General features: G+C 45.5%; 1 protein-coding gene across 6 annotated transcripts; it reads right to left on the reverse strand.

Moving 5' to 3' along the window:
- Positions 1 to 16,290: 16,290 nt before the first annotated feature.
- LOC137437866 (uncharacterized) lies at positions 16,291 to 60,010 on the reverse strand. 6 transcript variants are annotated; one of them, XM_078766787.1, is made up of 5 exons: positions 59,854 to 60,009; positions 59,520 to 59,654; positions 54,970 to 55,157; positions 19,855 to 20,060; positions 16,291 to 17,604 (listed from the first exon to the last, which is right to left on the reverse strand). In XM_078766787.1, exons 3-5 carry the CDS (start codon positions 55,005 to 55,007, stop codon positions 17,345 to 17,347), a joined length of 504 nt encoding a protein of 167 aa, XP_078622913.1. In that variant the 5' UTR covers positions 55,008 to 55,157; positions 59,520 to 59,654; positions 59,854 to 60,009; the 3' UTR covers positions 16,291 to 17,344. The 6 variants fall into 6 exon arrangements, 5 of the variants coding, with proteins under 5 accessions (XP_078622913.1, XP_078622914.1, XP_078622911.1 ...); XM_078766788.1 differs by having other exon boundaries at positions 59,520 to 59,677; XM_078766785.1 differs by having other exon boundaries at positions 16,291 to 20,060; positions 59,854 to 60,010.
- Between the last annotated feature and the right edge of the window lie 938 nt (positions 60,011 to 60,948).

Raw genomic sequence — 60,948 nt, forward strand, 5'->3', positions numbered from 1 at the left:
CTGACGTGAGTCCAATCGGAAGGATGGATGGTTATGGTTTCACCCGGTCCGTTTATCTGTCTGTCTGTCTGTCTGTGAATGGAAATTGAACTGGACTTCGACAGAAGGCAGGTGGGTGGTCACCTGCTGTGAATTGTGGTGGAACATTTGTGACGTCCCCTAATACGAGGGGACGAATTGGTTTGTAAATGTGTTGTGCAGGTACTTTCTCTGTAGGTAGCTAAATTCTACCTGGGATAAGTTCAGGTGGAGAGGGGAGTTGTCTCTGATGCCTTGCTCCACGGGGCAGGAATATTGTTGTCAAGTCTCATGTAACCTTGGTTAACGTATATCTACGGACAAGAGCTGCACTTTATTTTAGTAAGTGACTGGGAAAGTTTGTTTTAAAAGGTGCCAGCGGAGTTGTTTAGAGTTATGGAGGTCACAACTCGCTGGAACCTCTTTATTTATGTTTGGCTGACTTACATTGGCTAGTGTATGAGAAAAGGGGGACTGAAAATGCTTTGATTTTTTTTCGTGGATTGCCCATTGGGCATGTTTAGGATTTAATAGAGTGGTGGAGTTCTGTGAAATATAATGACGTTGTCTTATGGACACTTTGTGAGTGACTAGACACGTGCCTGAAAGGGGAAATTGTATTCATAACTCATGTGGGTTGTGTCTGAAGAAAAGGTTTAAAAGGAAGTGAGAAGAAGGTCATGGAAAGTGCAAAGATGATTAAATTGGAAAGTCGAATCAGATGGATTACTTGTCAATGACAGGTGACTGCAGGAATTGATGAGAAAGTGGAGGAAAAGGTTATAAAAGTTGATGGAAAAGACAAGAAATAAAGAAAAGTGGTTAGTTATGGACTGTTGTTTTGTGATAAGAAGGTGATTGGGGGCTGGTGAAGATTGGATCACGGCTCTGCAGACCAGGTGAACAGAACTCCACCAGGTATATGGGAATCACATCAATTAAATTATTGCTCAAAGGGAGGTGATAGAGCAAAATGAAGAAGATTGTCATGTGGACCGCAAGGCTAACCTCCGCTCTTGCAGGGAAATGGCTTTGGGAGGCTAGTTGTTGTTTTTGGTAGACTCTAGGTTCTAAAACCTAAGGCAAAATGCATAGGAGGGTAAAATTGGTGATTGCGAATGGAGATTAGTTAGAGAACTTGGAGACGATTTCGTTATTTTTCAGATAATTTTTCCAGTGGGTTTATACTGGTGTGAAATTCGCGTATCTAGGAAGGAAGGGAGAAAAAATGTCCAGGTATTGATAGGATAACAGTGAAATTTTGAAGTGAAGTGAAGGATAACAGTGAAGTGTTAGTGTGTTCGTTGCGATTTTTGGGAATGGCAGGGTACTGTCGTACATGGATAATTGACTATGCGTTATTAGCAAAACCTCTATATGAGGCGACGAAAAACGACCAGCCACGGATGGTGAACTGGACGGACAATCGAATACGCTGCTACGAAGGACTCAAACGAGCCCTGATAACGGCCCCAACCTTAGGCCTTCCCGATTATAAAAAGGCCTTCACACTTTTCACCCATGCAGTAGGGGGATTCGCACAATCCGTATTAACTCAGACTCATGGAGATAGGGAACGTCCAGTAGCCTATTTCAGCAAAAAGCTTGATGCGGTAGAACAAGGCTTTCCGCTGTGCTTACAAGCCGTGGCGGCTGCCCGATACGCAGTTGAGCGGACGGCCGACATAGTTATGGGACATCCGGTCCTTTTACAGGTACCGCATTGCGTCCATACACTACTACAACAGCGAAACACGCAGCATCTCACAGCCACTCGACTGATGCAAACAGGGCGCTAAAGCGACTGCCCAGACAGACGTTCCGACATCCGCACCTACAGAGTTCGATGTAATACAATTACAAGCCGCGGCCTCAAACGTAGAACATCAAGATTGGATTAAATTGGGAGCTCAGCACCCCGCGGAAGGACAAATGTGGACGATTAATGACAAACCCGTGGCACCGCGAACTTTATTGCCATGGTTGGCACGCATGGCGCATCAAAATGGCCATGTGTGCCATAGGGGGGTGATGAGGCAGGTCACTTCCACCTGGGCAGCACCAGGCCTTTCGACTGTGGTTACCATGGTCTGTCGCTCGTGCGCTATATGTCAACGGTATCGGCGCCAGTGGATATGGCAGCCCTTGAATTACCTATCATGGATGACATGTTTTTAAAGTTTTGCATAGGTCTATCCCATGTGGCACGCAGCATACATGAACGCGTTCGGGAGGCCCTGCCGGAGCCAGCAAGCAAGCCTATCCACACCTTCGAGGCAGGAGATTACGTGCTGGTGAAGCATTTCACCCGTAAGACTGCGCTCGAACCAAGGTGGACGGGGCCATACCAAGTTCTTCTGATCACACCAACAGCGGTGTTTTGTGAGGGCAAGTCGTCCTGGGTACATGCCACACATTGTAAGTTGGCCATACCCACAAACACAGACACCTCAAACGCACCACCACAGATCGAGGATGCTGCACCACCGCCTGTTAGGGGTGGCAATCACACTTAGTTTAATATACTGCTTTGCCAGCACTGGGGACATGAGGGCATGGGCGGACACGGAGACATATGCATATGGCGACCAAACCGTTAAGGTCTACCGGCAGAGAGTTATCTGGGGTCAGAGGATAAATATACCCTGCTGCCATGTAAAGGAAGACGTATGGACACGGATAATGTGGAGGGCGTTGTACACAGACTCACATGGAAGGAAGACAGGTTTTGCTGCCCTCAGTCGTCTGAAGCAAGCGCCACGACAAGGCAGCGCACCAATAGTAAACATGGCCAGGCCAGGTTACAAATGGGGAAAGGACTCGAACAATTTAACCACGCATGTATTACTGAACAGCGGCACTACTCTGATACTACAATGTGAATTCATGACGTCACAGACCCCCTATGACTATAGGCCACCATGCATCTCATACATATTAATTCCGCACCGACGGATCGAAAGCAGGAAAAAGCCAAAGGAAAATACGTATTGGACAGTGACCCGTGCAATGGCGAAGGTACAGAACCGATCACGTTGTTGGATGTGCATGCATTTTCCCCACACCAGTACGACAGGGATAGAAATGGTAGTGCTGCCCCTGTCCCTACGAGATATGTGCTCAGGACCCTTGCGTACCCCATGTCTGACCACAACCTTGGAACTGATAGGCCCAAAATCCCCAGCAGTGTGTTCCCGGGAGTTTCGATATACCCCACCCATTAAGCAGGCTTTGTTAGACAAACCACCTGATCCAGTCTGGGTGACAGAGCAAAAGGAACGGGTGTGTCTGAAGGAAAGGGACACGTTCAGATGGGAACCTCGGAATGTACCCATACCCTGCCATCCGACACCAGAGGGAGAGAAAAGGGAGGCCCCCTTGTAATAACCATAGATGACCAAGCCCAGCATAACGTAACCAAGCTAACCATATCTTGGGGAACACCAAGCGCCACCCGCGTTGAGATCAGTAAATGCATGGCCTCGGCCCTTATCCCACCCCATGGAGTGATGTTTATTTGCGGAAATAAAGCATATCCATACTTACCCGACCAGTGGGGAGGGACTTGTTATCTGGGATCCATTTTTCCCAAGGTAAATTTGGTAAATCATGTATTATTAGATGTAGGGAAGATGATTAAAAGGAAGGTATTTTCGGAAATTGGTGAAAGTAAATATGGCATTTGAATTTCCAGACACGACACAGGAAATGCGGCTATGAATAAGCCAACCATCTGAGAGATAAGGTAACTAAATGCCAATTGGTGGGACGGGGGGCTAGGAATTTGACCATGGTGTGTGTAAGAAAGTATTTTACAGGATGGAAAGTGAAGAAGCCGCCGACAAAGACCATGGTTCTGACCACAAAGGCCGTCGACCTGAATGGGCCCTTCAACAAGGCAGTTGTGACCAGCGCTCCAGAAAATTGTATTGAATTTTGTGATGACTATGATACTTGTGTTGATCCCATGTGGGAACTGGCTGCTGCCTGTATTGATTTTTGTGATGACTGTGATACTTGTGTGGAAAACCCCTTGCGTGTACTGGCTAACGCCTCTTATGTATTATGAATGATTGGCTAATAGATAGTCTCGCATTAGTAATGGAACGAATTGGAAACGAAACCCGAATCGCAGAACTACAATTGGAAAACGAATTAGTGCATATGCGAACGATGGTGATGCAGAATCAAGTGGCTTTGGATATGTTATTGGCAGAAAAGGAAGGAGTATGTGGGGAAAACGATGAACCTATTGATGCTTGGGATTCTGATAATGATGATTTTAGTTGGGATGATTATACCTGTGATTTAGAAAGTGTAGGTTCTTTTAAAGGTTATTGCTATTATGCCAGCAGTAAGGAGCGGATGGCAAACATGTATCCGGAAGAACCACCATCACCACCACTTACACCACCCAGCAATCACATGTACAAGGCTTGATGGCATTGGACGTCGATTGTTTGCCCTAATTCGCGAGGACCACGCCTGCATAAAGAGGGCCCCTAATCTGGCTGGCAACTGGGTCGCACCTACGCCGTGACGAGGGTGGATTCGGAATCTGGCCGGGCGGCAGCAATCTCTTAACCAGGCGCCGTCGTCGCGAATTATGGCTAACAATTCATACGTTGAATGTTAGACGGCCAGTTAGGGCCGATATCTTTCTTGAGCATGCGTGACGCTATGTCGTGCCTGGCATGTGACTAATTGGGATGCTGACCACTGGGGTATACGGTGTCTTTCCAAGGAGTTGTCTTGTAAAGACAAAGGAAGGAACTGTCAGCCATTAGGGTTTAAACCCCATGACTCAATTAAGTATAACATCTGAAATTATATATCGTGCTTCTGAAAAACTGATTTGGACTCAGCTGCAGGCAGAGGCGAGTGGACAAAATGTGGTTTCGAGGCTCGACGTGCAGGGTGGATCCTTAGCCCAGTAAACAAGTCCTTGAATGTATGTGCCAAACAGTAGATAATATGCTCGCGACCCACGTACAGGGAAAACATGTCGCCAAACGCCTTCTTCGCAAAGGGAATAATTAATTATATATCTTTGTAGTTTCTAGTATGTCTCCTAAAAAAGGACGTAACCAACCTCGGGAGAAATATAGACATTACATATCCTTGATTGTTAATGTATTCAGCACGTGTATCCAATCATTCATCTACCATTTAGCCTAGTGTATGAGAATATTTACTTCGGCCTGCGCTCGGGTCTGATATGTTTAGATAAAGAGCCAAAAAAGCTCAGCCCATCCAATGCTTACATCTGTTTGTCTAAGTTTGGCCTTCTGTAGGAAGGGACAATGGGAGGTGTTGTCGTTATGGCCCAGGTTTTGCTATGTCTTTAGCGCAGATTCTTGTCTGATATTTTGCTATAAATGAAATGCCTTTTTGCTCATTTTTCAGCGAGTGCCTTGAGAAATTGCCCGCTGCGTGTTAGGCGGTGCATTCTCGAGCCTTGCTCCACACTGTGTGTTTGTAATCGATCCCATTAAACATTGTTGCTCTGATTCTTCTTCTTCTTCCTTCCCTTGAGGTCTTCGACCGACATATACATACATATATATATATATATATATATATATATATGTATATATATATATATATATATATATATATATATATATATATATATATATATATATATATATATATATGTATATATATATATATATATATATATATGTATATGTGTATATATATATATATATATATATATATATATATATATATATATATATATGTATATATATATATATATATATATATATATGTATATATGTATATATATATATATATATATATATATATATATATATATATATATATATATATATATATGTATATATATATATATATATATATATATATTGTTGCGGGTCGTGGACAAGATGTTATTTTGACCGAGCGGTGGTGTATTACCGCGACCTAACAGTTCCCCCGATTCTTCCCAACTCACCCGATTCACCCCAAACTTTGGCCGTATCGCACCGCAGCTGCCCAATCTGGAAAACTCTAAAACGACCGAATGCAAAGAGAAAAGGAATAAGACGAGAAGACGGACAGAAGAGTAATTGGATTTATTATTTACACATATAAGTAGGAAGCAAGCAGTCACGTTTATTTACAACACATGAGACGCAGGTGACACAGTGCAATCTTTAGCTTATACAGACTTAATTACCTACCCAGGACAGAACAAACGAAGACGACTCACATGGGGAATGATGACAGGAATTGGCTGGAAGGAGAGGAAAGTCCACTGGGTCCGGCAGCACGATCCGCACATTGGGCAGCCGCCGTTCCTTCGCGGCCCTGCTCCGAACTGCCGTCCAGGTCCCTAAGCGGTTGGCGAGCGTTGTTGCTGCTGCTGCTGTAGACGCTGCCGCTCGCGAGCAAGGTGACGAATAGCAGGCTTGGTGCTTCCTTGAATGATCTCTGCTTGTTGGACCTCACAACTCAGCTCTTTCTTGGACCCTCTCTCTTCTCAGCTCATCTGCCTTGGACCTCCTCTCGTCTCAACGGCTTGGACTCCCTCTCGCCTGCCTGTAAAAGCTCAACTGTCTTGGACACGCCCTGCCTGCGGGTTATATAGGCCCCGCCCCTCAACCTTCGCGAACCTCCTCGATCGCTCTTCCTCCGCCCTCTCTAGCCAAACCCCTGGCTCATGGTTGGTCGAGTGGGGCTGGCTCACTCCTCCCCTCTATGACGAGGTGGAGACACGCCTTTCTTCTCCGACCCTGCCTCGTGGTCAATGGCGGTAATTGGAGCAGAGGTAGTTTCTAATCGACGAAAAGGGGGAATGGAGGTTTTGGGAATGGGAATGAAGGGAATCTATCTCTTTCACTGGTGCAATGGAGTATTTCAATTAATGGGAGACACAGCCTTACCCTAAAACACAGAATAAGATATAACTATTGAACAGGGGTATTCTATGATTGGCTGTGGTGTGGATGCTTTATGGACTAATTATGGGATGCCCTTTGACCTTTACACAGCTCCGGAGGCAGGAGGCGCAGAATAAACAATAATAATAATTCACACAATCAAAAAAATATACAGTCCTCATATCCGCAACAATATATATATATATTGTTGCGGATATGAGGACTGTATTTTTTTTGATTGTGTTGTATTGTGGTAAATTGGTGATGAATATTGCTTGAGTCTGCGCCTCCTGCCTCCGGAGCTGTGTAAAGGTCAAAAGGGCGTCCCATAATTAGTCCACAAGCATACACGTCAGCCAATAATAGAATACCCCTGTTCGATAGTTATATCTTATTCTGTGTTTTAGGGTAAGGCTGTGTCTCCCATTAATTGAAATACTCCATTGCACCAGTGAAAGAGATAGATTCCCTTCATTCCCACTCCCAAAACTTCATTCCCACTCCCAAAACTTCCATTCCCATTGCCAATTACCTCCCTTCCAATTGCCAACTGCATTTTGGGCGGTTTTCCCTTCATCCGCCATTGACCACGAGGCAGGGTTGGGGAAGAAAGGCGGGTCCCCACCTCGTCATAGAGGGGAGGAGTGAACCAGCCCTTGCCGACCAACCCAGAACGAGGGGTTGGCTTTAGAGGGCGGAGAGAGAACGTTTGGGGGAGGTTCGCAAAGGTTGAGGGGCGGGGCCTATATAACCCACGGCGGGGCGTTTCCGAAAGGAGATGCGCTTTGAGTAGAGTCGAGGAGGGAGGAGATCAGAAGACAGAAAGGCCTTGAGTTGGACGAAGCAAGAGAGGAAGTTGTTGGCCTGGGTGGGACTAGGAAAGAGAGAGAAAGAGTCCTGAAGCTTGTGAGGGAAGGAGAGAGAACCCGTCACACCAACCCCCCACCAGCCGCGTTGGCTCCACCAAGCATTCACCTCCACCAAGGCTCCACCAAGCGTTCACCTCCACCAAGGCTCCACCAAGCTCCGCATTGGCTCCACCAAGCGTTCACCTCCATCAAGGCTCCACCAAGCTCCGCGTTGGCTCCACCAAGCGTTCACCTCCACCAAAGCTCCACCAAGCTCTGCGTTGGCTCCACCAAGCGTTCACCTCCAGCCATCCACCTCCTGCCATTCCTGTCATTCCCCGCGTGAGTCTGTCTTTTGTTTGTTCTGTCCTGGGTTAATTAAGACTGTAGGTAAGCTAGTATTTTCACTGTGTCACCTGCGTCTTATGTGCTTGTAAATAAACGTGACTGCTTTCTTTTTGCTTATGTGTGTAAATAGTAAATAAATTTAGGAGTATTTCCAAACCTTTCTTTGCCTTCGTCTTCCTCTTTGCATTCGTCGTTTTAGTCTTTTCCCTCATTGAGCAGCCGCGGTGCGATCCGGCCAACGTTTGGGTGGAATCGGGTTCTAATCGGGGAATAACTGTTCGGTCGCGGTAATACACCACCGCTCGGTCAAAATAACATCTTAACCGCGTCCGTAACAATTGGTGTCAGGAGTGGGATTCGAACCTGGGAATAAATTTATTTCGCCCAAATTTTGGACACCAATTGTGTTATTACCGCAACAATTGGTGTCTGGGAGTGAGATACGGACCCGAAGCGCGCTTAACGCGCTCAAAATTACAAGCTGCTGGAAATTTGTGTTGAAAAGCAAAAACCCGAATTTTGAAATCGCGCCATGGCTGGTCAAGGCGATCGAATGCCGGTGGGTGAGCTAGAGGAGGGGTTAGGAGTAACCCAGGACCTCGGGGTAATGTATATGGAGGAGGTGGTTGAGGGGGTATCAGACGCGCAAAATGGCGCTCTCGCGCACGAGGTTACGGGCGCGCAAAATGGCGCCTCGCACATGGCCACGGCGCCCGCGACCGTAGCAGCGCCGCCGTTGGATTTGAACCTTTTGTTGCAACAAATCGTGACAGTACCCTTTGTACTACCAACGGTGGCCCAAATGCAAGCCTTCATGGCCGAAATGAATGCAAAAATGGATAGGATGGGGGCCGATTGGGAGGAAAGGGAGCAGAGGGACAGAGACCGCAGGTTGGGCGAGCAGGTCCCACGGGTGCACGGGGAGGTAAAGCGGGTCGAGAAGCGCTGGTTGAGCGAAGCGGAGGAAAGCACGGGTACAATGACGGGGGTAGAAATCGCGACACGGGGTTTGGAAAAGCCGGCGACCGCTGAGGTAGAGGAGGGTGTTTTATTAAAGCCAGCGGTCGTCGAGGTGAATAAAGAAAAAGCAGTGCTGGGAATTAAAATTGAAGAGATGACGGAGGTAGCCCGGGAATTGCAGGGAGAAATGGAAAATGTACAAAGTCCCTGCTCAAATCATGATGATGTACGCACTAACCAAATAAAGAGTTTGCAGGTTTTGGTGCAGGGAGGAAGAAGAACCCCGAAGGTGAGACGTGCTGTGTATTGTGCGGGGAGATTTTGTAAGAGGATGTTTGGCGACAAAAGAATTTTCACGCGCTTGGGATCGAGGAGGCATCCGGGCGTTGGTGAAGGGTCCCGTGTGAGTGGAAATGGCACGCGTGTGGAAAAAAAGTGTGCGTCAAGGGGTGAGCGTGTTACGAAGCGCGAGTGTGATACCGAGTGCGAGCGAGAATGCACGTCGGGGTGTACGGAGTGTGACACAGGGAGTGAGAGCAATAAAAAGTGTGCGTCAAGGGGTGAGCGTGTTACGGAGCGCGAGTGTGAAACCGAGTGCGAGCGAGAATGCACGTCGGGGTGTACGGAGTGTGACACGGAGAGTAAGGTGGTGGTGGAACGTGTGCGAGGAAGCACACCTGAGTTGGTGGTAGCGCGAGTGTGGGAGAGCCCATGTGAGCGCGTTAGTGGGTGGATGCCAGAGTGCACGCCCATGGTGAGTGTTACGGAGGACGTAACGGAGGAGAGGTGTGGACCGAGGTGTGCGCACGGCGAGTGTGCGCAAGAGTGTGCGCGAGAGGAGTGGTGTGTAACAGGGAGAGCGTTGGTGGAATGTACGGACGGCGTTGGAACGCCGGATTTTGTGAGGGTGAAAGGGGTAGCGTATGCGTGTGAGCATGCCGGTGAAGCATCGACGGTAACCGGGTTAGCGGTTAGGGCGACGGATAGCCGATGCGAGCACTCGGGGCGCGGTGTGCTTTGTTGGGTGCGAGGCCCGGCGCGGATCGATGCTGCGTCGCTTCTCTTCGAAGCGTCGTTGCCGATTCGGGCTTGGCCCCGCCCCGCACGGTCGAGTCCGGGCCTTGTCGGGCCAGGCGACTGGTCCGGTTCAAGGGCGAGTGGGAGGAAGCGGACGGTGCCCCCTCGCGGGGACGGGGTTCCGACCGAGGGAGATTGAGCCATCGGGCCCGGGACCGCAAGGTGCCACGCCGAGATGGTGCGTGGAACCTCGGCCCAACCAAACCACCTCCCTTGAACCGAAAGCCGGACGGATTCAACCTGCAGGCGACCAAACCACCCGAATTCATTGCTCGGCTTTACGAACCGAGTTTAATGATGTCACGACGCACCGAGGCTAGGATATAGCGGACTGTGATGATGGTAGTGATTTGATACGGAATTTATAATAGTGGGTAGAATTGGCAGTAAATGGAAAATTTTTGAATTGGTTGGAATTTGGACGAGCAAAATTGATAGTGGGACCTCCCCGATGTGGTGGGATGGCAACTCTGTCATCCCTCACAACGGGGGGGGGGGGGGGGGGGGCAAAGGAGCACTAGTTTATGGGGTTTATGGCAGTGAAAACTAGCCCGGGTGGGTTAGGATATTGTGTGTAGGGATCGAGCGAAGATGACATTAGGTAACGTTAAGGTTAGTTAGTGACTGATACCTGTAGTGGGGACGCAGGTAGTTTAGTGTGGATGATAATGACGTGGGAGCGCAATAGTTTAAAGGGGTGACTGGGAAGCGCAAGTTTCAGAGGGGAGTAGTTAGATGAGATGATGCCGTGTGTTTGAGGATTGAACAGGTGAGATTGCACAGGTGTGCAACTGGACAGGTGTGTGGAGCAGTGTATGAGTGAGTGAAGGTGATTGTGTGTTGTGTTGACCAAATGGTCCAGGAAGAGGAGGAGGGTGCAGGTGGCACCAGGTGTGAGTGCACAGGTGTGCACCAACAGGTGTGTGGAATACATGGAGTGTGGAATAAATGGAGTATTGGAATGGATGGTCGTGGAGTGAGTATGGTGGAAACGATGGAGTGGAGTGGGTGGTGCGAAGGTGTGAATGGGGGAAGAGTGGACCCCCATCACGGATACCCGGGGCGGGTAGTGTAAGTGTTAGGTAGAGGGTATAGGTAAATTGTGGTTGGATATTGGCATCTGTGGTGCGGGTGAAAGAATGGTCTTTGGATGGGTGCATTAGTGTTGTGGAAATGGCTGGGCGTGTAGCCTGTTAGTGTGTGTAGTTGGTTGGGCGCTCCACCACTGTGAGGATGTCGGCCAGGTGAGGCCGCAGGTGGGCTCTGGGAGCCGGTAGTAGTTGTTGTGGATGGGGCCCGAGGATCCGGAGGACGGACCCGGGTAGCCCAGTGCCAGAGGGCACCGAGTGGGGTGACAGAGCCAGGAGGGGCCTTCCCCAGCTAGATAGGTTAGGGTGAGGAGCTAGGTAAGCTCGGGTGGCAACTGCAGTGGTGGAGGTGTGCAGGTGGGTAGACCTGCTGGGAGAGCTACACGTCGCAGCCCAGAAATTGTGCGAGGGCACCGGGAGATGAATCGGGGGAGTGAGACCCCAAATTGAGAAGCACCACAGTTTGGTCAATGGGAATTGGTTTTTAGAACCCATAGTGTAAGTTGGCCAATGGATTGGCAGGGAAAGACCCCGGGTAGTGTAAAGTGTGTTAAAATCATTTAGAGGATAGTTAGGATGAAGGATCTCCTCGCACCATCTGCATCCACTCACCTGAGGTGACAGGTACTCCACACCATGCCATGTTTTGATTATTTTTTATGATGCAAATGTTTGGATTGTGAGACGCATCATGACGTGGGTGTGACATTGTGCTTGATGTTCCATCTCTTCCTCCTTATGAGGATTGATGATGAATTGGGTGATGGCAAATTTTGGTTAGAGGGATTGTGGTGATGAATTTGGTATAGAGGAAATATGGGGAGACGTGACAGTAGCGACGGATTGGTAATGTGTAGATTTTGTACATATGGGGTAAGGGCAAGGGTAGTGTAGGTGACAGGGGGGTGACGTACGGTAGGGACGAGCTTTCTCACTTCGCTCTCCGTACGCATTTCGCCTTGCATTGCCTTATTGATGTGTACCCTTGTGACCTTACCCCTCGCTCATTTGTCTCTTTTGTCTCCCACATGACCTGTGCGCCATTTGGCGCCGAGGGGAGCGTGCGTGAGTCGGCCATTGTGCGCCCGGCACTCTCAGAACCAGCTGTCTGCATCGATGCACCACATTATGGACCACATGTCTGTGGCCGAGCACCACTTATGGACCCCATGGGTTGGGGCATGGCCCCTCTGCTGGAACCGGCCATGAGGGCCCGAAATCTTGCTGGTGGACCTTGGCCACAGGGCACCGATGCCCCACAGGTGAACCACACGTAGTCGGCCCTGTGGGCCATAAATAAAGAAAATAAAATGGACACGTTGGGCACACTTTATTGCAAATAGGCCGCCAGTAAGAAAATGAGAGAGAATGACAACAACTGGAAGACATAATAATAGCCAGGAGAGGGAGCCGAAGAGCAAGAGATCACCTGCAGGGTTAGGGGTTGTTTGGTTATTTTTTATTGTTGAACATTGATGAACGGTGATGACTGCACCGATTGGTGCTTGGGGGTGTATTGGTGCGTTTTTGGGTGCTTTAATGGTGCATTGATGCAGAGCAGACTGTCTCCCCCCCAGAAAGAACAATTACAGGTCCTGGGTTAGTTTTGTAAATAAAAATAGCGTCATTGTAAATAATGCTCCCCACCGTCAGTGTATAGTTTGAAGACCATTCCGCAATTCGGTTAACTGTGGGCGTAAGTCTGTTAGGCAGGGTGCAATGGAGCAGCGGGACACATTTATTTATGTTTTAAAAACTGTCGCACTCAGGGTCAGGTTAAAAGTAGAGGGAACTACACCTACGTGTCACACTAAATAAAAAGTTGTAGGCCCGGGCCGTGCCTAAGAGGAGGAGGGTGCAGTGTTGCGGATATGAGGACTGTATTTTTTTTGATTGTGTTGTATTGTGGTAAATTGGTGATGAATATTGCTTGAGTCTGCGCCTCCTGCCTCCGGAGCTGTGTAAAGGTCAAAAGGGCGTCCCATAATTAGTCCACAAGCATACACGTCAGCCAATAATAGAATAGCCCTGTTCGATAGTTATATCTTATTCTGTGTTTTAGGGTAAGGCTGTGTCTCCCATTAATTGAAATACTCCATTGCACCAGTGAAAGAGATAGATTCCCTTAATTCCCACTCCCAAAACTTCATTCCCACTCCCAAAACTTCCATTCCCATTGCCAATTACCTCCCTTCCAATTGCCAACTGCATTTTGGGCGGTTTTCCCTTCATCCGCCATTGACCACGAGGCAGGGTTGGGGAAGAAAGGCAGGTCCCCACCTCGTCATAGAGGGGAGGAGTGAACCAGCCCTTGCCGACCAACCCAGAACGAGGGGTTGGCTTTAGAGGGCGGAGAGAGAACGTTTGGGGGAGGTTCGCAAAGGTTGAGGGGCGGGGCCTATATAACCCACGGCGGGGCGTTTCCGAAAGGAGATGCGCTTTGAGTAGAGTCGAGGAGGGAGGAGATCAGAAGACAGAAAGGCCTTGAGTTGGACGAAGCAAGAGAGGAAGTTGTTGGCCTGGGTGGGACTAGGAAAGAGAGAGAAAGAGTCCTGAAGCTTGTGAGGGAAGGAGCGAGAACCCGTCACACCAACCCCCCACCAGCCGCGTTGGCTCCACCAAGCATTCACCTCCACCAAGGCTCCACCAAGCGTTCACCTCCACCAAGGCTCCACCAAGCTCCGCGTTGGCTCCACCAAGCGTTCACCTCCATCAAGGCTCCACCAAGCTCCGCGTTGGCTCCACCAAGCGTTCACCTCCACCAAAGCTCCACCAAGCTCTGCGTTGGCTCCACCAAGCGTTCACCTCCAGCCATCCACCTCCTGCCATTCCTGTCATTCCCCGCGTGAGTCTGTCTTTTGTTTGTTCTGTCCTGGGTTAATTAAGACTGTAGGTAAGCTAGTATTTTCACTGTGTCACCTGCGTCTTATGTGCTTGTAAATAAACGTGACTGCTTTCTTTTTGCTTATGTGTGTAAATAGTAAATAAATTTAGGAGTATTTCCAAACCTTTCTTTGCCTTCGTCTTCCTCTTTGCATTCGTCGTTTTAGTCTTTTCCCTCATTGAGCAGCCGCGGTGCGATCCGGCCAACGTTTGGGTGGAATCGGGTTCTAATCGGGGAATAACTGTTCGGTCGCGGTAATACACCACCGCTCGGTCAAAATAACATCTTAACCGCGTCCGTAACAATATATATATATATATATATATATATATATATATATATATATATATATATATATATATATATATATATACAGACTTGGCATTTAATATGGAATTTTTTTTTTTTCTTGACTTGGGTTTAATTTCTTAACTCAGTATATCAATCTGGTGAGTTTCTTTTACACTTTGGTGATTTATTTGTTAAAAGAACCATGTCACTGATTGTCTGTCGCAGCAAGAAGTCAACAACAGGATTATATCACAGGTGGCGTGGTAAAATGTACGGACAGGTGCATTTGATGATTGGCTTCACAATCGGGTATACAAGGGTTGTTGCGTTCTGTATTAGTGGAAAACAACTACTGCACATCTCCAAAAGTTATTGCAGCTTCCTCTGGAGATGGTCCGTCAACTCGACAATGCTGTTTGTCATGGAGTGGTGGCTTTACGAAATTACGGCATGAAACAGCGTGCTATTGCTCGGCAGTATGGCATCACTCAAGGTCAGGTGTCAAAGATCCTGAAACGAAATGCTCAGAGGGGTGTCCCTACTCCAATACCGAGGCCAGGACGTCCCCGCAGAACCACAAGGGGGGATGATCACCAGCTGCACCGGTTAGTCCGCAATGGCCGTACCATGTCAGCTAATCGGCTTAGGGGTGAGTGGCAGCAACTGACAAATGTGCCTGTATCCAGAAGGCTAGTCAACCAACGACTGGTTCAAGCAGGCTATCGTGCCAGGCGTCCCCTGAGAAAGCCACGCCTGACCAGACAACACTGCCAGCGCCGATTGCAGTGGGCCAGAGAGCACCGTCAATGGCAGCCAGGACACTGGAATCACGTGATCTTCAGTGACGAGTCTAGATTTCTGGTCTATCGTCAAGATGGCCGCGTCCGAGAGCGCAGACAAGTGCATGAAGCCTACAACAAAGATTGTATAGTGCCAAGAGTCCAAGCTGGAGGTGGTGAGGTGACCGTTTGGGCTGATTTTCATGCAGGGGGCAAAACTGACCTGGTTGTTCTGAATGGAAACCTGAACCAGTTCAAGTACAGGGCCATTCTGGAAGAAACATTGCTTCCATTTGCTCGTGCAGCCTTTCGAGGAAACTTTGTCTTCTAAGATGACAATGCACGGCCTCATCGTGCTCGCATGATCCAACACTTTCTTGCTGACCGTGGTGTAGAGCATATGGAGTGGCCTGCCATGTCCCCGGATATGAATCCGAAAGAGAACTTGTGGGCAGAATTAACGCGTCAAATCGACCACTTGGACCAGCAGCTGACCTCTGTGCGTGAATTGCAGCAGGCTATTGTCACTGCATGGCAAGCGATTCCTGTCCAAACCTTGGCAAATCTCGTGAACAGCATGCCTCAACGTGTACGTGCTCTCCTGAATGCTCGTGGGGGTTACACGAAGTATTGAACTGTAATTTTACTGTCCGTAATCCCAGTCGTAATTTAACTTTTGTTTAAAATTTTTTTGGCTAATGTGCAAAATAAAGAGATACTTCTGGAAAACGTACAGAAGTTTAACACAGTACTGTCCATGAATTGAGTTCGATATCAGTTTACATCACTTTCAAGGATCAATTTATTTGTTTCGAAATGTCAAATGTGGTTTTTGTTTCTTTTAAAGGTCACATTAACAAAATCTAGAATAATTTCAACATAATTCCAATGAACTTTTGGTTCTAAGTCATCTTGAAAAGTAAGTTCACCCCCACAAAAAAAATATTCCATATTAAATGCCAAGTCTGTATGTATATATATATATATATATATATATATATATATATATATATATATATATATATATATATATATATATATATATATAAATAAATAAATATATATATATATATATATGTCGGATCGTTGACTTGGGACTCGAGACTGAGAGAAGGAACAACTGATATATTTATTGGATTTGTCAATACACAGGCTGTGGAGAGCAAAACGTCGAACAGAAGCTCACAAATGACCAACTTCTCAACAGATGCTCTAAAAAGGTTCGATCAGGGCTTCTTTATATATATGAAATATAGAGGTGTGGTTTAACATCAGGATAGTAGACGAGGGGTGAACTCATATGGCCCCCACAATAGTCCTTTCCTGTTATTCAGTTAGTTAAGGAAGTTCGAGGCCAGGCAAGGGTTATGCCCTATGGCCAGTAGTATGAGGTAAACATGTTGACAACATAATCATTGAGGCTTGAAGGGAAAGTACAAGGAGATAAGGAGTGGACAGCCATAAAGGTGTCAACAAGGAGAATATTGAGAACTTGGAGGAGTATAGCAGCTTGCAGCTGAGACCACAGTATGGGAACACAAGCTGGATTTCGACAGTAAAAGAGAACATGCCATCACAAGGCATAAAGTCACACAAAGTATATAATCCTTAAAAGGCATAACAGACAAAGTAATGCAACATAAGTCCTTTAAAGGATATAACAGGTTTTCAAAGGATATAAAGGATATAGCAATTAAGCAAAACAAACATATAATTGGTTATACTTGTTAATTGGTCAAACATCAAACAGAAGAAAAGGGGGAGGGGGATCTGAAGTCCCCACATTACCACCCTTTTGGATCTAAGATACAACGTTTTCTTCAAGCCAATCAAAGGCCTTTATTCAATCAAGGTAGAAAGACAATAAATGAAAAGACACCGCGCGAATGTTGCCCAAGTGGCATGCCCCGTACCCAAAGCACCCCGCATCGCACCCAGAAGGATGATTCGCATGTGTATGTGAGTATGTAATGTGAGTTGGCCGTAGAGACATGAAGATCCAATAGCGTGTTGAATCCACAACGAAGACGTCTGGTTCGGCCGGGGTCCACACCCGAGAGGATCTCCCGACCCACCCTCGACACAGCAGAGGTGCGGCCGGGACTCCCCCCTAGCAAGGGCTCGCCCAAGCATACCCAGTGGCAATCCTTGCAGATCTTCGACGCTAATCGATGTCCATGTCCATAAGGCCTCGTACATGCTGGTGTTCTGGGGAATACACAACAACATCAGCATCTGATGGCATAGGTTTCTTGCCATAAAACAGAGCATTACGGTCCAAAGGAGGGAGAGAAACTTCCTTTGAGTTAAAGTCGAAGTTGTCCGAGTCGACGTCGTCATCCATGGACGAGTCTTCAGAGTCGGAACCCAGAGTATCTTCAATGTCAGGTTCCTTGACACCCAGACCCTGTGTCGCAGTTGGGTCTGGAGTTGGGTCGAAATCCAGAGTTGGGTCAGTCACGATTGAACCACTGTGAGCTCGTGAGACATAAGGAGACAAAGCCCTCATTGAGACATAAGCATCACTAGGTGACTTTCGCGAGTGATCCACAATATCATCAGAATCATCGTCAGTAATATCATTCTCATAGTCAAAGTTATCAAAGTCAATATCAGATGGACAATCTTCGGAAGCGGAGATCACATCATCACCGCCCACGGACTCGTTCAGATCATAGTTCCAGGATCCGCAATCCGCAGTTATGTTGACAGCCAGAGGTTCATTTGGATCCACGGTTAGATTGACTTTCAACACCATGGCTTTCTCTGGTGTCTCCTTCGTTGTCCATCCTGAAAACCACTTTCTCACATACACAAGGACTAGAGCTTTGATTAGTACTCCACAAATCACAATTCCAAGGACTATTGCCAAGGCGGTCAATATCCACTTTACTATCGTGCCTGTCCATCCCTTAAACCAGTCAGTAAGCCACTGGTGGGAGGCTTCTCGATCCATTCGATCCTCTGTCAATCTATGTGCACTTTCTCTTAACCTTATAATAGCAGCACTGACCCCCTTCGATGGGTCAGGAATGTACGTACAACATTTACCTTTAATTATTCCACATACCCCTCCTCGTTCTGCCAGTAACATATCTAAAGCAACCCGGTTTTGCATAACCATTGTACGCATGTGGACAACTGTGTCCAGCATTTTGTCATGTGCTGTGGCGGTGCCGTTGGCCACCCTTTCGAAGATTAGCGCAATTTTGTCAATGCGGTAACTGTTCATGAGCGTTCCTGCCCATGGGAAGAAGAAGCTAACGCCTTTCTCCCAATCGGCGCCGTGTAAGGTGGTGGTGTCATCATCATTCCAATAGGTACTCCTCCGTGTTCTTATGGGTGTCGTGATACCATGCAAATGTTGTCGCAATTCCATTTCTGGAAAGACTGATCCTAGGTAGCATGTCCCTCCCCAGTTATCAGGTAAATACGGGTAAGCTTTATTTCCGCACACAAACATGGTCCCGTGTGGTGCCACTAAATGGGTGGACATACAAGTGAGAAGGCCTGGGATGGTGTTTGTCCCATTTTCCCCTCTCCATGCCAACTGGAGATGTGTGAGGTTATGTAATGGCGAGCTTGTAATATTCACTAGCAGCCTGTGTTTCCCTTCCCCAGGGTCCGCAGGGAGGGTAATCTTACACACGGACCTGCCCATCAGTACTTGGCCCTTTCCCTCTAAGCAGAGGGCCCCCTGTGCCGGTCTAACCCAGACCGGCGCAGGACGTTCCTCAAAGTGCCGGGACTGGATGGGGGGTAGTACTGAAAGACTCGTTTGCACGCGGTCCCGTCAGAGCCTTGGCTTGTCAGGGTTGTACTGATGCATTTGGTGTCTAATGGCTGCGAGCACAAATCATTGAGTGACAAAGGTAAAACTACCATTGGTATTCCGGTAGTGCTGGTGTGGGGAAAATGCATACACATCCAACATTGTGTCCTATTTTGTGCTATGGCCATGTGTCGTGCTACCTTCCAGTACGTGTTTTCCTCTGGCTCCTTCCTTACTTCCTGGGCAGGAGGGGGTTTAATGACGTATACGGCGCAACTAGGCCGGAATTGGTGTTTGGTTTGTTTTAGTTGTTTGTTCTTTTTGTTCAGCGTACGGGGGGGCCATATTCCACATTCCAGTATTATTGTTGTGTCTGGGCCAACGAGGGCATGCGTCAGTAGGAGGGTAGTATTGTCGATGCCCGTGCCCCATTGATATCCTGCGGCGGCGTGACTATTCACGACCCCAGTAAATGTTCCGTTTTCCACCTTTCTAATTTTAGTTAGGACTATGCGTGGTGTTGTCATGCGTGCCTGTGGTGTCCTATTGTGTACCACCATGGCTTCCATCCATCTTACAGATAACCACTTAAAGTTCATCTCCAATTTACAGCAATTTACCGCTATCCCCTGTCCCCGGGGAGCCGTTATGTATTTGACGGGGTAAAGTTTAAATAATGAGAAGTTGTCGGGTCCTGGGTAATTGGAGAGGTCCTCTCTCAGTGGTTTAAAGTTCAAAAGCCTATCTTTGGCAGGGTTTTTCAGGCAGCTACCCAGGATTCCCGTCACCATGACCATCGTTGCCGCCCTAGGGAGACTGTAGTGCCATAAAAGGTGCATTGTCTTAGGCAGTGTGGGGTGTGCTGTCTGGTGTGGCCTGTGGTACGGGAATGGACAACTTACAATGGGTGGCGTGAATCCACGAAGGATTACCCTCGCAGAAGACCGCCGTTGGTGTGGTCAGTAGTACCTGGAACGGTCCCTTCCACCTTGGCTCCAAAGCGGCCTTGCGGGTGAAGTGCTTGACGAGCACCCAGTCGCCAGCGTAGAAGTCGTGGATGGCGTGGCCTATTGGTTCAGGCAGCGCCTCTCGTACTCGAGCGTGGATGCTGCGCGCCACGTTGGACAATCGTATGCAAAATCTTAAAAGCATGTCATCCATCACAGGCAAATCAAGGGTAGACATGTCCGTCGGAGCTGAGATGGGCAAACTCATAGGTCGTCCCATCAATATCTCGTGGGGGGAAAGACCCGTGGTGCGACCAGGGGTGGAACGGATGCTCATCAATGCGAGCGGGAGAGCTTCCGGCCACTTCAAAACTGTGTCTGCGCAGAGTTTTGCTAATTTGTGTTTTAGGGTCTGATTCGTTCGTTCCACAAGTCCCGACGACTGTGGGTGATAAACGCAATGGAAGGATTGTTTCACGCCCAACGCCTTTAGGATGCCCGTGATCACCTTCCCCGTGAAGTGGCCCCCTTGGTCTGAGGAAATTATCTGGGGAATGCCAAATCTGCACATGAAATCCCGCACGAGGCGCTTCGCTACTGTCGGGGCGTCGGACTTGACACATGGGTAGGCCTCAGCCCATTTGGTGAAAGTATCCACGAAGACCAAAACATAGCGGAATGACATGCTCGGTTCCATTTCTATAAAATCGAACTCGATATTTGCGAACGGCCCGATCGGCGGGGGACGGCCCCGTTGTGTGCATGTCTTGGCGGTGCCCCTCTATTGTATTGCTGGCAGACCACACACGATCGGCACACTTCGGATGCAATCCGTGACAGTCCCGGTGCCGCCCAAGTATATTGTATCTGTCCCATCACCCCCCTCTGGCACACATGACCATTTTGATGTGCCATGCGTGCCAGCCACGGCAGCAAGTCCTTGGGTGCTATAGGTTTGCCATCAAGGGTCCACATCTCACCTGGCCTGGGGCGTATCGACCCTCATTTTATCCAGTCCTCATGTTCAGCCGTTGTTGCGGCATTTTGCAAATTAATGATGTCGTCTTCAGTTGGTGTGGCAGTCGGCCCTAAAGTTGGTATATCGACAATCTGTGCAGGTGCCCCCTTCGCTCGTGTTACCATCGGCATGTTGCATCCTATCTGTTGATTGGCGGCCTTTCCTGCTGCCTCGTCCGCCCTTGCATTGCCCCGAGCAACGTCAGTGTCCGCCCTTTGATGGCCGCGACATTTAATCACCGCGATAGCGTGGGGAAGCAAAATACTTTGGAGGAGTCCTTCCACCAATGCGCCATTTTTTATCACCGAACCTGCAGATGTGAGGAAACCTCGCATCTTCCAAATTGCTCCTTTGTCGTGGACTACCCCGTGTGTGTAGGCCGAATCCGTGTAAATGTTGACGGCAAGGCCTTCCGCCAAGCTGCATGCTCTGGTTAAGGCGCACAGCTCCGCCTGCTGTGCGGAAAATGTAGGTGGAAGACGCCCGCTTTCTACCGTCTCGTTATCTGTGCACACCGCGTACCCGGATAACAGAAAACCATCCCATGCACGTCTAGCCGATCCATCAACATAATATATACGATCGGGGTTGTCCAGGGGAACATCTTTCAAATCCGACTGCACCGTGGAGATTAACTGCACTACATCGGCGCACACATGGGGTTCGCCCTCCCCTGGAGTGGGCATCAGTGAGGCTGGATTAAGAGTAGTGCATTGTTCAATCGTGACGTTGGCAGCGGTGATGAGTGCGGATTCGTACTGCATTAGTCTGGTGTTAGACAAGTGTTGTGTGTTTCGCTGTACCAACAGTGAAGTGATGCAATGCGGCACCCGTAACGTTACCGCGTGACCCATTACAATGTCCGCTGTTCTTTCTACTGCATACCTGGCCGCTGCCACGGCTTGCAGGCACACCGGAAACCCTTGTTCAACCGGGTCTAACTTTTTACTGAAGTAGGCCACCGGTCGCTCCTTTTCCCCATGAGTCTGTGTCAATACGGACTGGGCAAAACCCCCCACTGTGTGAGTGTAAAGGGTGAATGGTTTCGCGTAATCTGGGTATCCCAATGACGGTGCCGTGACTAATGCCTTTTTTAGACCCTCGAAACAATGCATCAAATCGTCCGTCCATTCCAATTGTTGCAGGGCGCTTGATTTAGTAGCCTCGTACAATGGTTTAGCCAGCAGCGCGAAATCGATTATCCAAGTGCGGCAGTAACCCGTCATACCCAGGAAGCGCAGCATTTGCTGTTGCGTGCACGGGCGCGGTATCTCCATGATAGCGGTCACTCGTCCGGCATCCAATTCCCGTTTCGCATGCGAAATGGCGTGACCCAAGTAAGTTACAACCTTCCGCACGAATTGGAGCTTAGGCCTTCCTACTTTGTGACCCTTGGCTGCCAAGGCCTTTAATAGGGCCATAGAGTCCTCTTCGCAGGCTTCCTTAGAAGGGGAGCAAATCAACAAATCGTCAATATATTGCAACAACACTGACCCTCCCTTCAGTTCCACATCCGCTAGGTCGCGGTGCAACGCCGGGGAGAACAGGGTGGGGCTGTCTGAAAACCCTTGGGGTAACACTGTCCAAGTATACTGGCACCCTCTATGGGTGAAAGCGAACAAATATTGTGACTCGAGCACAATGGACAGAGAAAAATGCAGAACAAAGGTCAATAACCGTGAAGTGTGTTGCGTCCGGTGGAATTGACATCATAAGGGCCTCTGCATTCGGTACTAATGGGTGTATACCTTGTATCACCTTGTTCACCTCCCTTAAATCCTGTACAAACCTCCATTTATTTTTCGTCGGCTTCTTTACTGGCAGAATTGGTGTGTTGCATGGGCTGTTAGTTTCCACAATTATTTTCTGCTCCACCAGGGATTGAATTACTGGCGCTATGCCCACATCGGCCTTGGGTCGTAGCTTATATTGTTTCACATTTGGCAAGCGCATCCCCGGTTGCACTGATATTACCAGAGGTTCGGCGGCTCGTATCCGTCCGACCTCGTCGTCCCATCGAGCCCACAATTCGGCCGGCACCTCCGCCAGGAGGTCGTCTGACTCACCCGGGCTCGTAAGTACCGCTCGCATGACATAGGTGCCCTTAGGGGGCAGGTTTGCCTCTTCGAACACTCCGTCCCTCTGCTGTGTCTTAATGTCAATCGAGTACCCTTCACCGTTATTGAGCTGTCTCACAGTCCAGTGGCCCCTCTTAAACCAATAACCATGTAAGGGAGTTTCCTGTAATCGCCCCACCATCCAACCTACACTTTCCGGCGGCCACCCTTTGGCAGTAGTGAGGGTAACGTGGGCGGCCGCTCCTGCGGGGTATTGGGTCAACGCACGTTGATCCGCAGATAGGGCTACCTTGATACCTATCCCCTTGTGGCCAATCCATATTCGTGATAAATGTAGAGGCGTGCGCTTGCCCAGCTCTACCTTAACCTTCTCTCGGTAATCTTCGTCCTCGCCCTTTGCATCGTAATAAGCCGTGCAGTGGGGTGGATTATCCTTTAGGTGTCCTATCGAAATCTGGTGCAGTTGTAGCCAATCTCGCACGACTGGGCTCTCCAAACACACAGAGCCTATAACGTGTGTCGAAGTAGCCAGAGCCCCTTCGTCCAAGCGCCACCAATATGCGGTGGGGCCTGGGCGAGACAATGCCGTCATTAACAAATCGTGTTTGGATTCCGCGACGTCTACAAAGACTCCCTGCTCTGTGCATGAAATTTGACAGTCCAAACGGCAAAGTAAATCCCGTCCCAACAAATTCGTTGGGGCGGTGGTAGTCATTAAAAAAGCATGTTTGGCCTCTAGCGGGCCGCATGTTACTCGCACCTTCTCTGATATGGGAAGCGCTTGGGGTAAGCCCGAAACGCCCATTATTTGGACGTTTTTCCTTGTGGGGCGCAAAGATGGCAGTTGCCCCTCATTAATTGTGCTGCGGGTCGCCCCTGTATCGACAAGGAAATCTAATTGTTGTCCGTCCACGTCCAAGGTCAGGGTCAATTCCTCTGTCGGCGTCATAGTCAAGAGGGGACACTCCTTAGGCGGCCCACTGGCGTCCCGTCAATAGGCCGCTCAATTGCCCTGAGGCGGGAACCCCTTACGGGCATTCACGTCTCCAGTGTCCCAATTGTCCGCAAAGGAAGCACGGTTCTTGTGGAAACAGCGGAGCGGAGGGCACAGGTCGCTCATCTACGCCACACCGTCCACCCTGCCGTCGGTTTGGCGGCCCCCACTGTGACTGGTTTACTTGTTGCCATTGTGGCTGGCCCGAGGCGGGGGCCAGGTCCCCTTAGTTCCATTCTGTGTCCAATGATTGGGGGGAGGTCCATAGTTTTGGGAAGGGGGTCCTGGTGGGTGCCAGGTCTCGGCGGAGGAGGCCCTTGTATGGTCCAAATTTGAGGGTTTTGAGGAGGAGGGGGTGGGGGGGCTAGTGTCCATTGTTGTCTTATCTCGTCCATGTTAATTCGTCCATGGTCTTGGTCGGTACATGCGTCACAGTCGTTGCCTTCACGGTGGACCCACTCTCCGTTGGGGGGTTGGCCCTTATAGATAGGCCAATCTCTCTAGGGGTCCTCCAGCTTCTGGTACTGAGCGCGTATGTGGCTCTGACTCTGATCTCCCCTTTTATTTCGATTAAGTTGAGCCCGTTTTTCCTGGACATACATTTGCAGTATTTCCTCCTTAATGTCCTTCTTTTCCTCCAAAGAGGAACCCAGGCATTGTTCCAACTTATCGCATAAATCGTTGGTTGTCATTCCCTTCCATCCGAAAAGGACGGACTGTACCTGTTTCTTTAATGCCGGCCGGAGCCCCTCTATCAGATATTGGTTTACCAATGGTTGGGGTAGTCCTGCCAGCTGCATCGGACCCAGTCCTCCCCAGCGCGCGATGGCCCTTTCCATCCTTTCCCGATAATCTCCAATTGATTCTCCTGCCTTTTGTTTTAGGGCCCCGATCTTTCCCCAATCCGGACCTCCTGCCGGCAACAGCGCCAGCTCAATGGCCTCTAGCAACCGGGCCTTCATTTGCTCCCATTCGAGTTGTGTTATCTGGCACAACTATATCTGTGCTCCCACCGCCCTTGGATCTGCCATTGGCTACGGTACTCTTTGCTTAGCCTTGTCCCATACCTTGGGTGGGAGCACAGATACTCCCATGTGGGTTATGTCTCGATAGTCGCAATTGCCAGCTAGGAACCAATCTGTCATGGTTGGTACTATCTGTCGTGGGTCCTCGATAAGCAAATGTTGAATCCTTTCCCGCATTACCGTTAAGGGTGTAGTACTGGTGAAAAATTGAGAAAACTACATAGGTACCTTTGAGGGGCCTTTACACAAAAACAAAGTCAAGTGAATATCTAATTTTCAGTTTTTCTTGAAAGATATAATCTTGGCTTTAACTCAGACCAGTTTCAACGCTTCTTTGTCATATTACATGCATATAATTTGCATAAATTAGACCGTCAATAAAAAACAAGGAAAAACAAAGAACACATTTCTACTTCTATCTTCTATGTCACCTATCATTCTTTTCACACAAAACTTGGTACATGTATTATACATGTGTTACTCTACTACCTGATGAGAGGATTTTGTGAAATTATGTCAAATGTTCATTAATTAGCTAATTATGCCAATTACCAGATAAAACTTGGTTGTCCTTCAATAAATCCACAATGGCTACTCCTATAAACAAAAGCCTTCATCATTTTAAAGGAAGTGATATTCTGAATATCCTGTCCAAATTTCAGCCCAAAAGAATGATGCAAATTAAAGTTATAACAAATTTCATGCAAAATATGAAAATTGAATTGAATTGAAATTTGAATTTTTCAATAATTAGGGGTACTTCTATGACCTCTAATAGCATGATTCTTGTTTATAAGACTATAAGGAAACTGTTCAGCTTAAAAAAAAAAAAAAAAAAAAAAAAAAAAAAAAAAACACCTGTTCACCAGTACTACACCCTTAAAGCGGATTCTTTCCATGGTACCCTTTCTCGGACCCCGTTACCTTGACCATCGACTCCGATAACTTGTAAGGGGCACATTTTCTCCCCCCCCCCCCCCTGTTATCTCCTGACATTCCTTCAATGGGGGGTATAGACTATACATTCCAGTGGTAGTTTGGGGGGTCTCGTTCCAACTGTAACCTACCAGTGAGTGGTATAGCCCTTCCTGTCCCATTGGTGGCGGGAACCCTGCGATGTCGGTCCCGTCATCTATCCCGTTGGCCCTGCTCTGTGCAAACGGGTTGCCCGGACTCAGACAGTTCTGGGGGGTTATTAATTTGGTGCCGTGGGGTTTTGGCCCCTGGGGTAGCTGGGGTGCGAAGGGAGCAGGGTTACAGGAAGAGGGTAGCGGGGGCGCGGAAAGGGAAGGTGGTGCCTCGGACCCCGGGACAGGACTCAGGTCTGGGGCTGGGGAGGGTAGGTTGGTCACTACCTCTAGTATAGGCATATTTGGAATTTCGTGTATTTTTTTTTGTTAAAAGCAAAAACTCAATTGATTTTGTAAGAAGGTATCATAAGCTTTAAAAAAAATTAGGGTGGCATTTTTTCTGAACATTCTAAGACTACGAAATCCAAGATGGCGTCCAAAATGGCCACCAAACACTAATAATGCGATATCTTCGCGAGTACATGTGATACAATTACAAATAAAGTGTCTAAATATATGTTTTCTGAGACCAGGAATCGAATGGAATCATCAAATTTATGTTATATGTATGATCTACATGCCAAATTCCAAAATGGCCACCGTGCACCCGCAATGTAAACTATACCTTCTCCCTTCGCATGTAATTACAAAAAAAGTATCTATTTAAAGACATGTATTTTTCACAAAGAATACATAATTAACAAGGCAACAAACAGATATAAACAAAATGAAATACTTGAATTACTGTTCAATTTCTTAAATCGTTTAAACAGGAAGATGCAAAAAGTCATACTGATTAAATGCCTGACTTTCATTTAGTATTTTTAACAATGGATATCAAGTGAATTATAATTTTGTGAATGTCATAGAAAATAACACCTCAATCTTCACAGTCTTCATTTATCCCTGGTTGGACAGTTTTGTTGTTGCAGCTGAAAACCCAGCATCCACAAACTTCCGTACATGGGATATTGTTCTTGCGACAGCTGCACCTTCCTTCGTATCCATCCACGTTTGCACCCGCACTTTATGAGGTGCAATACTGCTTCAGGAGCTGGTGGATTCAAACAGCGAACTGGAGAGAAGTGACTTGAAACTGCATCAAATGTCCAACCAAATGCAGCTGGTGCTGGGAGGCACGGGTGAGTTTCACAAGCTTTTCTCCAAATCATGGATATGTAATGTGCCCGATGAATGTGTAAGTCCAGTGAACCAGAAGTTGGTGGTAGGTTTTCTCCTTCAGCTGCACGATTTGAGTAGAGGAACAAACGGAGCTCATTCACTTTTGTGTAGATTTTGGATCGATACAAAATACAGACAAAGCGTTCCAACTGAGAGCATACATCAGCGGGCAGATCAATGTCATCATTCCCGAGCATTGCTAGTGCATCCAGGATCTCATCATCACAAGACATAAATGCCTTGAAGCACGAGTCTTTGGTTCTGCCAGCAAATCTACCAGACATATTGGAACCTGTCAGAGCATGAAAACCTAACAGTGCAGAAGCGCGCTTTGGTCCTAAGTTGTTGTATATGCTCTGCACAGAAATGTTCCTCTTCAGCCTGCCCTTTCCCGTAAGGAAGGTTGTAGACGTTGGTAAGTTTGGATACATGTAGACAAGCAACAAAAAGACGTCTGTGTCTGGGGAACTGACAACAAGTTCTGCTTCATTGAGAACAGTTAGAGCATGCAGTACAAGCAAAGTGTCTGCCTCTTCTTGGCTGTGAGTGAGGAGCGAGTCTGGTAAAGTCACACTTTTTGAGTCACACTTTTTGTTTGTTGGTATTGGTTTGTCACATGATAGTATTTCACATGGAATAGCCTCCTCTAATGTTTGAGACCTTGATGACCGATCGATATCAAGTGGTGTTGCTGGGGATTTGTCAGATGCAGTCTGATATATAGCGGTGGCAGTGCCATGGAGTGTGTTCATGCCACAAGGCGTGGATTCGAGAAAATCTATGTTGTCCAGTGCAAACCAAACAAACATGTCGTTAACCAACCAAGGTGGTCGATAAATTCCTCCCATGGATTTTATCCTTTCAAGAACAGCATTTGTGACGGCAGTCTCTATTTCCATTACCTTGTTGTACGGGACAGTGAGGTCTAGTTTGCCTAATGTCTCCACAAGGGCCTTGGACCTGGTGTTTTTGTGCACATCCAGAGCTAAGCCGACGGTAAGGGGAGTCTCAGTGCGGTGTTTGAAAGTGACATCTTCATGTTTTGTTTCATAGGTGACCTGCTGATCAGACTTGTATGCACATACGAAATGTTGTGCCAGCACAGATGCACTTTGGTTCATAGATTCGGCCCTGCTGATTGTTTTAACATGATGTAAACCTTGGATAGCAAGCTTGCAGAGGAGTTGAAGCAAAGCAGGTGGTTCATAATTATCAAATGTTCCTTCGAATTTCCACGGGGTTGCGCTTGCAATGTCTCTTCTCAGTATTTTAGATGCTTTCAGAAGGACTTTCACATCTTCTCTTAGGTCTTTTGTATCGGAGGCCAACGCACCAGCTAACAGGGTTTCCTTGGATTTTGTAGAAAGTACTTGCTCAGGTTTGGTTATGTCTGGAGGCCTGGTGAAGTGCACATCAGCGATGTTGTCCAAAATCAGTTGCTTTAAGTATGGTTTGTATCGTGGATTGTCGGATAAAGGGAACCCATTGGCTTCTAGCAAACCAACATATGATTGTTCAATGTCGTTCATATTCAAAGCTGAACTGTTAGATGGGTCATTGATTTCAGTTTCCACCATGTCGAGCATCTCCAGGTCAGACACTAACTGTGCAAAATGAACATGCTGTTTTGGAGGTCTGTTAGCTTTTTCTATGTCTCGTTTTGCATGGCCTAAGCACAGAAGGTGATACTTCATGTCCTCAGCAACTGCTGTAAGAAGATCAGATGAGCCTACAACATTGCTCAGTCTAACTTTCAAAAGTTTTCTGTCTGTTTGTTGACCAATGGCTTTGAGCTGAGCTCCCATGTTTTCAGTTGAGACGTCGTGCAATTTGTCTGCTTTGTCTTCCTGACAAATGACACACATCTCCTTGTCGAAAGCCTGACTTCTGGTAGATCGCTGTGATGTGGAAGCACTTGTAGATGCAGCATCAGATTTTTTCGGTCGTCCTTTTGTCTTCTGTTTTATATAACTGACGCTGCCTGTCGCTTGTCCTTTCTCATATCGGGTCTTGGCTCGTTCAATGCATGTTTTATGTGTGAGGTCCTTATAACATGTCTTGTGGTATGAAAAACCATTCTGTAACAGTTCATGGGCTGACAAACCTTTTATGCGATTCTTTAATGTAGAGAATTCTGTTTCCCCATATGAACATCGAACATCAGTTGTAATTACTTTCTCTACTGAAGGCAAAGAAGGACGAAGCACATAGTTTGTATAATCTGTTTGCTTGCTGCTCAACTGGCAAATAAAGCATAGTTCAAAATCCACCGTTTTTGACTTCTTGTTAGATGAAGACTCTGCCATTTTGGTTAATCTAAGGTCTCTAAGCTATGTTATCCTGGGTGATGGTTGCTGTGGGTACTTGCAGCCTGCAAAAGAAGAAAAGAATATGTTAGTACACCATAAAATGGACAAGTGGAACCTTAACACTATAAAGCGAACAAACTGCTGCCGGTGACTGGATTCGAACGTCAATTTTCCGGCCGCCATGTTGAAATAAAAAAGGCAGCCTCTGTCTGAAATTGTGCAAAATAAAAAGATTAGTAGTCAGGTGGAAGTTATTGTTATTATAGTCACCTCTATATACAAGTTCCAAGCAGTTCATGCTGAAAACAAAAATATTTAAACCACATGAAGTTAATTTTAGCGTCAAATTTAGGGCGTTTTGCTACGGTGGCGGCCATCTTGGATTTCAGGCCGTTAGAATGTTCAGAAAAAATGCCACCCTAAATTTTTTTAAAGATTATGATACCTTCTTACAAAATCAAGTGAGGTTTTGCTTTTAACAAAAAAAAATACACTAATTTTTTTTTCATGACAAATATGCCTACAGTACTCCCCTACCGTGGGGCCTGGATCTTCAACGAGCGGCATCAGTCGCGCGTTGGCTTGCCTATCTATTTCCTTAATCGCCTTATCCTGTAATTTGTTCGCATGCTTCCTTAGGCCTTTAAGCTTTGATACTTCACCTGCCAGGCTGGCCTGTCTCGACCTTGCCTGTCGCTTCAACGCCTCCTCCTTCCACCAACTAAAGACTTTCCAATAGTCTGGCGGAAAGTGTTTCTTTTCCTGTTCTAACTTTTCCAATGCCCCATACAGCGCTTCCAATTTCTCCAGCGCGAAAGACCCTTCCTCGGGCCATGGTTCACCTAGGTCCTTGGTCAGCGTGGCCCATCCCTTTCCTGGTCTTACAGCGGCATAATTATGCCTTTTAAACATAAAATATGCTGGGGTATTTCTGAGAGGCTCACCCGCCTTCACAGATTTATTACCCATCCTTGGAGAGTTTGGTTTACCGGCGTTGCCTTATTCCCGAGAGGTTCGTCCGCCTACACGGGTTATGGGCACCTAGTCTCACTCTTCCCTCCGTGTGCTAACTGTACCTTACTTTCCAGGCGTCCAACGCCCTGATAACGCTTCTAACCTTACTTACGAATCCAATCTATACCCTATCCTCGTGCGCCCTCTTGGGGAATTTTTTCTCCCGTCCCGTAACGTTACCATGGCGAATCCACAAACAGTCAGTTGCTCCGGGACCCAAACGGTCCGTTCTTAAATTTTGGTTCTTGAATCAGGCTCAAGCAGGGAACGGAACAAACGGCACCGAGCGAGAGAGTGGGTTACAATTTGGACTGACCCCCAGTCTATAAAGGAAAAACAAAAGAAAACCAAATCTCACCTGACCCGGATCGAGCCAGCTGGCCTCTCCACTCACTCGCCTGGACCCACGTCCCGGACTGCTCCCACCGCTGCCACCACTTGTCGGATCGTTGACTTAGGACTCGAGACTGAGAGAAGGAACAACTGATATATTTATTGGATTCGTCAGTACACAGGCTGTGGAGAGCAAAACGTCGAACAGAAGCTCACAAATGACCAACTTCTCAACAGATGCTCGAAAAAGGTTTGATCAGGGCTTCATTATACAGACTTGGCATTTAATATGGAATATTATTTTTGTGGGGGTGAACTTACTTTTCAAGATGACTTAGAACCAAAAGTTCATTGGAATTATGTTGAAATTATTCTAGATTTTGTTAATGTGACCTTTAAAAGAAACAAAAACCACATTTGACATTTCGAAACAAATAGATTGATCCTTGAAAGTGATGTAAACTGATATCGAACTCAATTCACGGACAGTACTGTGTTAAACCTCTGTGCGTTTTCCAGAAGTATCTCTTTATTTTGCACTTTAGCCAAAAAATTTTTTTAACAAAAACAAAAGTTAAATTACGACTGGGATTACAGACAGTAAAATTACAGTTCAGTACTTCGTGTAACCCCCACGAGCATTCAGGAGAGCACGTACACGTTGAGGCATGCTGTTCACAAGACTTGCCAAGGTTTGGACAGGAATCGCTTGCCATGCAGTGACAATAGCCTGCTGCAATTCACGCACAGAGGCAGGCTGCTGGTCCAAGTTGTCAATTTGACGCGTTAACTCTGCCCACAAGTTCTCTTTCGGATTCATATCCGGGGACATGGCAGGCCACTCCATATGCTGTACACCATGGTCAGGAAGAAAGTGTTGGATCATGCGAGCACGATGAGGCCGTGCATTGTCATCTTGGAAGACAAAGTTTCCTCGAAAGGCTGCACGAACAAATGGAAGCAATGTTTCTTCCAGAATGGCCCTGTGCTTGAACTGGTTCAGGTTTCCATTCAGAACCAGGTCAGTTTTGCCCCCTGCATGAAAAGCAGCCCAAACGGTCACCCCACCACCTCCAGCTTGGACTCTTGGCACTATACAATCTTCGTTGTCGGCTTCATGCACTTGTCTGCGCACTCGGACGCGGCCATATTGACGATAGACCAGAAATCTAGACTTGTCACTGAAGATCACGTGATTCCAGTGTCCTGGCTGCCATTGACGGTGCTCTCTGGGCCACTGCAATCGGCGCTGGCAGTGTTTTCTGGTCAGACGTGTCTTTCTCAGGGGACGCCTGGCACGATAGCCTGGTTGAACCAGTCGTTGGTTGACTAGCCTTCTGGATACAGGCACATTTGTCAGTTGCTGCCACTCAGCCCTAAGCCGATTAGCTGACTTGGTACGGCCATTGCGGACTAACCGATGCAGCTGGCGATCATCCCTCCTTGTGGTTCTGTGGGGACGTCCTGACCTCGGTATTGGAGTAGGGACACCCCTCTGAGCATTTCGTTTCAGGATCTTTGACACCTGACCTTGAGTGATGCCATACTGCCGAGCAATAGCACGCTGTTTCATGCCTGAATTTCGTAAAGCCACCACTAAATGACAAACAGCATTGCCGAGTTGACGGACCATCTCCAGGGGAAGCGGCAATAACTTTTGAAGACGTGCAGCAGTTGTTTTCCACTAATACAGGACGCAACAACCCTTATATACCCGATTGTGAAGCCAATCGTCAAATGTACCTGTCCGTACATTTTGTCACGCCACCTGTGATATAATCCTGTTATTGATTTCTTGCTGCGACAGACAATCAGTGACATGGTTCTTTTAACAAAGAAACCACCGAAGCGTAAAAGAAACTCACCAGATTGATATACCGAGTTCAGAAAGTAAACCCGTGAACACTCATATGGCCCCCACAATAGGCCTTTCCTGTTATTCAGTTAGTTAAGGAAGTTTGAGGCCAGGCAAGGGTTATGCCCTATGGCCAGTAGTATGAGGTAAACATGTTGACAACATAATCATTGAGGCTTGAAGGGATAATCATTGAGGCTTGAAGGGATAATCATTGAGGCTTGAAGGGAAAGTACATGGAGATAAGGAGTGGACAGCCATAAAGGTGTCAACAAGGAGAATATTGAGAACTTGGAGGAGTATAGCAGCTTGCAGCTGAGACCACAGTATGGGAACACAAGCTGGATTTCGACAGTAAAAGAGAACATGCCATCACAAGGCATAAAGTCACACAAAGTATATAATCCTTAAAAGGCATAACAGACAAAGTAATGCAACATAAGTCCTTTAAAGGTTATAACAGGTTTTCAAAGGATATAAAGGATATAGCAATTAAGCAAAACAAACATATAATTGGTTATACTTGTTAATTGGTCAAACATCAAACAGAAGAAAAGGGGGAGGGGGATCTCAAGTCCCCATATATATATATATATATATATATATATATATATATATATATATATATATATATATATATATGTCAAGTCGTAGATTCTTTATTGCTTAGAATTCTGTTTTAAACGTCGGTCGAATAATATGTTTTGATCTAAAATGTTGCTTAATGTTTTACATAAGTAAATAAAGGGGTTTTCGCTTTGCTGGGGATAAATGGGAAAGTACTCGATGCATTTCGTGCTGAACGGATGGCTCGTCCTCCATGTGCCCTCTCGATGCAAGATAAAGCCCGGTCATAGATTCTCTGATTCGGTCCGCAGATGGCGCCTCGAGCCGCGGGCTGGCGGACGTTTATACGCGCGTGGAATGTGTAGTTTCAAGTGGAGTGCTCGAATTGCAGATATAAACTTTAAAAACATTAATTATATTCCATATAATCATAGCGGCGCCTGAATTACAATAAACATGCTTCAGTTTGTGTTTAAAATGAGGAAAGGCTCGCTTCGGTCGTGCTGGACAATTGTATACGTGTGCTTTTTCGAGGCTAGATAAGGCCGGTCGTAAAATCACGCTCACATGCGCGTGATTTTGTGTAACGCTAGTAGAATGATTAGATTGCAGACATAAACCTATCGTTAAAACCATATATATTTTGTATTGATCACAGCGACGCTTGACTCTGTATAAACATGCTTTGAATTACTCATGTGAACAAACCCATATATTTTATGGTCTTATCTGGCTGGCCAAGCATGGTCTTATCTGGCCAAGCATGCACTCTTCTCTCTGTGAGTTACATTTTTCGTCACCTCGGAGCTTTTGAAACTATATCTGGTCCGAATGATAAGGAAGGGCTGACTCCCCCGAATGACAGAGCGGATGACGGTGGGGGCTAGGATGACGGTGAGGGACTCTCGCCTGTCGCGTTGTTCTCTCGGAGATTTTCTGATAATCGTATTCCTATATAAGTGAATGAGAATCAATGCGTTTCCAGGAAGGCTGGACGTGGCATGAAGCTGGTTCTTGCTGTAGATGTACGGCTTCTTCCGGATCTGTATAAGTTGGTTTTTAATAAAGCTGCGTCATGTCAGGCTATTTGTGGACTTCTTTTGCAAACGAAGAGCCGCTTCTTCACAGATGGTACCAGGAGTGGGGTCGCAACAGACGCGGAGGACGGGAAACGGAGCCCGAGGGACAGGAGGAAGGCTGCCTGAGGCCGGCGCCGGCACGCTGATTTGATTAAAGGTGGGAGTTGTTTTATATCAGAGGGCTATTATTCCAAATTCGTACCTTCCTCCCTCGAGCGGTTTCAGTCTCCCTGTCTTCCGCGCTGCCTGCACTCGAACAGAAATTGTAAGTAAAGGCTCATTTTAGGCCTCAGAATGACGTGGCTTTGTTAAAGCCAGGATAAACAATTAAGGATACCAGTAAGGACTTAACAGTAAGCTTAAAGTTACAGTTAGCACCAGGAGGGGAAAATGAGGTCGGACAGCCATATAGGTTGAAGCCAGGTGGCCAAGATTTTTCCAGGAAGGAACAGCCCAGAGACAAGATGGGGTATGCCATTGCATGCCAGGGAACGAAGGGCTGTGGCTAACTTTAGAGGGCCATAAGAACATGGCCAGTAAAAGGATTTGCGCAGGATATCGGTAAAGATAACGTTCGATAAGGGTAACGTTATAGTTAAACAAGGGAAAGGGGAAAAGTGAGGTCGGACAGCCGTAAAGGTTGAGCCAGGCCGAGAACTTTCCAGGAAGGATCAGCCCAGAGCAATAAGATGGGAAGCAAGCTAATGAAAGAAGGGGAACCCCTTAAGGGAACCCCGGCATCTTTCATGTTTAAGAGGCATCATTTTGCCGCGGTAAGACCATTAAAGGACTGGGCTGTGTTAACTAAAGATTTAAATAATCCCTGGCCAGAGGAGGGGTCGTTTGCGCTTGACAAGTAAGTAAGCAGTTAAGCAAGTAAATCAGCGATTGATGCCGCTGGACCAGATGCCAGACCAAGACCCCCCAACCCCCCCAAGACCTGAGCTCAGTCCCGGGGCTCTAGGCAACAACCCCCCACCCCCCCAAGACCTGAGCTCAGTCCCGGGGCTCTAGGCAACACCCCAACACCCCGCCCTGCCTTCCCTTTTTCACCTCAACCCACCCCGTCCAACCCGTCCCAAAAATCCTTTTCCTTGAATGAGAGACGTAACATGAATGAGCAAAGATTGTACATGAGAGTGGCTGGAGAAAGGCATGATTTGAGTCGATCTGATTTTCGCGCGAAGTCTGGGAGACTCACTCGTATATGAATGAGGAATGAATGTATATTGGGATGTTAATTGACGTGTGTATCTGGCCAATGTATTTGTCTGTATGACATATGCAAAGCAGAGGGTTTCGGTGTGAAGCTTTGTAAGTGGTCTACTTGACATTCCCTAGCGACTATCCGAGGGAACAGGTGAGGTCCTGAACTGAGTCCGGATTTTCATCTGTTTGGGAGTGTTGGGATTCGTGTGGAGGCACGAGGGTGCGCGCCAGGACGGAGGGCGGCGTGGCGTCGTCGCGTTGAGATGGTTGTGCCAGGTCGATCGGCGATCTCTGAATTTAAATCGGATTTTTGTCATGTGTGTTGTGAAATTAACGTCTATCCGAGAATCCTGGCGATGTTCGTTTAATTAAAGTGTGGTACAAACCTGTGTTTCCGCCGTGCGGCTCCGTGGAAGTTTGGGTAGAGTTATTGTGCGTTCGGGCAGGAGCCGAGCGAGCCGCGAGTCACGGGTGTGCTGTATGAGGTTGCTCGGAGGATGTGTGCCCAAATGCATTGTGGGTCATTGCGACTTTGATGGATGTCGGACGTTCATGTCAGACGAGCCATGTCAGAATAGTGAGCACCTGCGACATACATGCCAGGCAATGTCACAGGACGAATACGTTATTTAAGATGGATTTATAGGATGGATGGATTTATTTAAGATGGCTAAAATAAACGATTTCAAGACAGAGTAATTAATTTCCGGTGCCAAGTTCCAACAGGAAGTCTTGTTCATACAGTAAGTGAGGTACAGTGCGGAGTGGCGGCTGGAAGATGCATCGATGCATTTGTGTTGATCGATGCGCCGGACAAAGGGTTTGCTGGCGAGCGATGCTGGTAAGGTTAAGTTATTAAAATTCAATAATTTGAGCAGAAATGTCACGTTTTCAACAAAACGCTTATCCGAGGAAGGAGGACGATCGAGGTTTCAACTGTCGGTATGTGGTGTGGCTTCATGCCAAGGTGTGGGCGCGAGGAGGTTTGTTGATGAAGCGTTGTGCGAACGAGGAGGGATGTGCGAAAGGTGCACCAGGTAGCAAGGGTGCTGCATTGTAAAGCACGCCTTGTACGGACGTTCCTGGGCGGATTGTGACGGTTGTTGGATTCGTAGAAGTTAGCATTATGCTATGTAGAGCCACATTAATGGTCATTTGTCCATTGTCGCCGGACTTGCATTACTTGTGGGATAATAAAGCGCTGGTTACCCCAATTTGAAGTTTGACCCTTCGAAGTTTATTTGACCTTTGTTCGAGATATGTAAGGGTAAGAGGTCAGAGGCAATTCACTAACCTTGGAAGAACGACAGGCGGAGTCAGTCTACAGGGTGTTGCTTTAACGACAGGATATAGAACTTAAATCTGGAGAGAATATCGGGACATATATTGTTGGATAAACTGAAATCATGTACGTAATTAGCGAACAGAGAATATCGAGTTTTTTGTTGTTGTGGAAGCGTCAGGTACAGTACGCTTGGAATTTAATTTAACCGGGCCGAGCACAGTGACGTGTGTGATCGAGCAATGGGGATAGTCATGGTCAGTGAAATGCAGTGAAATGCAGTGAACATGCCCGATTTTGGCTTTGCGAGGCTCCGGATAGAAATTGGCATTTCGATGCTGTGGATTATATTGTGCCTGCCCGGAAAGGTGATGTCCTGTGCTGGGGCTGGCGACATGCCTCTGTTATTTGTCTGTCTGTCGGTCTGATTGTAAGTCTTTGGTACTGGGAGGGCTAATTGAGTGCTCAGGCGTCATTGTTCCATGGAGGCAGGTACTGTGAGTCACAAAATGTAAATGTAACACAGAGAGATGGACAGGACAACAATGGAGTTTATATGGACGGGTTTGGGGCAGGTTCAATCTGACGATTACAGAGGGCTTTGTTCTGTTCACGAAACATGTAAAATTCATGGAGTTGAAGTGGTTTGCAAGAAGGCAGCAGAGTCAGTACTGGGATGCAACCTCGTCCAGGGGTTTTGGTCCAGCCTGCAAGGAGTCCAGGGGCTTGTTTCAGGGCTGGGTCGCCAAAAATGGGATGCTGTGCCCATCTGGATGTAAAATTATCCATCAAGGACGGGGAATGATGTGCAGTGTGATTGGGTAAGAGGTAAAGGCCAAAAACACCAACCCCATGAGGAACGAAATAAATGGAGACGTCGACAATGGTGTCAGAAGTGGTGGTTGGGATCACATGATGGTTGGGATTGAAGAACAACCTACTGGGATTTCATGATGGGCAACAGTGTATGAGTGAGTAATTGTGATCTGTTTAAGTGTAAGAGGCGGTGGAGAAGAAAGGGGTGATGAAAAGTTATTTGTTTTAGTGTGAAGTAGGTTGGTTGCTTATTTGTCACAGTAAGATGAGAGTTGTGTTTTTAAGCTTGGTCTTTGAATGAATTGTTGCTTGGAATGTGTTGATTGGAAAAGTGATTTCTGATCGCTGATCCGATCTGGTTTTGAATTGTTTGATTTAATTTTGAGTTGATTGGAGGTAATAAGGATTTGTGTTGATTTCTTGATTTGAGTTGATCTGGAAACAAAGACAGATGGGATTAATGTGTATATCAGGAACATTTTGGAAAAGAAATATGGATATATGACATTACTAAAATATAACCAAGCAATTGAGAGTTCTTGGGTTAATGGGATATAAATAAATGCATCTACAAGTTGATGGTTTATAAAATTTTAGTTCTGGATGATACTTAAACGATGAACAATGTTGGCAATATACAAAGAATGTGACTTGTTTTTTGGGGGGAAAACATGTGGTTTAAAAATGGTTGGCTAAGTTTTAAAGATGGAGATGTTTCGCAGAACTCTTATGATTATTTATATGAGTGGTGGACTATTCCATGGCGAAGCATTTTTCAGTTTATTGAAAGTTGGATTTTGTAAAATAATGGTTTAATATAACCACAGTAGAAAATAATATACAGATTTGGGACATTTTGTAAACTTTCGAATAATGAGAAGATTCATAAAATTCATAAAAGGTGGATACTGGGAAACCATCGATGTTGGGGGCAAAGTTATGGGTGGATTTGGTGAGTGGTTTTGGGCAAACGAAGATTAATTTAGATTTATCATAGTTAAGTTCGAGGAAGTTGATTTGAAGCCAGAATTTTATTTGGATGCCAGAAAGGAGAAAGGAGATGCTGAAAGCCAGAAAGGAGATGCTGTTGTCTACTCTGAATGACAGGTGGTGGTATCCAGGGCGCTGAGGAGTTTGTTCACGTTGTAAAGTTTGTTTATTTATTTGTTTATTTAGTTTGTTTATTGTAGAGAAGAGTGCTTTTGGGATTCCGGAGCCAGAGTGGATAATTTGAGGGTAGTAGGTGGAGTAGAGGACATCTTTGCAGTGCTGTAGGTGGTCCTTGTAGGCTTGGGAGTGAACTGATTTGGGTTTAATAGGCACAAGCTGGTCTAAACAGGGTGAGGAGGATGGTGTGATTGATGATGTCAAAGGAGGCGTTGAGGTGAGGAGGATGAAAATGTTGAGGTTGCCGGCATCAGAGGAGAGAAAAGGTCGCTGGTGACTTTGAGGAGAGCAGTTTCAGTACTGTGGCTGGAGCAGAATCCGGATTGGGATGTTTCATACAGGTTATTGGCAGAGTGGTGATGTTTGAGTTGAGTGGCCACAGCACGTTCCAAAACTTTTGACAGAAAGGGTAGGTTGGAGATGGGTCTGAAGTTATTTAGGGTGTCAGGGTTTAGTCCAGGGTTTTTCCAGAATGGGGGTGAAGTTTCACGAGTTTTTGGGGAAATCGGTATGTGAAGCTGGATTAAGTTGGAACTGCTTGATGAGCCATGGAGATGGATTGGGTTTTGTTGTTGGTTGTCTGGGAGTTCGGTTGTTGCATTGCCAAAGGTTTCTGTGTGGTGGACACACTCGTTGGCTGTTGTCTTGTGTGACGGGGATGGAGATGTATGTGGCTGTGTGTGGCTGCCTGGAGTCGGGAAGGCGGCTACAGTGGTTGATATTGGTTGTGGATTGTCCGGGGTGCTTCGATTTGCATAGGGGGTGAAGATTGGGATATTACATTATTTTAAGTAAGTATTGGCATGAGTAATTACATAAGTAATTATGAGTTATTATGAGTATTAGTTATGAGTAAGTGATTATTACCTTCGCAAAAGCGGAAGGTTATGTTTTGATCGCTGTGTATTTATTTGTATGTCTGTGTGTGTGTGTGTGTGTATGTGTATGTTATTCGCATAACTCAAAAAGTATTCAACCGATTCGCATGAAATTTGGTGGGATGATAGGTTATTATCCGGGAACCATTTGATTAGATTTTGGAATCGATCGGGTCAAAGGTCAAGGTCAAGGTCATGAAAAGGTCATGGATGTGATTACAATATCAAACTTTTGGCGGGATAGAATGGTTTAATTTGAAACAAATCTTCCCGCATGACAACGTAGGTGTGGCTTTGCTACACAGATCTTGTAGTCTTTTATTTTGGCAACAAAAGTAGCTGCGGCGAAGGTATGCGCTCTACCGAGTGCCCGTTCTAGTTTTAGTAAAGTTACATGTGTCGCTGTGTTGTGGATCTGGGGACAAGCTAGTTTGATGGGTACCCTGGGGTCTTCGGCGTGTCTATGTGTTTGGCTGTCTGTTACACCGGACTCTTGAATGGGTTTTCATGAGACGAATTTCAGACATAACAGTGAGAATCTATTTTGAGCGAATCACAGTGGGTGAGGAAAACATTGTGTGTGACCAGACACCAGAACTGACCAGAATTGAAATTGGAAGTAGACCAGGTTATTTCTATTATTTGTTTATTCATGAAAATAAATAAATAATAGGGGGAGGTTAATGGAGGTTAATGGTGGTTTGTTTGTGTTAATGGAGGTTAATGGTGGTTTGTTTGTGTTAATTCTAGTTGAAACTCTAGCTGAAGTAATTTTCGTTTATTTTTATTATTTTATTGATTTTTATGATTTTGATTGATTTTTTGATTTGATTTGAGATTTGAGATGATTGATTTTTATTAATTTTATAATTTTATTTTTATTGATGTTGGAAACAGGTAATGGGATGCTGAGAGAAGGATTGAATTTAATTTGAATTGGACTGGATTAAATGGGATTGAATTTAAAAATTGAATATTGGATAAAATTGGATCCACTTGAAAAAAGTGGATTAGGAAATTGGGAAAAGGTGTTTGGTTTCTTCTTCCCAGGAGCGGGCACAGTCATGGATAGTTTCCGGATAGATAAATTGGCTTTGGCCCTAGAAAAGGTGGCAAACGACACCGCTACGGCTCATGACATACTATTGGATACGGTGATTCACATGCGTACAATGGTGATGCAGAATCGGGTGGCTTTGGACATGCTCTTGGCAGAGAAAGGAGGGGTATGCGGAATTATAGAGGGAAAATGTTGCACTTACATACCCGATCCATCTGAAGGAGTGTCAGCCGCAATAGTGAGACTAAGGGAAACTAGCCACGCCCTGACAATCGATCGGATCGCGCGCGAGAACTCTTATAAATTTAGCTGGCTCACTGACTGGTTCCAGGGATGGACGGGCACCATAGTGAAGTGGTTATTGACCGCACTGGCTGTGATAATCGGGGTAGTAATTTGGGGGGCACTAATGAAATCTCTAGTCCTCCTCTGTATGAGAAAGTATTTTACAGGATGGAAAGTGAAGAAGCCGCCGACAACGACTATGGCTCTGACCACAGAGGCCGTCGACCTGAATGGGTCCTTCAACAAGGCAGTTGCGACCAGCGCTCCAGAAAATTGTATTGAATTTTGTGACGACTGTGATACTTGTGTGGATCCCATGTGGGAACTGGCTGCTGCCTGTAACGGTGTCTGTGATGACTGTGATACTTGTGCTATAAACCCCTTGCGTGTACTGGCTAACGCTGCTTATGTATTACAAGCTGACAGCTGCACGCCCCCTTCCGACCCAACTATGGATCTGATTGCGGCGCTGGGTCTGGCGGTCGAGGGACCCGACGTGGATATCCTAGACCCGCAAGCCGACCAGGCGCCCAAGGGAGACTTTGACATAAAGGAAGTCCCTCTCTTTTCTCCAAATGTTTTAAGTTCAAATGCTTCAAGTGAATCGGATTTTTACGCTCTGTACCCTGATCAGGAAATTGAGACACAAGATACTGACGACATTTTGTATTCCCCAGAACAGCAGCACGTGAGGGACCTCATGGGCATGACCGTTGATTAACTTCGAAGATCTGCAAGGACTGAGTCTGCAAAGGGTGGGGGGAGCAAGTTCCGCAGGGGAGGTGGTGGCCCTCTGGCGGAGCAGAACCTCATCTGGACCAGACACCTTCGTTGTGGATCCGAAACGTTAATGGACTTTCATGTTCTGAGCCCTCAGGTTCCAAGCACGCACCGCACGACACGCTCGCCAAATGCACGGGCGAGGCGCTTTGGGCGCACGATATGCCCTTGGGAGATACCCGCATTACACAATTATTTTTTCAATACCCGCATTACACAATTATTTTTCAATAAAGCCCGATGTGGCACGTTGTCTCTTAAGATACTTTGTCTCGACGAGACAAGAGGAAGGAATGTCAAGTCGTAGATTCTTTATTGCTTAGAATTCTGTTTTAAACGTCGGTCGAATAATATGTTTTGATCTAAAATGTTGCTTAATGTTTTACATAAGTAAATAAAGGGGTTTTCGCTTTGCTGGGGATAAATGGGAAAGTACTCGATGCATTTCGTGCTGAACGGATGGCTCGTCCTCCATGTGCCCTCTCGATGCAAGATAAAGCCCGGTCATAGATTCTCTGATTCGGTCCGCAGATGGCGCCTCGAGCCGCGGGCTGGCGGACGTTTATACGCGCGTGGAATGTGTAGTTTCAAGTGGAGTGCTCGAATTGCAGATATAAACTTAAAAAACATTAATTATATTCCATATAATCATAGCGGCGCCTGAATTACAATAAACATGCTTCAGTTTGTGTTTAAAATGAGGAAAGGCTCGCTTCGGTCGTGCTGGACAATTGTATACGTGTGCTTTTTCGAGGCTAGATAAGGCCGGTCGTAAAATCACGCTCACATGCGCGTGATTTTGTGTAACGCTAGTAGAATGATTAGATTGCAGACATAAACCTATCGTTAAAACCATATATATTTTGTATTGATCACAGCGACGCTTGACTCTGTATAAACATGCTTTGAATTACTCATGTGAACAAACCCATATATTTTATGGTCTTATCTGGCTGGCCAAGCATGGTCTTATCTGGCCAAGCATGCACTCTTCTCTCTGTGAGTTACATTTTTCGTCACCTCGGAGCTTTTGAAACTATATCTGGTCCGAATGATAAGGAAGGGCTGACTCCCCCGAATGACAGAGCGGATGACGGTGGGGGCTAGGATGACGGTGAGGGACTCTCGCCAGTCGCGTTGTTCTCTCGGAGATTTTCTGATAATCGTATTCCTATATAAGTGAATGAGAATCAATGCGTTTCCAGGAAGGCTGGACGTGGCATGAAGCTGGTTCTTGCTGTAGATGTACGGCTTCTTCCGGATCTGTATAAGTTGGTTTTTAATAAAGCTGCGTCATGTCAGGCTATTTGTGGACTTCTTTTGCAAACGAAGAGCCGCTTCTTCACATATATATATATATATATATATATATATATATACATATATATATATATATATATATATATATATATATATATATATATATATATATACAGTGGAACCTTGACTTACGAGTGCCCCAACTTACGAGTTTTTCGAGATACGAGCCGTCGCTCGGGCGGTTTATTGCTTTGAGATGCGAGCCGAGATCTGAGTTACGAGCTTTTGCCACCCGGTCACGTGGTTATCTTGCCGTGCAAGTACAGTATCTCTGCCGTATAGCGCTGCATTTTTGTTTTCGCATGTTGGTTATTTTGAGTTTACGCCACCAGGTGGGTTCTGGTCACGTGGTTATCTTGCCGTGCAAGTACAGTATCTCTGCCGTATAGCGCTGCATTTTTGTTTTCGCATGTTGGTTATTTTGAGTTTACGCCACCAGGTGGGTTCTGGTCACGTGGTTATCTTGCCGTGCAAGTACAGTATCTCTGCCGTCAACTTGTTCAGAGTGCCGGCGATAGCTCGCCTTCTCTTTGTGGAAAACACGGTACTGAGAAGAAGAAGAGGATGATGTGCTTGGATATAAAACACGCAATCGTCGAAAAACATGAGCGAGGTGTCGAGGAGGACGTATATAACGGCAGAGGAGAAGAGCATGCCAGGCCACAACTTGTGGATATAAAACACGCAATCGTCGTGTTTTATATAAAACTTGTGCTTGGATATAAAACACGCAATCGTCGAAAAACATGAGCGAGGTGCCGAGGAGGACGTATATAACGGCAGAGGAGAAGAGCATGCCAGGCCACAACTTGTTCAGAGTGCCGGCGATAGCTCGCCTTCTCTTTGTGGAAAACACGGTGAGATCCTTAACATCCAACAACTAATGGGACGCAAACGGGGCGCCCAGTTTAGCGGTACACACATTGATGAATCACCCTGCCTGTGATTCACCCATGACAGGTTATAGCTGGGTCGGGATTCAAACCCAGGCTGGACAGTTTAGACTTTAGAATCAAGTGTGCGTACCTCCAGTCCAGGCCATCCTGCCAACTTGTATGCTGCATACAGGTGAAATATAAAGCGCGAGATATTTTTATATATACTGTATATTTAAAAAAAAATTGGTGTGGTTTTTGGCGGGCTGGAACGGATTAATAGCATTTCAATGCATTTTAATGGGGAAATTTGATTTGAGAAACGAGCAATTTGAGTTACGAGCTCGGTCACAGAACGAATTAAACTCGTAAGTCAAGGTTCCACTGTATATATATATATATATATATATATATATATATATATATATATATATATATATATATATATATATATATATATATATATATATATATATATATATATATATTGTTGGGGATTTGGGAATTGTGTGTGTAATTTGATGTAAATTTTCCCCTTTTGTATGCTGTAAATCTTGTAAATATCACCCTCCAATTGTCAAGGTCAAAGGTCGCCCTTAGTTAATCCATCGCACACACATAGCAAATCATAGATTCCCTCGGTAGTTATGTCCTTAATATATGTCAGTATAAGGCTCTGTGGTCCACTAATTCATTGCATTGCATCAATTAAATAAGCGTAGGCCCATTTCCCTCTCTCCACAAGACACCATTACATGTGCTCTAACTCGGGGAAGAAGGGTGTGGCCCCGCCTCGTCATCGGGGGGAGGAGTCAGCCAAGCGCGAGGAACAAGGCGTGGCTTTGCCAACGCCTCATCAAGAGGGGCAGGATCGGTGAGCCCTCGCGACCAATCAAGGCCGAGGCGAGCTCACCGAGGGGCGTTTCCAACGCACGCGGGTTGATCCCAAAAGCACGACATAAAAGGGGACGCGCGGGTTTTTATAAGAGAGATGCGGACACGAATGGTTACATGCGCAGACTGCCTCAACGTGCTGCCCCCTTGCTCTGGAGCTTGCGCCGCCTCGTGTCATCTTGGGCTCTGCTGATTGCGGAATCGACGCGGGAGAAACCATCATCACGCCACCGGCCCCGACACCTTCTCGAAGCGACCTCCCTGGACCGTGCCCCGTCCTGCTGGCATTCAATCCAATCGGCAATTTCCCCATCGTGTGAGTCTGCCCGTTTGTCCGTCTTCCATGTTGTCTTGGGGTTAATAAGTAAGACTGTATAGTTAAGCTAATAATTTGCACTGTGTCTCCTTGCTTCTTTCTGTCGTTATTTTCGTTTATTTCCTTCTCCTTGGTTCTTTTGATGATTTGTATATAATTTAGTAATAAACCCTGTTATTCCCCACGTTCTTCTTCTTCATGCTCGTGCGGTCGCTTTAGAGGTTTCCAAATTGAGTGTACATGGCGCGAGTCGGCCGACGCACAGGAATCGGGTTTAGTCTTCGGTAAACGGCTCACGCCGCAGTTCGCTTCGCTCGGCGCAATCCACCCAATTACGCTGCGGCCGTGAGCGAGGGGTGTTTCCTTGCGTGCCGGGAGGCGCTGGTATTTAGGTCATAGGACGGTTGGGCCTAATACCCTACCCAGCGCCGACCGGGCGTGACGTCATACCCCCGGGACCACGTCGGTCAGTCATAGAAGAGGGGATTAATCCCCCCTCGATAAGGGGGAAGAGGCCGATGTTGGATTCCTCAACATTTGGTGTCGGGAGCGAGATTCAGACCTGAAGCGCGAATAGCGCGCTCAAATTTACGAGCAGCCGAAATTTTGTTTAACATCCCAAATTTGAAAATCGCGCCATGGATGATCAAGGCGACCGGATGCCGGTGGGGGAGATAGAAGGGTTAGAGTCGACCCAGGACCCCGGGGAAATGTATGTGGGAGAAATGGAGGAGGAGAGCAATGAGGATGTGGTTGAGGGGGTATCAGGCGCACAAAATGGCGCCCTCGTGCACGAGGTGGCAGCAGCACCAAATGGCGCGGCGCACGTGACCGCAGCAGCGGGCTTTGATGTGGGGGACTTCGTGGCGCAATTCACTGCAATGCTGAGAATAGAGGGGGAGAAATTGGGAAACCAGATACAAAAATGTGGGGAGAGCATACGGAAATGTGGGAAGAGCGCACATAAATCTGGGGAGACCATGGATCGCATGTTGAGCGAGAGGGTCCCAAGGGTGCACGACGAGGTAAAGCGGGTCGAGGAGCACTGGTTGGGCGAAGTGGAGAAAAGCACAGGTAACTGGACCGGGGTAGAAATCGCGACCTGGGGTATAGGGAAGCCGGCGACCGCTGAGGTAGGAGAGAAAATTTTATGAAAGCCAACGGTCGTTGAGGTGAATAAAGAAAAAGAAATAATGGGTATAGTGGAAATTGAAAAGACGACGGAGGTAGCCCGGGAATTGGAGGAAGAAATGGAATATGTACAAGGTCTGTGCTCAAATCCTGATGCCGTACTTGCTAATCCTTATAAAGATTTGCAGGTGCGCGTGGAGAAAAGGATCCCCCAGGTGAGTCATGCTGTATGTTGCGCGTTGAGATTTTGTAAGAGGATGTCTGGCGCGAAGAGAATTGTCACGCGCTTGGATCGCGAAAGCACCCGGGCGTTCGTGGAAGGTCCTGTGTGTGTTGTGTTAAAGCGAATGGCACGCGTGAGGAAAAAGTGTGCGTCAAAGAGTGAGCGTGTTACAAAGCGCGAGTGTGAAACCGAGTGCGAGCAAGAATGCACGTCGGGGTGTACGGAGTGTGACACAGGGAGTGAGAGCGATACGGAGTGTACGTGCGAGGGTGAGTGTGACACGGAGAGTAAGGTGGTGGTGGAACGTGTGCGAGGAAGCACACCTGAGTTGGTTGTGGCGCGGGTGTGGGAGAGCCCATCGGAGCGCATTAGTGGGTGGATGCAAGAGTGCACGCCCATGGTGAGTGTTACAGAGGACGTAACGGAGGAGAGGTGTGGAACAAAGTGTGCGAACGGCGAGTGTGCGCGAGAGTTGTGGTGTGTAACAGGGAGTGCGGTGGTGGAATGGACAGAGTGTGTGGGATGCACTGGAGGCGCCAAGACGCCAGGTTTTGTGAGTGTGAAACGGGTCGCATTTGCGAGTGAAGCATCGACGTTGAACGGGGCAGCGTTTAGGGCGACGGATAGCGTGCGAGGTGCACTTTGTTGGATGCTAGGCCCCACACGGTCGAGTCCGGGCCTAGCCGGGCAAAGCGACCGGTCCGGTTCAAGGGCAGGTAAGAGGAAGCGGAACGGTGCCTCTTGGTGGCGGGGACGGGGTTCCGACCGGGCGAGATTGAGCCATCGGGCCGGAGGCCGCAAGGATCCGCGCCGAGATGGTGCGTGGAATCTCGGCCCGACCAAGCCCCCCCCTCCCCCCCGAACCGAATGCCAGACGGATTCAACCTGCAGGCGACCAAACCACCCGAATTCATTGCTCGGCTTTGCGAAGCCGCGTTTTAATGAGGTAACGACGCACCGAGGCTCAGATATAGCGGACTGTAATGATGATAGTGTTTTGATCCGAAATTTAGAATAGTGAATAGGATTGGCAGAAGTGATTAGCAAAATTTGATGATTGGTAGAAGGATTGGCAGTGATTGGCAAATTTCTGATTGGTTGGAATTTGAGAGCAAAATTTATAGTGGGAGATGCCCGATGTGGTGGGATGGCAACTCTGCCATCCATCACAGCACAGGGGCAAAGGAGCTATAGGTTTATGGGGTTTATGGCAGTGAAAACTAGCCCGGGAGGGTTTGGATAATGTATAGGGACCTAGAAATGACCATAGGTAACGGTAAGTTTAAGTAGCTAAATCGGACAGGTAGTGGGGACATAGAGAGGGTAGTTGGATGATAACGACGTGGTATGTGCTTAGTTTAAAGGGAAGACGGGGAGCACCAAGTTAGCGGGAAACCAGGTAGATCAGATGATGCCGTATGTGTGAGTATTGACATCGAGCAAATGAGGAATTGCGGGGCAATGCTCGGGAGAGGTGTGTGTATGACCGTGGGAAAATCTGGGTGCCTGAGGCAATGGTTTTGAGAATCGAAAGTGTATGAAGCAGCGTATGAGGAATAATTGATTGTGCATTGTATTGAATGATTGAAGAAGCCTGGGAGGAAGGAGGGTGCAAGTGCCACCAGGTGTGTCATTGCACAGGTGTGCAAGTGAACAGGTGTATGGAGCAGTGTATGAGTGAGTAATCGTGATTGTGTGTTGTGTTGACCAAATGGTCCAGGGAGGAAGGAGGGTGCAGGAAGCACCAGGTGTAGGAGTGATTGCACAGGTGTTCAAATACAGGTGAGCATGGTTGTATGGAATAAATGGTATGGAATATATGGAGTATGGAATGGATGGTATGGAGTGAGTATGGTGGAAACTGTGGAGTGGAGTGGATGGTGCGAAGGTGTGTATGGGTAGGATGGACCCCATCACGAATACCCGGGGAGGGTAGTTTAAGAGTTAGGTAGAGGGTACAGGTAAATTGTGGTTGAATATTGGCATCTGTGGTGCGTGGTGGAAGAATGGTGTTTGGATGTGTGCATTAGTGACGTGGAAATGGCTGGGCGTGTGGCCTGTTAGTGTGTGTAGTTGAATGGGCACTCCGCCACTGTTAGGATGTCAGCCAGGTGAGGCCGCAGGTGGGCTCTGGGAGCCGGTAGAGTTGTGGATGGGGCCCGAGGATCCAAGGACGGACCCAGGTAGCCCAGTGCCAGAGAGGGCACCGAGTGGGGAGAGCGCCAGAGGGCTTTCCCCAGGTAGATAGGTTAGGTTAAGGAGCAGGTAAGCTCTGAGGCAACTGCAGTGGTGGAGGTGTGCAGGTGGGTAGACCTGCTGGGAGAGCTACACGACTCAGCCCGGAAATTGTGCAAAGGCACAGGGAGTTGAATCGGGGGAGTGAGACCCCAAATTGATGAAGCACCACAGTTTGGTCAATGGGAATTTGGTTCTTAAAACCGCATAGAGTAAGTTGGCCAATGGCTTGGCAGGGGAAGACCCCGGGTAGTGTAAAGTGTGTTAATGTCATTTAGAAGATAGTTAGGATTGAAATCTCCTCGCACCATCCGCATCCACTCACCTGAGGTGACGCTACTCCGCACCATGCCAGGTTGTGATTATTTTTGTTGTGCAAATGTTTGGATTGTGAGATGCATCATGACGTGGGTGTGACATTGTGCTGTTGTTCCATCTCTCCCTCCTTATGAGGATTGATGATGAATTGGTGATGGCAAATTTGGTTAGAGGGATTGTGGTGACGAATTTGGTATAGGGGAAATATGGGGGAGACGTGACAGTAGTGACGAATTTGTAAATGTGTAGATTGTTGTAAATATGGGGTAAGGGCAAGGGTAGAGTAGGTGACAGGGGGGGTGACGTACGGTAGGGACGAGCTTTTCTCTGCTCCGTCTCCATACGCACCTCGCCTTGCATCGCCTTTATTGATGTGTACCCTTGTGACCTTACCCCTCGCTCACCTGTCTCCCCCCCCCCCCCCTTGTCTCCCACCTGAGGACTGTGCTCTCTGGGCACCGAGGGGAGCGTGCGGAAGTCCGCCATGGTGTGCCAGAACTCACGCAACCAGCATGCATTGCATTGATGCACCACTTATGGACCGCCGTCTTGCGGCCAAGCACCACTTTATGGACCCCACGTTTTGGGGCCTGGCACCTCTGCTGGAGCCGGCCACGATGGCCCAGGGTCTTGCTTGCGGACCTCGGCAAGGTGGCACCAATGCCACACAGGTGGACCACCCTTAGTTGGCCCCTGTGGCCCTAAATAAAAATGGACACGTTTTGTGCACTTCATTTTTTATTTTCAAATAGGCCACATTAAGAAAAGAATGGAAAGACGACATCAGGAAGAACATCGGCCCAGCAGCGAAGAGGAAGACCACCACCAGTTGTTGTCTTGTTTTTATTATGATGAACTGGTGACTGTTGCACCGAATGGTGCTTTTGGTGATTGGTGCTTTGGTGTATTGGTGCTGGTGCATCGATGCAATGCGTGCTGTCTCCTCCCTCCCAACAGGAATTTCTTTTTGTTTCCCCAAAAGAAAAATCGCAGGTCCTGGGTTGCGTTTTGTAAATAGTCAAATAATGTCACTGTAAATAATGCTCCCCCATCGTTCATGTTTTAGTTTGAAAATAATTCCGCAATTCGGTTAGCTGTGGGTGTGAAACTGTTAGGCAGGGTGCAACGCAATTAGCGGGACATATTTATTTGTGTTTTAAAATTGTCACACTCAGGGTCAGGTTAATTGTAGAGGGAGTTACACCTACGTGTCACACTAAAGTTAAAATTATAGGCCCGGGACGTGCCTAAGAGGATGAGGGTGCAGTGTTGGGGATTTGGGAATTGTGTGTGTAATTTGATGTAAATTTTCCCCTTTTGTATGCTGTAAATCTTGTAAATATCACCCTCCAATTGTCAAGGTCAAAGGTCGCCCTTAGTTAATCCATCGCACACACGTAGCAAATCATAGATTCCCTCGGTAGTTATGTCCTTAATATATGTCAGTATAAGGCTCTGTGGTCCACTAATTCATTGTGTTGCATCAATTAAATAAGCGTAGGCCCATTTCCCTCTCTCCACAAGACGCCATTACATGTGCTCGAACTCGGGGAAGAAGGGTGTGGCCCCGCCTCGTCATCGGGGGGAGGAGTCAGCCAAGCGTATGGAACAAGGCGTGGCTTTGCCAACGCCTCATCAAGAGGGGCGGGATCGGTGAGCCCTCGCGACCAATCAAGGCCGAGGCGAGCTCACCGAGGGGCGTTTCCAACGCACGCGGGTTGATCTGTGATCACGGGATCATCGGTTCAAAAGGTACAACAGTTTCAATATTTCACATAGCCCCCTGGGGTTAGGGAGGAATCGGGTATTCCCCATGCACTTCATTGCCCCCAATGGGGGCTGATCGTTGGCCACTCGGACCAGAATTATTCTGTGGACCTCAACCTTCAAGGGGATACCGAAAAGTAAACTTTTCCATCAACTTGAAATAAAAATAAACAATTACAGATACATTTAAAGTACACCGTGTAAAATAAATAAATCATATATCACATCCTGCAGCGTGTGGCACATATAAACGGTATTGGAAGGGAGAGGCGTGCAATAATTGATTGATTAAGTGTGCAATTAAATAAATAAATAATAATAGGAAAATAAATAATTTCTTAATCAATTGACTCACGTAATGGCATACCTAAACTGCCAGTGTTTCGTCCGAAGGTGTAACTTTTTGAAAATTAATTAAAGAATTAATTAATCGAATAAGTAATTAATCGATTAATTGATTGATCAATTAATCAAAAATTGTGTCAAACAATCAAATCAAATCAAAAAAATCAAAAAGAACTTTTGTGCTCTCCATTTGGTTAAAGAAAGTATTGAAATGGATATGCCTATTTATATTGGAACATCAATTCTTGACTTGTCAAAGTCATTGATGTATAACTATTATCTTACTATATATAATTCACCAAATGCCCGTCCGTCTGTCTATCTGTCTGTCCGTTCAAAGGTACCATAAAAACTGCTGAACCGATCGCAACGATATTTTGGGTGGGTAATCCTATTGTTTTTTGTTTTTGTTTTTCCAATTTTCCAAGTTTTCCAATTTTCCAGTTTTTCCAAACACGATGGAATAATATTTACTGATATGAACAGTGATGTGGCTTTTATTGAAATTCTACAAATACTGTTTAGATTTTGATGAGAATTACAAAACTGCAGCGAATCCGGAAGTGGACAGAAGACGGCAATGAGTGGGTTTGATAACATCCCAATACAACCGTCATTCAATCGTAATGTTAAATCATTAAACGTTAATCGTGTTCATCGTTTTGTTAAAGTATCAATTGATGATTGGAATTGAGTGAATACAATTACGATTTTGAATTCGTAATTGTAGTCACCCAACTGTACGGAAGTTCACATCAGGATTTAAATATTTGTTTATGTCACGAATGTTGTTAAAAGTTTATTTTTTATATTAATGTTATTTAATTTGTGATTGGAGTTATGATGTTTGGAATGAAAAAAGAGATATCGAGTTCAAGTGAATGACGGAATGCTGTGACGGTTTCTACTTTCTGAACGTGAATTCGCGGAATCGCGATATGCAGATTCGCCATTGACTGGGAATGGAACACACGTACCCGTTTGTTTGCGAACGAGTACGTTTTTCATGGAAGTCCTTCACGAACTTGCTGTCTATGTCTGACATGTGACTGAAGGAGTCACAGGAATGTGAAATTTATTGGTTTCATGCTTTAGCATTCGCCGTTTCTGCATTGTCTGTTTGCTTCTGGCCTCCCACTCATGCATAGCACGGGTACCTCACTGGTATGTTAAAAATAAAAAATTATCGAGTTAATGAAAAAGGGGTATGTTTAGTATGTGGCTCTGAAAAGTGCCAATTCATTTCTAAGAATAAAAGTGGGGGAGACATACAAAAGTTTTTGTCAGGGAATAAATTTACAACAACTGGAATTCCAGGGGAATTACACCTTCCTGGATATTCTTTCTGCGGTCCAGGGACAAACTTGGATAAAAGATTATATGAGGCTGACAATCCTAAACCTTGGTCTCAACCTCTAAATAAGGTTGATGAAGTGTTTATGAAGCATGATATTGCTTATGGGAAGAGCACTACGTTGAATGAAAAACACAAAGCCGACAGAGAAATGTTGTATAATTTGTCTTTGATACAAAATCCAACGTTGAGAGAGAAAGTTGATAGGTTTATTGTTAAAAAATTCATAAGGGCTAAATTGAAACTTGGTCTTGGTTATCCAGGTGTTTCACCATGGACAGAGCCCTCAAAAAACTATTAAGCTCTAATGATGTCATCAAGACTGAGGAGCTTTTGGCTGATGAATTGCATAAACCTATAATCACAAAGTTTAAAAGAAGGAAGGTTTATTCCAAAGGTGTTGATTAAATCTGGTCCGCTGATTTAATTGCACTAAATAATGATGGGGGATACAAATATGCTTTAACCATTATTGATTTGAGGAGCAGATTTGCAGGGGTTGTTCCTTTGAAAAAAAAAAAAAGGGGTAATACTCTTATGTTAGCTTTCAGTGGAATATTTAGTAAAGCAAAAGAAAACCAAAGAAGTTATGGACTGATGAGGGAACAGAGTTTTATAACAAAATATTGATGAAATTTCTTAAAGATAATGGTATTACATTATACAGCACTTTTAATGAAGGAATGGCAGTTGTTATTGAGCGTTTTAATCGCACTTTGAAAGAGATTATATTAAAAAAATTACACAAGTTGGTTCTCAACAATGGGTCGCTTTAATTCAAAGTATTGTAGATAATTACAATTATACAGTACAATTATACAATTATACATCAACAAAATCAAAACCATTGGAAACATTTACAAAATTAGAATATGAAAAGCAGATTAATTATAGAAAGCCCAAGTTCAAAGTTGGTGATATTGTAAGAACTAGGGCATGCCCGTACTATATATATATCTAAAATTATATCCCCCCCCTCTATTTACATGAAATGGTTTGGTCCAAAGCGAACGGCTTGCGAGTACGGTGACAATCCCCCCCCTCTATTTACATGAAATGGTTTGGTCCAAAGCGAACGGCTTGCGAGTACGGTGACAATCCCCCCCCTCTATTTACATGAAATGGTTTGGTCCAAAGCGAACGGCTTGCGGAGTTTGGTAAAGAAATCGCCATAGCGTGCACAAACGCGCAGGAAAGCGAAAGAATCGCAAATTAGTTTTAATTAGTTTTAAAACATAGTTTAACGCCAACATAGCGGCAACATAGTTTGCCAACGTGAAATAAATGAATACGCTCTCAAATGTGCCGTCCGAGGCAGAGTCTGTTCGCCACGTTCGGCACACGTGATAGCTCGCTGCTCTCTGATTGGTTGAATCGTTTTTTGGACATAGCTCGGTAACTACTTCTCCGATTAATATGAAACCTTGAAAAGGCACATCCTCGGGTCCCCAGCAATATACCTGGCAAGTTTCAAGTATATCGGACCCGTGGTTGTCGAGAAACAGCGGTCACAGACAAACAAACACACAGAGATTACTGGAATTATAGATAGATATACAGATGGAAAAGTCATTTTGAGAAAGGTTATACAAAGAGATCGACTAATGAACTTTTTAAAATCGTTGATGTAATGGATACAGTTCCTTGGACTTATAAATTATATGATTTGAAACGGGAAGAAATCTTGGGTTCATTTTATTCACAGGAATTACAAAAGACACAAATAAGCAGATAATGCTCTTGAAAGCAATGGGTTGGCAAGTCACAATCCTCGACTATACACCGCGGGAATTTATAATGGGAAATAAGCATGTGGATTTATTATATATATATATTTTTTACATATAAAGTATAAATTATTAACAAATGAATATACAACCATTTTTTCTGGAATGTAGTTTTAAAACAAATGATCAATGGAAGAAGAAATTTTTCCAAGTTTTGGCATTTGGGAAACGGGGGTTAATATTTAATCGTAAAAAAAGAAAAAGAAATTATATTAACACCAAATGGGGAATTCTTCATTCCTAAAAAAATTTCAACAGAAGAAAAATTATCATTTGAAAGGTTATTCTGGGGTGAAACTAAATATTGAAACTATATTCCTCTTCTCTCCAATTCTGTCTTCCAAAGCTTTCACGTTTGAAGAAGTAGAAATGGAGAGAAATAATTTTCCAGCATTTTCTTCCTCGAACTTTCTTGATATTGCTGAAATATATGTAAAAAAAAATTACTTATCTAATATTGTGGCATACATATAATTTAATTTATTTTCAATCAACTGAACTTACCTTAAATGAAACATCGTCAAACAAAGAACAATGTTCATTGCTTTAGAATCCAAAGACTCTCCAAGACAGGCCCCACAGGTAGTGTCTCCAGGGTGAAACTCTTTGGTGGGATCTTTGGTGATAGGGCAATAATTTCATGCCAAGTTGTGGTAAAAGCAGTTTTCATGTTGCATCTCAGATACAATTTCCTGTGAGAGAAAATAACAATGTATTAATTTAATACAATATTATTGTATGTATAAATCAAACTTTGTAAAAAAAAAAAAAAAAAAAAAAAAATTACATTAATAATTAAATAAATAAATAAAAAACAAGAAGACGTCATGCGGAGCACGATACTTGCAAAATCGGCCCCCCCACACCCCCAAAAAAATTCCATCGATACAGCAAATTGTCCATTTCATCAAGATTAAAATTGACAATCTTGATGAAAGCTCGGGTGAACAGGAAGAAAAGTGACGATTTTTCAGATGAAAAATGATTTCGGAAGGTTGACCTTGAGTTGACCTTTGACCTTTTGACCTCAAAAATAGCTAGTTTCCCTATTTAGTGACTCAATGTGCAAATGCTGTTCAATTTCATAGTCAATCAGATGAAAATTGAGGATTTTAAAAACTTGGCCTATGTTGACCTTTTGGCCTATGTTGACCTCAAAAATAGTTGGTGGTTGAATTCAGTGACCATCTTACTATAATTCACCAAATGTCTGTCCATCCGTCTGTCTGTCTGTTCGAAGGTACCGTAAAAACTGCTGAACCGATTGCACAGATATTTTGGGTGGGTAATCCTGGGATCTCCAGGAGTAAAATAGGCCATTTAGTTTTCCCAATTTCAGCTTTAGTCTCCAGCATTCTCAGGTTTGGAATCACGCATAACATTCGCGTTCACATAACGTTCATTGTTCTCATTGTGACGATGTTGTTTTCCCGGGTGTCGCACAAACGGCTGCACAGATCGCTGCCTGGACTAGATCGGACTCGGTGACCTCGGACAAAGACCTTTTATAAGGACACGGGTTGAATTCCTGCTTGGGAGAATTCTAACCCATTTCAACTGAAGTTAACACGTATCGGGAGTACATACGACATAGCGATTGTGAACACGATTCACGATCATCACGATCACAGTGTATCGATCACTGTGGGACATTTGGTGAATTATAGTAAGATACTGTTTAGATTTTGATGATTTGCGTGTGATATGATTTAACGGATGTTTATATGAATCGTTTAAAATAAAAAAGCCTTCAATTTCTGATATTTTATCTTTTAATTTGGGCCTCCCAACCGAAGCCCCGCCTGCAGGGCGGCGGGTACCGTTGTGGGCGTTGAATCCCTGCTTGAGAGAATGCCAACCCCCTCGCCGCCATCACGGCCATCTATCCAACTTACAATCCCACGAGATACGCGGAAAGGACGACCCAAAACCAATATAAACATCATTAAACACCATTCGTATATAAACATCATTAAAAGTAAATAATGACCTCGGGAAAAGTTCAAAGACATTTAATCTCTACACGAGAGAATTCCACATAGCTATTTGGGCGGTGAATACACGAACAGATCGCTGTCTCCATTGATCTTGCCAAGGCCGTAACACCTATCGGCTCAAAATCCTTTTAACTGTTCATTTGGTAGTTTTTACAATGAAGGAAACATTCACAATGTTGTTAAAAGTTTATTTTGTGATTAATTGGAGTTATGTTGTTTGGAATAAAAAAAAGAGATATCGAGTTCAAGTGAATGACGACATGCCATGATGGTTTCTACTTTCTGAACGTGAACTTCACGGATCGCCATATGCAGATTCGCCACGGTCCCATGATCGATGTTTCCATACGTGAACGTACCCGTTTGTTTGCGAACGGGTACGTTCACGTATATGAACGTTTTTCATGGAAGTCCTTCACGAACTTGCTGTCCATGCCTGACGTGTGACTGAGGGTGCTACAGGAATGTGGAATTTATTGGTTTCATGCTTTAGCATTCGCCGTATCTGCATTGCCTGTTTGCTTCTGGCCTCCCACCCGAGCGTAGCATCCACACACACGGCACGTGCACGGCACACACACGTAACACCCATACACGTGATTGTGTGGATGTGTGGAATGTGGGACATTTGGTGAATTCTAGTAAGATACTGTTTAGATTTTGATGATTTGCGTGTGATATGATTTAACAGATGTTTATATGAATCGTTTAAAATAAAAAAGCCTTCAATTTCTGATATTTTACCTTTTCATTTGGGCCTCCCAATTGAAGCCTCGCCCGTAGGGCGGGTACCGTTGCTAGTATATGTAAATCCTCTTATAAGTTCAAGTCAATCAAATGAAAATTGGTGATTTTAGAAATTCGGCCTATGTTGACCTCAAAAGTACTTGGTGGTTGAATTCAGTGACCAGATATGCAAGTCCTCTTCAAATTTCAAGCCAATCGGATGAAAATTGAGGATTTTAGGAATTTGGCCTATGTAGACCTTTTGGCCTATGTTTACCTCAAAAATACTTGGTGGTTGATTGCAGTGACCTGATAAGCAAGTCCTCTTAAAATTTCAAGTCAATCAAATGAAAATTGAGGATTTTAGAAATGTGGCCCATGTTGACCTTTTGGCCAATGTTGACCTCAAATATACTGGGTGGTTGAATTCAGTGACCAGATATGCAAGTCCTCTTCAAATTTCAAGTCAATTGGATGAAAATTGAGGATTTTAGAAATTTGGCCTGTGTTGACCTTTTGGCCTATGTTGACCTCAAATATACTGGGTGGTTGAATTCAGTGACCAGATATGCAAGTCGTCTTCAAATGTAAAGTCAATCGGATGAAAATTGAGGATTTTAGAAATTTAGCAAAGTTGGTGACCTTTGGCCTATGTTGACCTTTTGACCTATTGACCCCAAAACAATAGGCTTCTTGCTTTTGACGAACTCTACCATTTGGTGAATTTTCGTGAAGATCGGTTGAAAAAAAAGACCAGATATGCAAGTTTTCTTCAAATTTCAAGTCAATTGGATGAAAAGACGTCATGCGTAGCACGATTTTTTTAAATTTTTTTATATATATTTTTTTGTATACAAGATCGAGGCTCGTGAAAGAGCGAACATTAATCACACAGAAAGACAAACCGACACATAAATAATATAACATCGGGAGCGGTAGACAAGATGGGGAGAGAGGGGGAAGGACACAAACACAACATTTGAGAGCAGGGACCGAGAGACATGGAGACATCGAGAGGACGAGGGCTTTGGGGGGGGGGGCATGGGAAGGGGGCGGTGGGAGAGGTATAAAACATATGGACACTGCCAGGACTTCCAGGAAAGAAGTTGGAATTTCAAACAAGGTGGATCTGGGGTGAATTAGCGGGGGTAGAAAAGATCAAGGTTTTGGATGGGGGAAGATAAGAGATGGTGGTGAACAGCTGTTTTAAAGACCTGGAGGGAGGAGTGGGATTGAAGGGAGTGAGGGAGTTTGTTCCAGAGGCGGGAGAAAATAGGAATGAAAGAGTGAAGGTGAGCAGAGAGCCGAGATTTCGGCAGTTTAACCATCAGAGGGTTGCTGGCAGATCTTGTGCGACCTGTAGGAATATTTGGGGGTAATATTTGGGGATACTTGCAAAATCCGCCCCCCCCCCCCCCCCAAAGTTTTCCATTGATACAGCAAGTTGTCCATTTCATGAAGATTAAAATTTACGATCTTGAACAAAGCTCGGGTCAACAGGATGAAAAGTGACGATTTTTCAGATGAAAAAAGATAATTTTAGAAGTTTGACCTTGAGTTGACCTTTGACCTTTTGACCTCATAAATAGGTGGTTTCCCAATTCAGTGAGGCAATACACAAATGCTGTTCTATTTTCAAGTCAATCGGATGAAGATTGATGGGTTTTCAGATGAAAATTGATGATTTTGGAAGTTTGACCTCGAGTTGACCTTTGACCTTTTGACCTCAAAGAGTTGGTTTTCCTATTTAGTGACTCGATATGCAAATGCTGTTCAATTTTCAAGTCAATCGTTTGAGAATTGATGGCTTTTTAGATGAAAATTGATGATTTTGGAAGTTTGACCTCGAGTTGACCTTTGACCTTTTGACCTCAAAAATAGTTGGTTTTCCTACTTATTGACACAATATACAAATGTTCAATTTTCAAGTCAATCGGATTTAAAATGGCGATTTTAGAAATTTGACCTCCAGATGACCTTTGACCTTTAATCTCAAAATCAATAGGCTTCTCAAATGGGACGACCGAGCCAACTTGGTGAAGTTTTGTGACAATCGGTTTAGAATTGTGACCTGTAGGCCGGTGACAAACAAACAGACAGACAGACAGAACCACAAACGCAACCGACCAATTTACTTGAAAAATCTTCGATTTTGCAAGTCACAAACAGACAGACAGACAGACAGACAGAACCACAAACGCAACCGACCAATATACTTGAAAAATCTTTGATTTTGCAAGTAACAAACAGACAGACAGACAGACAGAACCACAAATGCAACCGACCAATATACTTGAAAAATCTTTGATTTTGCAAGTAATAAACTCTTACCTCCATTAATAAGAGGTTTGAATCCAGTTCATCAATTTGAAGGTTTAGTTCCACACATGTTGTCTCCAGGGTGAAACTTGTCTGCTAGATCATCAGGGTAGAACTCATTCTGTGGGTCTTGGTTGTTCAAAACGTCTTCAAACGAATCAATCATTTCACTTCAAGTTGTGGTAAAAGCAGTGTTTTCATGTTGCATCTCAGATACAATTTCATGTGAGAAAATAACGATGTATTAATTTAATACAATATTATTATATGTATAAATCAAACTTTGTAAAAAAAACCCCAAAAAACTAATTTAAATAATTAAATAAATAAATAAATAAACTCTTACCTCCATTGATAAGATGTTTGAATCCAGTTCATCAATTTGAAGGTTTAGTCCCACACAGGTAGTAGGACTCCAATGGATTGCAAAGTCATCCCACTCCATCTCCATCTCCATCTCCATCTCCATCTCCATCTCAGCACAGTTGTCCCTTCTCAAGAGAAATATAGCTTGCGCTTGAACCCTTTATATATGAATGGTTAGTGGGTGTGGTTTCCTTTGGAAATTCCCTGGGCATGCCTGGACAAGCCTGAACTGGAAATGATGCAATGCAATGCAATGCCTTAACTGAAAATGATGCAATGGTGGAGAGAGTTTATAAAGTGGGTGGGGCTTATCAAAAAGTGGGTGGGGCTTATCAAAAAGTGGGTGGGGCTTATCAAAAAATGTGTACGTGGCTGAGCAAAAAGTGGGTGGGGCTTAGCAAAAAGTGGGTGGTGGTAAATAGATGCTTTATGTTTGAACCAACATTAATTTAAAAAAATGTTTTAATTGTAGAAGAGAAGAAGAAGAGCATATGGATCACTTAATATCAACTCAACAGTGACATCTGGAGTCTAGATGTCAAATAGGGTTTATAAAATAAAAAGATTGGGGAAATTATACAATAAAAATTATATAATTGAAAAAAATCGAAAGTTGGTCATTAAATAATAAATAAAAAATAGGAAATTAAAAAAAAAATTGAAAAGTAAATAAAAAAGAAAAAAATTGAAAATGAAATAATCTTTTGGGGAAAATTGGAAAAATTGAAAAATGAACCATGTTGAACCATCGTGGATGATGTTGAACCATATTGAAACATGTTGAACCATGTTGAAACATAGTCGGGGGCAAAGTGAGCCAGAACCAACAAAAACACTACTAATGCAAAAAAAAAATCCAATTAAATATAACGAATGAAAAATGGCTATCAAACGTAAAATAATAAAATCCAATAAAATAAAAACATGCAAAAAATGGCAATAAAACGTAAAATGTAAAATATATAATACAATAAAATAAAAACTAATGCAAAAAGGCAATACAAAGTAAAATATAAAATACAATAAAATAAAAACGATCGAAAAAATGGCAATAAAATAAAATATATGAAATACA

This window comes from Myxine glutinosa, chromosome 12 (genome assembly GCF_964187855.1).
Source record: "Myxine glutinosa chromosome 12, kmMyxGlut1.1, whole genome shotgun sequence".
NCBI lineage: Eukaryota > Metazoa > Chordata > Myxini > Myxiniformes > Myxinidae > Myxine > Myxine glutinosa.

What these genes read in the sequence shown, in the direction of transcription:
- LOC137437866 (XM_078766785.1), bottom strand. Translation starts at nt 18,841, where the DNA reads ATGGGCAGGTCCGTGTGTAAGATTACCCTCCCTGCGGACCCTGGGGAA.